The 52550-nt window shown below is 43.3% G+C and overlaps 2 protein-coding genes across 3 annotated transcripts; one reads left to right on the top strand and one right to left on the bottom strand.

The window, feature by feature from the left end:
• Nucleotides 1–354: 354 nt before the first annotated feature.
• LOC306923275 (transcription intermediary factor 1-alpha-like) lies at nt 355–34083 on the bottom strand. Of its 2 annotated transcripts, none has more exons than XM_079501309.1 (20): nt 33327–34083; nt 29344–29462; nt 28274–28421; nt 26964–27096; nt 26041–26157; nt 23873–23987; nt 22733–22879; nt 21965–22079; nt 19637–19821; nt 18750–19016; nt 13115–13411; nt 12647–12752; nt 12417–12474; nt 11042–11183; nt 10165–10315; nt 9205–9430; nt 8219–8351; nt 7810–7884; nt 7294–7446; nt 355–3458 (listed from the first exon to the last, which is right to left on the bottom strand). In XM_079501309.1, exons 1-20 carry the CDS (start codon nt 33634–33636, stop codon nt 3069–3071), a joined length of 3387 nt encoding a protein of 1128 aa, XP_079357435.1. In that variant the 5' UTR covers nt 33637–34083; the 3' UTR covers nt 355–3068. The 2 variants fall into 2 exon arrangements, with proteins under 2 accessions (XP_079357435.1, XP_079357436.1); XM_079501310.1 differs by having other exon boundaries at nt 13235–13411.
• A 61-nt stretch (nt 34084–34144) lies between these two features.
• LOC306923857 (aldo-keto reductase family 1 member D1-like) lies at nt 34145–47726 on the top strand (the record flags this gene model as incomplete). Its single annotated transcript, XM_079502200.1, has 9 exons — nt 34145–34267; nt 36967–37134; nt 37763–37879; nt 37980–38057; nt 41598–41720; nt 42273–42382; nt 43451–43616; nt 46372–46454; nt 47357–47726. 9 exons carry the CDS (start codon nt 34145–34147, stop codon nt 47397–47399), a joined length of 1011 nt encoding a protein of 336 aa, XP_079358326.1. The 3' UTR covers nt 47400–47726.
• Nucleotides 47727–52550: the final 4824 nt, after the last annotated feature.

The following is a 52550-nucleotide window of genomic DNA, read 5'->3' as shown; positions in this document are numbered from 1 at the left end:
ATAAAAGAAAATAGCCGATACAACCTAGCCCTACACTGGGGAGCCACCAATTTGTCTCGAGAGACTGAACAAATAATAATAATAATATACACAGTAATGTTCCTTTATCTTACAATTAAGATAAATCTGAATTCAAAAATCAGTGTTTTATTTTACCCTGTGTAAACAGCAGCAAGTTATTTGAATGCTCAGACGTTTTGTCTCTCAGTAAAGTATCTATGTATATTACAAATACCTCCTTAAAAAGAGTTTATAGTAGTGTGAAACTCAATATTGGATTTTTTTCCCTTTTATTATTATTTTAGCAAAAATAACATGTACAGATGACATGGACATGGTACTGTCAGTCAGACATCTCAAAAAGTTTATATTTTAATTAAAAAAATAACAAGCCACCAAATAAATAACAGACATACTGTATGACGTTTACCGGTACAACAATAAAGATGGCAGTCTTCACAGTGATGACCAACGTAATGATTTCAATTGAATTCATTCATTTTAAAAACAGATCTGTAGAAACCAATGAGCGGCTCCCTTCGTCCATATGTTTTACAGCCCGTTTGTAACAGATTTCATCCCACATATAACATACAAAGTACATACAAATCACATAATAAGCTATAATAATAGTACAACCTTTTAGCAGAATGTAGAAGATAACAGTAATGCTCACCAAGGCAATTAGCTGCTACCCTGTATTTCTCTACTCTGGGCAGTGGGCAGAAACCTTGTATCTCCATTCTCCATATTTCAACGTATTAATGTTTTTTCTTTTAAATGAACGCCCTACTTTGTCATATTACAGCACCAGGGAAACCAATTAAAAAATAAAAATAGCTTCTGACGAAATAATAACTACATTGGATCCATTGGAACATTTCTGAGTGGTGCTGGCTGTCTGGGTCCGTCCGGTTGGGTTTCACCGTTTATGGATTATGGATTACATCTGTGGACCTAAATATATATTTAAAAAAAAAAACTAACTTTAAAAGCTAGAATCTATACATTTGTATGTCCCCCTCCTGACGCACAAGAGGTAATTACAACGAACCTGGAATGTAGCTTTAAATCCCAGTCTAATTATTTGAGCTATTTCTTGAGGTATTTCTTCATAATTCAAACTCTCCACTATAAATGCTACAGTATATTCCACAATAACAAAACCCAAGGAAAACGTATGATCATTTCTCATGAACGGATAATAACTTACATTACAGGTGTGCTCACTGTGCTGTCAAGCCTGTCATGGGTTGGATTTGCTCGGGATTCATTTCCTTTTAGGAAATGTAGACTGTCTGATATTACATTTTAACAATTTAATAACACAGCTCAGTGTGTCGTCGTGTGATATTTCAAACAAGATTTCAAACTTGGACTTTTGATTATTTATTTTTCAATTGATGCGAGAATAATGGCTTCTATTTTAGCAGAAATGGTGGCATCTTATAATGAGCATTAGTGAGTATACAAATGTGTCCACATTGAACACATTTTGAACTGAGTAGCACTTTGGATATCATTGCTGTCGGGGAGAAACCTCTTATCTCCATATGTGTTACCCTACTACAGCTATATATTATAGGCATGTCAGGTGGTTCTATGTGGTGTATATACTGTATTTATGAGTGTCTTGAATATTTTATGAATATTTGACTGATTCCACATTTGACACATACCAGGTGATCATCAACCGTCAATTTCAACCCTCATTTAGGGCGGAGCGAGTCCCAGGTTGCTCCACTCTCTCTCACATTCACACCAGAAAGCTTTGCTGCGATTAAAACGAATCCTGCTGCGCATTGTCAGAAAATTTGCTTCGTTTGGCAGGTGTGAAGGCTCATTCAAATCCTAATGCGCAGCAAAGAACCGCATTCTACTCCGAGCAAAAACGGGGGTTTCGCTTCGCTTCCAATCGCACTTGATTACAATTCGGTGCAGGTGTGAATGCAATCCGCAGTAAATAAAGGAAATGAACACAGCTGAACACAGTTGGAGACGGAGAAGGCATATTTTACGCAGCGCAAACTCCGCAAAGATGTCCCGTTACTGTAGATAGACGTGGTCGAATGAGGAGACTGAAGCCCTGATCGAAATGAGGACGAGTACGTTAATCAATTGCTTAAGGAAACACATAAAAACACTGCAGTGTATTATAGCCTACAGAATATTCTGTCTGTCTGTCTGTGCGTGCCGTAAACATGGAGTGCTGTCACTGTGTGGGGACTGGGGAGTAGGGACTTTCATCTCGATAAACTTGTAAACATTTTGCGCTGCTGTCTGTTATATCGGTGCGCTCAGCGCTGTGCCTCCATGCCCAAAAAAACGACACATGCACGTTATGAGTATAATTTTATCACCATAGATTTCACTGTGTAGGCTAGTTTATGAATGGAACACATTGATAAAGGTCCCCCTGCTGCGTTTCCAATTGCTGCGGATGACAGTGTGAAGGCAAACCGCAGCAAATTAAATATGCAAGAATCCCGATTTCTCCGCCCATTCGCATTGAGTCTACCGAAGTATTAAGTGGGAATGTGACCTTAGTTATTTTTTGGATCCTGCACCCGTTGCAATTTGTGGATGTGCGTGCACCTCTTGACTACAGCATCACGCAAAAGCATCAAAAGTAGCAGATCCACAAGCTCAAACAGCGTTTCAAGCTTGTCGATCTGCTACTTTTGCCATTTTAGTTTTGGACATGAGGTTTCCTCCAGACAGAGACGATAACATGTCCATAGCACTCGCACACAGCGCTCAAACCGGTTCGGACCAATCAACCATTGAGGTGCTTACTACTGCTAGCTGAAACAATGTAAACAAGGACTTCTCAGGGTGGCAATGATGCAATGTGGGCTCGTAAATTACCAAGTTGTCAGACACAATCAGGAGGACCATCAAAAACCCCGGCGCTCCTCTCCAAAAGTTGAACTATTGTTAGCTTGAAGCGTCCAGGGGTGCTGCACCAAAAGACGCTGGGCGGATAGGAGGACACCAGCGCATCTTGACTCTTTACCATATTTGTCATATATAACGGAGAGGCGCTGCCAGCTCAAACCACGCTTTGTCTATGTTAACAGACCCTTTATGTGGTTGAGAAAGCCTCCCTGCTCCTCCCCCTGGGGAGTGTTGGGTGCTGGTGCAGGGGTCTGGGCCTCTGCATTGGGTGCGGTTGGGGTGTGGTGGTCTGCGTTGGGTGCTGGAGTGTAGGGGTCTGCGTTGGGTGCTGGGGTGTGGGTGCCTGCATTGGGTAGTGGGGTCTGGCAGTCTGCGTTGGGTGCTGGGGTGTGGGGGTCCGCAGGGTGGCCCCTCACAGCTGTAGGTGGGAGGGGAGACGCAGGAACATTCCCAACTTCCATCTTGACCTGGGAGAAGGTCTGTCCAGGGTACAGGACCTTCAGCTCATCTTCAAACTGCTGCTCCAGCTCCCTGCCGGCCACGGCCACCTTGCTGTCAGCCTGCCAACAACACGTCAACAAAGACATGGTTAAGACCTGAGGCCGGTTCTGCAAAATGGCTTCTAAAAATCAGTAGTTCTCACAATTTCACGATTTCTCAGGTGCAGATGTACAGTACAAGCTCGCAGCGAGACACGGCGCAATGTGAGCTTTGACATAGACAGACGGTTAAAACGGGTGCTATGACAACGGGTATTGGATACTAGGTTCCCAACTTCCATCGTTCCCAAGTAGGCCGGTGGCCGACGGACACAGGTCTAGTATGAGTAAAATTGCCCAGCTGATTTGTTTATTTTTGGAACACAGTTCTTATAAGACACGATCTAGGATAACCTTATGGTATTTTCAATAGAAAACATAACTGTGACTCAGGGGGAGAGCGGCCTCTAGGTGCAGTGATGTCAGACTTCATTTTTAAACGTAGACTATTTTTAAACGTTCTCGGCATCTGTGTCGCTCACAAATATTCTCTTTTGGTGGTCTCTGGCACAAAACATTGTCAGATGGCGGTCCGCAGCCAAACATCAATTTTGGCAGGGGTCCATGACATGAAACACTTCATTGACTAACCATTGACTAACCCACCCAAACTATTAGTAGCAGTGGGCAGGCTTTCACCTAATAGGGCCAGCAGCGACCTTGAACAAGGTCACAGATGGGAGCACGTTCCTAACATGCTCGTGTAAAGGCTCGCTGACAAGGCTGCAAGTCATCAACACTTTCACAAGAAACACTTAAAGTCACCCTCAAAAGCCACCAAAGACGTCAGGAGAAGCATTGTTTGGATTCTGTACGTGTCGCTTGTGAATAACATTACCGTTAGGCAGAAACCTTGTATCCCCATATTTCAACTATTTACTGTAGGTTGTTGTTTTTTTGTGTAAATGAATGCCCTTCTTCATCGTTAATAGCGTCTTGAAAAAATACTGAAAATAGGCGATGCAAAAGCTCAGTGCTTGTAGCTTGCAGGTCCGCTATTTTCGATATGTTTTGAAAACTGGTCTGGTGTTTCTTTTATAATTATTGAACCAATGAAAATAATTAACAAGCGCTTGTGGCTAAATGATAACTACATACAGCATTGGAACACAGGTTGTTTTTTTTCCCATTTCCTGCAAATTAACAGTTTTGGACATACAAGGTTTCCTTGATGATGATAAACCAGTGCCCTTTAGGTTTGAGATCTGTACAATGGAGTTCCTCACATTCTGTTAAAGTGTGCTCAGTGCAGAATACAATAGACATGGAAACAAAGCCAAACAAAGTGCCCATTGTTTTAACACAGAGGGTGGTTCTCAAAGTGAGGTCCAGGAGGTCCCCAGCAAAATTAGGCCCTGTCTTCACGAGGACGTCGCGGGCTGTTCCCCGCCTAAGTTTTGTGAACGATATAAAGCTTTACTGCGTCTACATTGCGGTTATGTTAATTATGTACGGGTCTAGACGAGACCGGTAAACTGCTTCGTTTTCAAGATACAGCTGTAGTACATATATTGCCGGCCTGTAGATGGCCACCCAAAAATAAAGAAAAAGCTTATTCTAAGGCAATATGAAAGCATTTTATAAATTATACTATTGGTATTTCACACAGGTGTTGCCAAATAACTAATTATCTCAGATGCGCATATGACATAGGCTATCTAGGTCATATCAATTTAATCAGCAGAGGTTGCAGAGCAGTGATGCTTCTCACTCTGCACACACTGATTTACCAGCTAAAGTTGATGCCTACTTTAAAATCATAATATGACAAACCTTGGATTAATTCTTCTGAAAACGAGCATCACGCACAAAGTAAGTGATTCACACATTCAGAGAGAGAGAGAGAGAGAGAGAGAGAGCGCGGGTGCGCGCGCTCTCTCTCTCTCTCTCTCTCTCTCTCTCTCTCTCTCTCTCTCTCTCTCAGATGATCATACAGCTCACAACGAGGAGCGGCATGGTACATTGTGAATTTATGAGTTTGACTTTGGAGATTGAATATATATTCGCTGGTGCGCAACACCTCTGAATGTCAGATAATTGCTCGTTTATAGATTGATTACACCTGCTGGCAGTGGCAGCACAGCTAATCATTGCACATAGGCTATAGCCTACAAAAGTATAAAAAAAGAGCAATTGGAAACAGTGAAAACAGGCCGTTTATAGAGGAATATGGACAGTAAACAATGTGTTTATCCTACCTGTGGTCTCTCAATGCAAAGCCGTTTTGAAGTTACACAAAGAATGTTTAATTTCCACCCAAGAAGAGAAGCACTTTGATGAGGTCCATGCATGCTTTGCACTGTGCACTGCGCAGTCAGACCTGCCTGAGAGGAACGTGCGGTGGCTGTGCTGCCTATCTTGTATAGCCTATATACTAATCTATTCTACACTACACCATTTAATAGTAACAATAATGTAGAAGATCCGTTTTTTTTCTTGTCTTTCCGGATTGGTAATCACCATAATTTATATCTGTTCTCCAAAAATAGCTCCTCTACAAGCTCGTGCATGCGGGCTGCAGATCGGCTATTTTTGGAGAAGAGATTTATAGACATTATGTGCAAATATAAAATAGCTGTGATACTTATATGTAAGTGGTTATGGTGAAATAAACCATTAACACTAGTTAGTTTGGAGGGGGCGAGGGGACTATGACATCACCGTTTCAGCAAATTAGGCGGCATTCGCTGTACACACGGAGACGTGAAAGTCGCGTCTCCAAACTTTCCCACTCTGGAAGGTAGTTTCAAAATTAGCCGTTAAAGTCCCCCAAAACGCCGTCTCCGTGTGACAAAAAGGGCAGATCGGCTAATTACTTGCCCGAGAAACACCGAAATCGTCCTCGTGAGTACAGGCCCTTAGTTAACCACTTAAACCAGGGGTGTTTGTTTGTTTGTTTGTTTTTGAGGGCTAATGAAAGGTGTGTGCGATATGAAGTGTGAGATTACCAATGACAGTAATCCTTAATTATATTCCATCATATTCAAGGGCTTTTGAAGAGAAATGAGACAGACTCCAGTCACTTTAGACTTGAGCACTATAACAACTGCAGAGGGCAGGTGTGTGTGTGCGTGTGCATGTGTGTGTGTGTGTGTGTGTGTGTGTGTCCGTCCAGCTCGGTGCTCGTATATGTCAAGGCAATTATGTTTATGCTCTGTCAAATAGGTCTACATCTATTCTATAGGTAGCATATACCTGTATAGACATATTATCCTGCTCATTACTGTAAACAAATGTATTATTTACATAAATGTTTGTGTTTAAGCACAAAATGCATTTTGAGACCACACAAACTTTCCACGTGCACACAAACCGCACGCGCTGTGCGGCCCCCCCACACACTATCATTCTACAGTTGTGGCCCCCAGACTAAGCTAGTTGAATACCCCTGACTTAAATCCTATTTTATACTTTAAAACTGTTTTTGAACATTTTCGCCTATAATGGCATGCCCAAAATATGGACATGGTTAAAGCTAGAAGATAATCCAATAACAGAATGTATAGGAATGAATGACTATTATCATAGGTTTCTCTCTCTCCATCTACAGTACAGTAGGCATATAGCCAGTTGTAGAATTCTGTACTAAACCTAACGACAACAATCTCTTCTCTTATGGGGGTGCCTGGCATAACATCATTTCAGGTCCATGGTCCAAATCCGTATCAGTTTGGGGGTCCGTCGTTGAAAGGAAAATGTTTGAGAAGCCCCGTCTTACCTCATGGAGAAGCCCTGTCTTACCTCATGGAGAAGCCCTGTCTTACCTCATGGAGAAGCCCTGTCTTACCTCATGGAGAAGCCCTGTCTTACCTCATGGAGAAGCCCTGTCTTACCTCATGGAGAATCCCTGTCTTACCTCATGGAGAAGAGCACAGTTCCTAAAGCGTAGCCTCATGTCTGAGATGAAGTGGGCCGGTCGCTGGTAGCTGGTAGCTTCCAGTCTGTTCTTCACTATGGACACGTCCATAGGTGGTGGTGTTGTTACACTCTGTCCGCTTTCATTCTGCCCCTACACACACACACACACACACACACATAGAGACCATGAAACAATGGACCGATCCATATCCACATGTGTTGTCAAACTTTGCATGCTTTCACTCAGCACATACTGTAGTGTACGCACAGAGGCAGACCATAAAACAGCAATTAGATCAAGACCAGCGATTTCCAACCTGTAGGCCGGGGCTCTACTAGCTAACTCAACTACAAGTATAAATTTGACATAGCAACTTCACTGGTAGTTGAGTAATATTTGACCAGACAGTATCTATACTTTCACTGAAGTACTGGGGTTGAGTACTTTGTCCACCGATGAACACTTCACTACAATAGTATTATTGCTGTTTTGTTTTCATTCTTGTGTACTCACCGAGGGGAGAGCAGGTTGGTGAAAGTCTGAACTCCTCTCACTGCAAAACAACCGCAGTAACAGTCTCTCACACTTCTGCAGAGTGGGAGGAAGAGTTGACATTTGATTTAATGGCATGGCCACTAACAGAGAACATAAATATCGGTAGACATGGATGTTTGTTTAGATAATAACTTGAACAAGAACCAAGAACAGAAATCCTATCAGGGGCCCCATAACAGATTTGTGTTAAAAAAAGAAAAAAAAAATATACAAAATATAGACTCAATTTCGAAATTCTGAAAATGTTTCAGAATGTTTCAAAAATAGCTCACCTACAAGCACACAACACACTCACAAGGCAGTGTGAATTTGTAGATCGGCTTATTTTCAAATAGGACCCTTGTTTTTTTGGGGGGGTAATACTAACTCGTTTGTCCAGCGGGGGGAGTCCTCTCTCACAGTCGGGCTCTTTGACAGCTCTGGCTTCAGGTTGCTTGCCACAGCCGTATTCCATCTCAGGCACCGCCACGTCCCGACACAACGAACACCACCACTCCCCACTGTGCACACACAACCAGCACAGTCAATTAAAAACACTGTCATAACAGCCTAAAAACAAACAGAATTATGTCTAAATATTGTTTTGAGTTTTAAGAATTGCGGCGTGTTGCAATTAAAGTCTCTGGGCTTTCATAATTTAACAACACTGAACGCTAGTCTCAGATTTAGATTATTATTACAAAACATACATTATGCATCAGCTATTTTCAAAAGATTTTGAAAAGATTATAGTACCTTTATTTTATACTAAAAAGTTTGATACTAGTTTGATGCCAGTACTTTTACTCAAGTTCCATTTTGAGTAGAGACTTTTACTTTACATTTTTTTATATTGTGGTATTGCTACTTTTATGGTATTTCTGGGGTACAAGGGGGGGGGGGGGGGGGGGCGGGGGAGGGCTGGCGGTGTATGAGTTAAAGTATCACTTCAGAAATGTGCAGATACCCAGTATACACTTACTGTATGGTGGTTTGTTTACAGTTGAGGAGAAAACAATGTTGCACATTAAATCATCTGGGGACCCCTCTGGGGGTCCCAACCTACAGTTGGAGAACCACTGTCCTAGAGGGCCATGAAATCTCTCCATTGCCACAAAACCTTTTCCTCTGACAGCACAGATAAACAAGACATCCTCGAATTGTATATAGTAGTTAGTCTGCTTGTGTTTCAACTTAACAGTGTTTTCCCCGCTTTGAGCGCCCTCTGGTGGACCGCTTTGCAGACAGAATGACATACAGCACATACAGACAGACTACACCAATGATTCTCAACCGTTTTCATTTTTCCTCTTGGACTACAATCTACACAGTAAAATATTCAGTGTTCATTTAACTCTGAGACTAAAGTCTTGCCTGGGACATGTGGACAGACTGGGCACATGGCAGGTGAGGTGGAACACTTTGGGACAGTGTCCACAGCACAGCAGCTCTCCACCACGCATGCACACTGCACACACGTCTTCATTAGTGTCTTCTGTTGGACCGCCACCTCGTCCCCCATCACCCCCCGTCTCTCTTCCCAGCATGCCGCTGGTCCGGTTAGGGGTATCGGCCTCACTCTGCTCGCCTTGGGTTAGGACTGCACGGGCAATGAACCCAAAATGACAAGACATTCAGAACTCACTAGGCCTGTCACAATTATTACATAATCGTCTAATCGCAATAGAGCACCGAAGTCTGACGTCAATATCGGTAGAGGGCGTAAATCCACGGGTTCAAGTACTTTTTATTTGCATTGTAATCCCCATAGGGGGATTTTAGATCGCCTCATATAAGAACTGTGTTTGAAAAATAAACATGTCATCCCGGCCGTTTCACTCATATGGATATGAAGAATCAACTGACTGAGAGAAAACGCTATCGTTACTGCTACTGAATTTGTTACATTTTCGCTAGAAACAGACTGTATCATATATGAGTGACTGACTGTCGCAAACGACACCTCCCCGACAATAACGCCGAGACAGCTTGTTTATTTTTGGACCACAATGCTTAAATGAAACGATTTTAAGATGACCCCATGTTATTCTCCATAGAGAAATTACTTCCGTGAACCAGGGGATGTCACGGGATGAGTGAGTGACGTCAGGACGTTGGTGCTCTATTATTTGAGATAATCATGACTATTAAAAATGTTTGAGAACCTATGCTAAATGGAGCACAGCCTTCATTAGTAATTTAGTATAAGGACCTATTATGGAATAGAAGCCCAATTTCTTTCCAATATGGCTGCTGTGCATAGATCCTATTGAGGCACACGTTTGAAATAATGGTGATTTGAAGTCCTATCACCTACTGTACATGCAGGCCTACCTGGGGTATTTGGCTGCTGCGGAGGGGTGTGAGGGGGCATGTTCTCTGTGCGGTGAGGAGGAGTGGGGACTCGCTTCCCTCCAGGTTGGCTGCTGGTTTGAGGCCGGTCGCCTGTGCTGTCGGGGAGGTTGGCTCTTTGGTTGGTTTGTACCTGACACACGCGCACGCACACACACACACACATACACATTATATTAGCCAGGTTAGAAGGTTTGGGGGATAAAACAAGAGCGATGAGGTTGAGATGGTGCAGAGGAGGGGTACACTGGGAGAAGGATGCTCAAGATGGAAGCTGCCAGGCAAGAGGAGAAGAGGAAGGCCAAAGAGGAGGAGGTTTATTGATGCGGTGAGAGGACATGCAGGTGGCTGGAGTGACCGAGGAAGATGCCGAGAACAGAAGCAGATGATCCGCTGTGGCCGACCACCGATGGGAATTAGCCAAAGAACAAGACTCACAAACCTATCGGTAACCATATGTCAAAGAGCCATAGCTCCATAGCTTCTAGCTGTGCCCCCCCAAAAAATAGCTTTTAAAAAGCTTCAAATTTGATTGCATGTAACTGTTAATGAATGAATGAATGAATTAATTAATTAATTGTGTCAACTAAAACTCTTCTTTTTCACTGATAACTTCACTGAAAACAAAATAAAAAAAATAAGCTATATGATGGCAAAAACTAAATGATGACAAAAACATTTTGTCAACAAAATAAAACTAGACTAAAATGTTAGGGAGGGACTAGTTTCACAGGCACTATGTGAGCTTGTCATCAATCAAGCATTATGACGCCATTACGGCCTGCCAAAATATATTTTGTCGACTAAATCTAAATTTTTGCCGTCAAAGTGAACACTGCACGTGACACTGTCTCCGTACATAGCTAACGTCATCTTCAGGCTCATCTTTGATGACGATGACTGGTCCAGGCGATGACCTTCGTCGTCTCTTGGCAGCGGAGGAGGAGGCCACCGATCCGCTATGCTGCTGCTGCGGATCAGGAGGCTTCCAGTGAACCGTCCTTGGGAACAATCAGATACCCAATAGGAATCAGATGAAAATAAATGGGGTAGTTGAGAAGAAAGTAAAGACTTTATCGGATCAGGCCGGGGAGAAAGAGAGAGAGAGAGAGAGAGAGAGAGAAAGAGAGAGAGAGAGCGAGAAAGAGGGAGAGAGAGAGAGGGGGAGAGAGAGAGAGAAAGAGAGGGGGAGAGAGAAAGAGAGAGAGAAAGAGAAAGAGAGAGAGAGAGACAGAGAGAGAGGGGAGAGAGAGAGAGAGAGAGAGAGAGAGAAAGAGAGATTGACAGACAGACAGACAGACAGACAGACAGACAGACAGACAGACATTTTGGCCTATTATCCAGATTGTCATCAGATTGGTTCGATCAAGTCTGAACTAGCCTTGCATAGGCAGCCTTCATCTGCCTTTGCAATGCGTATTGCCCCAGGCAGATTAAGTCTGGCCCCTCACAATTGTGGGAGGACTTCATGGCCGAAGTTGTGACGAGCCAACCATCATCATCATCATCATCATCATCATAACCTTTATTTAAACTCGGGAGTACAATTGAGGGGCAGGCCCTCATTTTCAATGTAGCCGAAATACAAAACACAAAAATCAACAACATACAGCAATATCAAATATATGAATTGTAAAACAGAAAGTGTCCAAAGCTAAAATAACTATAATAGATAGATGAGAATCAATTAAAACAGTTACATAGTTGAGTAAAAGTGCTAGAAATCATTTCCCTGAATTGACCTAGGGAAGGCAGTGATCTGATTTTTAGCCGGATTCGTCTGGAACCAGGCTATAACCAACCAGGGCCCAGTATGCAAATATGGGGCGGGACATTGCAGAAAAAAGTCTAACACTGAGAGGGACGAGACTAATATCCACAGAGATATTAGTATCGCTACGCGAGGCTAAGTCTGAACAGCAAGCACACAAACACTTTGAAAATGCGATTTGAAATGCGATTAAAATCTCATTTCTAACGATGTGTGTCAGTCTGAACAAAAGCCAGAGAGATAGATTAGAGCTAAAGGGCAGTATTATGCGTGTCTTAAGTACCAGGTCTTATTACTTAACTTAAGACCTGGAGGCGTGATCAATGCCATTTGGCTATTCTGAGTGGCCAAACAGCATTGACCACGCCTCCAGGTCTTAAGTTAAGTCATAAGACCTGGTACTTAAGACACGCATAATGCTGCCCAAAGAGTGTTAGCAGATACATACAAGATTTCAGCTTACCCTGGTTTCTCCTCCTGGGATACAGCAGGGTACCCCGGTGAACTCTGCTGTGCTTGAGCTGAGAGTGACACAGAAGAAAAAAGCTGCATGTTGATTCCAGGGACGTGGCATATTAGCATATTCATGACGGGTTGCGCACGTCGTCTTTGTCAAACATCAATTTGTGTGTGCTCCAAGCATCAACGTGCCGCGTTTGTCCCTCCAGGACAAGGCCTGCTATACGACCTTACCATTTCTGTGCGGTATGGAGGAGGCTAGGCCCTGTGGGTAGCTGGGCCTCAGCATTTGAACGGTGCCGCCTGGGTCACTCCTCTTGTTCAGATAGGAGGCCTCCATCTGAAGACACACGCAACAAACACCTGCTGTTTAATGTAACACACTCACTTGAATACATTTAGTGCAGTGATACTCAACATGCGGTCCTGGGGGGGGGGGGGGGGGGGGGGGTTACAGGGTAAATGTCAGAAACCAAATGGATCCTTACAGGTCTGTAACTCTGAGGACAAATGTACGTGTGCGCTCTCTTTAACACTATTTTATACATAGGCTATTCAATTGTAAGCTTGTAGATCTTTCTATTCAAAAATAGCAGATCTACAAGCTCACAGCGTGTCACTTCGTACCGCAAGCTTGTACATCTGCTATTTTTGATTAAAATAAATATATATATATATATATCGATTAACAGACACACGAACCTTCTCTTCTGGGGATCCCAAAGGCCTTTCAGACGGGGGTGGTCCTTGGCCAAAATACATATCAATTTTGGGGGTCCTTGACATGACAAAGTTAGAGAAATCCTGAATTAAGGCACTTGCCAGCTGCCGCGAATGAGGAGAATTGACACCGCCGTTGCTGGGAAGCGATGCATTGTGGGTAGCATAAAGATGCGCTGTGGAGAATATGTCCACAGGTTTGGGGTGGTGGCTGGGGCTGCTCCCTAGCCCCCTCTGGTGGCTGGGGCTGCTCCCTACGCTCCTCGGTGGCTGGACAGACTGCCAAGGGAGACAAGATTAAAAAATAAAGTTTTTATTGCATTAAGAGCGTTCGTTTTCAATTTCAGTTTCGTTTAATTATTTAGTTTTGAAAAAGTTTCGTTTAACATAACATTAGTTTTGTGTTAGTTTCAGTTTCTCTTTATTGTAGTATGTATGGGTTAGTCACTACTAGTCAACAACCTCCGACAAAACTATGGAAAATAGATGATCTACAAGCTCACAATGTGTCGCATCATGATTGCGTTCTGAGCTTGTAGATTTTATTTTCACTATTTATTTTCTTCTAAATTCAGTTAACTAAAATGTAAAATGTCTTCTCAATAACTATTTTTTTCACATCATTTCCCTCTATACCATGTGTTTTTGGTTGCCCCAAACCCCCCCCCCCCCTCCCCCCCCTACCAAAGAAACCTAATAAACAGTGAAAACACCAAACTACAGCTAGAGGGCAGTGTGTTTCTGCAGGTAAACACCACCACACTACACTACACTACACTACACTACACTACACTACACTACACTACACTACACTACACTACACTACACTACACTACACTACAATACTCCAGTGACTGATGACTTCTGGGAAATTATGGGGGGAAAGAATGTATTTATTGTTTCGTTATGTAAACACAGGGCAAAGTTACATGCTACTTTCTTTAAATGATGGTGGTGAGTGAGGCTCAGACAAAGCAATCAATGTCACGTCATCACCACCAGCGCTGTCGCCTCCTATGAACATGTGATAATGGACATGGAGATGAAAGGCTGCTGGCCATGGAGGCCTCTTAAGCCATTTTGGGCGGGAACGCCTTTTGGTGTTAGCATTATGTTATGCTTTAGCTATTGAAAAATAGCAGATCTACAAGCTCATAGCGCGCCACCGAGTGGCGCGCTACGTGCTTGTAGGTCTGCTATTTTGAAAAATCGAAGAACGACTGACATAGAAACATAGCTTTTTCAGAAAACTGCCAGGATGTAGAAGACATTTTTAGAATCTGATCTCAGGTCAAATTGGGTTAACAAAGAGCACAGCAGACGGGTCTGGATGAGAACATAAACAGAACACTTCATGGTTGCAGATGGCTGTGCTGTGCTGCTCTGTGTTTGGTCTATAGAACCAGAACACTTCATGGTTGCAGATGGCTGTGCTGTGCTGCTCTGTGTTTGGTCTATAGAACACTTCATGGTTGCAGATGGCTGTGCTGTGCTGCTCTGTGTTTGGTCTATAGAACACTTCATGGTTGCAGATGGCTGTGCTGTGCTGCTCTGTGTTTGGTCTATAGAAACGCATCTGCAGGTGCTTTCCAGCAGAAGCACATGCTGTGACTTGAGCAAATCTGCTTTCAATTCCGATAGGAACGGAACATTATTTTCTGTCTCGTGCAGCGAAAACAGGCCAATCTACGAGCATCACAAATCACAAAACATCGGGGATGATTGAACCAAATACGTTTATCGCCAAAACATCTGTTTGCCGTGGGTCGGAAACCTCTTATCTCCATATTCAAATGTTTTCTGATTTTCCGTAAATGAATGCCCTACTTGATCACTCTACAGCAGGGGTGACCTGAGAGCTACTTTCAAAATGATCAGCTCAACAAGATCTACCCACCATTACTGAAAATAGTTTACCTGAGGGGGCTTTACTAGCATAGCGGCGCTGGCATTACATACAGTATAGGACAAATGCACTTGGAATGGCAAATAGAGGGGGGTAATCTAATAGTTAGGGTTTTCTTTGTATTTAATTTGTAATGCTACTGCTACAGACGTTTATGCACAGCAACACTCTTGAAAACAAAACATTGCATTGCGAGTTTGAGCATACAGGCCCCTTTTGTCAATCAATCAAGTCACCTTTAACTCAAGTGGCAGATGGCAAAAATTGTTTTTTATATATTTAAATTAAATATTCTTTAGGGACATGTCCTGTGATCTACCTGCACAGCCTTTGTGATCTACTGGTAGACCGCGATCTACCTTTTGGGCACCCCTGCTCTACAGCGTCACACAAAGGCATCAAAAGTAGCAGATCCACAAGGTGGAAACGCGGTTGTTTTTTTTATTTGAATCCTGAAAAGTAAAGGTGTATGCGTTTCTCCTGCCGTGTACAGTATGCGTTTCTCTGTGTGCTCTGCTGCCCCGCCCACAGCTGCTTGTTTGGAGTCACCTGGAGCCAACGCAGCTCCACCACAACTCGCTTATTAAAATGTGATATATAATATTAGGCCTGCCTTTAAGAAAATACAATTCCATGCCGCTTGGCAATTTATCATAGACTTTAATGGAAAACGGCGGTTCCTAAAAAATAATATATGAAATATATATATATATATGAAAATCGCGGGTGGGTGAACAGTGGTAGCCAAATAGCCATAACTCAGTGACAATTGGTCCGAAGAGCGCAATATGACTATTTTCAGGCCTGTAAATATATATATATATTTTTATAATATATTCTTTAAGTCATCAGTGTGAATGCTACCCAATACAACACAACACAAATGCAAAACACATTTTTGCCTGTGTGAAATTGTACTGATTGGATCATTCTGAAGAAGATATTCTTAGGTTAGTGAAAACACTGAATCAATCAAGCTATATATAACACCTGGGCAGCTATAGACGATGTTTTCACTCTGGCAGTCAATGAGTTAAAAATAGCAAAAGTGGCAGATCTACAACCTCAAGTCGCGTCACGCAGCACAGCGTTTCGAACTTGTGGATCTGCTACTTTTGTGTGACGCTGTCATGTGATCAAGTATCAAGTTTGTGTATTGCTCGTATCTTGTGTGGTGTGTGTAGAAAACTGCAGAAAGCATCCCAACAGCTTGTTCATAGCAGAGTGATGCAATTCATGTGTGCTGCAGCCTACAAGAGAGCATTGTTCTCTCAAAACTGTCTGAAGCCCAGAGCATGATAGCAAAACAAGCCATGAAGACAGACTAAACAACCCAGAGCACTAGACATATCAGCCATTAGTACTGGGCTGTCTGGGTAAGCTGTGTCACCTAATACTACAACGTATTTCTCCAAGAGTAGAGGACATTCTCTGTGTGGATCAGGCAGGTTTCCGCAAGGACCGCAGCACAGGAGAACAAGTACTGGCCCTAACCACCTTCATCGAAAATGGTTTCGAGAACAGACTAAAGACAGGTACTGTGTTTCTTGACCTCACAGCAGCCTATGATACTGTCTGGCACAAAGGCCTCATACTAAAGCTCACAAAGGTGCTCCCTGCTTGGGCAACAGCAATTATCCAAACTCTGCTGACCAACCGGAGGTTCAGAGTCCACCTCGGACAGAACATAAGTGCATGGAGAACACAGCGAAATGGACTCCCGCAAGGCTCAGTTCTAGCTCCAACCCTGTTCAACATCTACACAAATGATCTACCAACCACCAAATCCCGCAAATTCATCTACGCTGACGACATCTGTCTGGCATTCCAAGCACCAGACTTCGACCCACTGGAACAAGTGCTCACCGAAGACCTCTCCAAACTGGACCAGTTCTGCAAAACATGGCGCCTAATACCGAGCCCAGCAAAAACTGTTTCCAGTGTTTTCCATCTCCACAATGCTAAAGCTGCCAGAGAACTGGACATCTACCTGAGCGGACTCAAACTAAAACATGCACCCTATCCAACCTATCTTGGTGTGACCCTCGACAGAACTCTGTCCTTCAAGGAACACCTAAAAGGGACAGCAGCTAAGGTGAAGTCCAGGAACAATCTGCTCTGTAAACTTGCTGGTGCAAAATGGGGGGCGGCAGCCTCCACCCTGCGCACCTCAGCACTGGCCCTGTCATACTCTGCAGCAGAATATTGTGCCCCTGTCTGGTCTAGGTCATCACACACACACCAAGTGGACACCCAGCTCAACACCACCATGAGAACCATAACCGGGACTATTCGCTCCACACCACTCCCCTGGCTCCCAGTATTATCAAACATAGCCCCCCCACATATCCGGCGAGCAGCAGTCTCTCAAAGGATGCTTCAAAAGGTCAAAGACTCTCCCCACCTACCAATCCATGCAGACATATTTAACCCACCCACTGCTCGACTCCCATCTAGACGACCAATTTGGAAGAACCCCCCATCAGCTGACTTCACCATCCAATCAGCTTGGAAAAGGGAATGGGAGTCCAATGAGGTCTCAAACAAACACCTGGTGTCAGACCCCAACCAACAGGTCCCTGGCACCACCCTCCCAAGGAGACAGTGGTCTACGTTGAATAGGTTCAGGACTGGACATGGCCCCTGCTTGGCCAGCCTTCACAAGTGGGGCAGTAGCCCAAGCCCACTGTGTGCGTGTGGTGAGGAGCAAACTATGAAGCACATCATAGAAGTTTGCCCTCTCCAAAGACTGGAAGGAGGATTAATCACCCTCCATACAGCAGACCAGGAGGCAACCGATTGGCTAAAGGACTTTGCATTCGCTAAATAAAAAATCATCCTAGATTTACTATTCACTGTTTAAAATGTAGGCATTCAGGAAACACTCTTATCCAGAGCTACTTTCAGAAGAGTAAACATGAACTCTAGTTAAAAAACAAGAAAAATAAGTTAATAACCATGTAAATTAGAGTGCAGAGACAACAATGTAGTGCCTCAAAGAAACTAGGATAGCAGGTAAACAATGGACTTGCATCTGTCTAAACAACATGCTATCTAAATAACATTCTGTACATTTGAAAATACAGGATACCAGGTTAACAATGAACCTAGCATAATGTCTAAACAACATGCCATCTAAATCACATTCTTAACATTTGTGGTCGTGAAAACCAAACCAAAACTATGAAACAAAAACATGAGAACAGGATATATCTGCATAGTGAACTAGCAACAATTGGTTAAGGTTTAGATTGTATGGTTGTGTAATGTGAACCCATGCGGCAGCTTTTGATTGTAACGCATCTTGACACGGAAAGGCATAAACTGCTCAGGATGTGAAGGCTGTCAGCTACATTTAGGACACTGCCAACATACGCCTGTGCTTGTTAAGAAGCCTTGTCAATCAAACAGACAGACACAGACAGACAGACACAGACAGACAGACATGCGCATGCACACGCACACACGCACAGACATATCTTTGCTACAAGCTCAAAACGTTTCACGATGCGTAAAACTTGTAGATAGGCTATTTTCTCTATTATTGAGAATGTTTTAAAGTTAAAGTGGTTGAACGTGTGTAACCATAAAACATATTAACAAGATCTTGTGACTAAATAATAACTACATTGGATCAAATGGAACACTTTTTAATTGTTTTCCTTAAAGATAACCAGACACACACACAGACACACACACACACACACAGACCTGGGGTGCGAACCCGGGGCTTGGCATCCTGCCAGTGGGGCTGACTTGGTTGGGCGGTGGCACCATGAACTTGCGTCCCCCGGGCTGGGCGTTCATAGGGGCCATACCACCAGGGACCATGCTGCTCTGGGAGGGAGAGCCCCCCTGGACGGGACCCCCTGGTCCTGGGGGAGCGCTTCTGGGCAGACGAACACTCCAGGGCCAGGTCCAGGACGGGGCAGGGGGTTGGGGGGGCTGCCAGTGAGGCTGGGGGTTTAGCTTGTCCACCTGCAGTTATTTAGGACAGTCACAGTCATTACGTATAATCGCAATTATTTGAGATGATTGCAATTATATTTTGCACAACGTTGCTGTCGTACAGAAACCTCCTATGTTTTGTTTTCTTCTTTTCACGCCCTATCTGATCATACTACAGCGTCACACAAAAGCATCACAAGTAGCAGATCCTTTATGATTGATCTGCTACTTTTGCTGTTTTTGAATTTGAATCCTGAAAAGTAACAGTGTTGGACATATGAGGTTTCCACCAGAAAGCGACAATAATCGTCATTGTTTCCATGTTGAAAAATGTTCATACATTTTCAAACATTAAAAACAGAAATAAGCGGGAATAACCGATCTCCAAGCATCATGGTTGTGAGCTTGCAAAACAGCTATTTCCACTATTAAAAAACGAATTGAGAGTATAAAGTTTTGAAATATGTCAGTCATTACTTTGTATAGTTAAGTTATTTGTCATAATCTGTCCTGTGCAATAGCCGAATATCAAGCATACTGTAAATGCATAAACAGATTTATTTTTTAAAATTATGTTCCAATGTCCAATGGCAAAAACACAATTACAGGAGTTTTATTGATTTAATTAATGCTGACAGACAGGGCCTAACCTGCATCTGGAGCTGGGCCAGGGTGTTATGGGAGCCCAGGTGGTGGTGGTGAAGGGGCCCCGGGGCCCCCAGGCCGCCGCTGGGCGAGCTTGAGGGCCCCGGACCCCCGGGATGAGACAGCTGATGTGGGATGCCCTGGAACGCTCCCAGCTGGTGGCCCGGTACCGTCTCCACCACTAGAGAGCCTGAGGGCATGTGCACGCGGACACGCACGCACACGCACGCACGCACAAACACACACGCGCGCACACACACACGCACGCACGCACGCACGCACACACGCGCGCACACACACACACACACATCATTCCAATGAAATATTTAGTGTGGAAGAGTTGTGCTACATACTAATCACAAACCAAGAAAACTAAATACTATTAGCTAACAACGCTGTTACAACAACATCACCAGAGAGATGACGATACAGGCCATCTCTCTGCAATATGAAACTATTCAACATAAGAATTAATACTGTATTTTTCTCTGCAATGCAGAATGTTTCTGTGCAGTGACATCATGTGAAATGCTATGAACTAAACGTCAAATAAATTACAGCCGTTATGCTAACCATTGTTATTATGTCATAGGTGCTTCTTATAAAGTCAGGAAATGAGAAAATCATTCTCAAACTAGAAAAAGTGCCCTTCTGGGCACAGGTCTCCACCAGGAGGATAGGACTGTGTGAGATGTTTGGCAAAATGTTTAGGATTAATATAAACATGTTTTTGAGGCATTTTGTTCCAAAAATGTGTTTTGCAAAAATCAACCTGTTGGTGGTGCTATAACAGGCCAATGTGAAAAGGGTGGGATATATTCCTCAGCCTAGTAAGAAAATGTGTGAAAGATTTCACGTAAATTGCATGCTGCGTTCATGATTTGAGGCTTTTGTTCAAAACGGGGCAATCTTGCAAACTGTGAAAGCTAATTATAGCCAATTAGGATGGAATATGAAATATCGGACAGATCCGACTTGAGCACATGACCATAGAGATAGTGTGTAACGATTTGTGAGATTTTTGGACAGAATCTGGAGGAGTAATATCAAAAAATGTGTTTTACAAAAGTCGGCCTCCTGGTGGCGCTATAAAAGGCAGATGCGGAAAATGCAGGTCAACGGTTTGTCCTTGGCCTCTAGGGAGTGTGCATGCAACGTTTCACGCAGATCGGTGCAGTTTTAGGTAAAACATGTGAAAAGCTGCCTCATGGTGGCGCTATAACAGGCCGTTCTGGAAAATGTGGGGCAGAGGTTCATCGTTGGCATCCAGGGAGTGTGTGTGCAAAGTGTGGCATCGACCGGGTTAACGGTGCCGGAGATTAGCTGGTAACGGACGGACGGAAGGACACACACACGGACACACGGACGGACACACACACGGACGGAGTGCAAAACATACTCTCTCCCCATGCCTTCGGCCTGGTGGAGACAATGACTCGGACAGAGACAGGAGGGAGCCAAACGTTTTACATATACTGTACTGTATGGAGGTTTGAAAGAACATATTAAGAGAGGAAGGAGCGCATCCGTTTGGCCAGAGTAAAAGTCTCCAGCTCTTTGGTACAACAGGGTGACAGAATTGATGCAAGAGTCTCATCTTTTTTGCATATTGTCAACTTCAAATCGAGAAATGTACCTTAGCCAGGTCTATGTTCAACTATGTCCAAAACTGTTACTTTTCAGGATTCCAATTAAAAAATAGCAAAGGTAGCAGATCCACAAGCTCTAAACGCCTGGCTTGTGGATCTGCTACCTTTGTGTGACACTGGCTGTAATGTGATTAAAGGAGAATTCCATACTAGAAGGCTTTCTTACCTTTATTTGTAGTTGTTACGTCCCCACCAAAGAGGTCCAGGTGTTATTTTGTGCAAAAGCGCATTATTGGCTATTTCCCCTACCATAAGCCCTAAATAAATTGAATGGGAATTGAATGGGGCTATGGGGTGTTGTGCTAATTCGCTTATTTCCATCGCTCAAAATTATTATTATTTTGTATATATCCTCTCTTCATAATGTAAATAATATCCCAAGCGGCACACTTTACTACTTATTTCGATGGAAATAATGGAATTAGCATAACACCCCATAGCCCCATTCAATTCCCATTCAATGCAATGCAATTCATTGAGGGCTTATGGTAGGGGAAATAGCCAATAAGGAGTTTTTGCACAAAAAAACACCTGGACCTCTTTGGTGGGGACGTAACAACTACAAAGAAAGGTAAGAAAGCATTCTAGCATGGAATTCTCCTTTAAGTAGGACGTTCATTCATGAATAAAGTTAAAAAACAGACGATTCCGACAGACGATTCTGTAATGCATTGGCTGCCATACCCAGGTCTATGTTGGAAGCCCAGTAGGAGGATCGGCACTGGAACCTCACGGAGCTCTGCGGTACAAACGAGGCGCTGCACTTGGCCCGCAGCAGGTTTCCAATCTGAAACAATATCTGTGACAGAACCTGGAGATGTTATTAACAATTCTGACTCGGCGGAGAGAGGCACACACCAGGGTATAACAGAGAGCAGCGCATGCTCTGCTTTTTGTTGGGTTTCTTTAGAAAAACATACTCCCCACAGTAGTATCACTATCACGGAAACTGTTTGGAAAGCTAAACACTCTTTTTTCAGAATGTTCTCCTAATTTTTGTCCAATATTCTCCTGTTTTCCCCAGGATAGGGAAGCTTGAGTTTAGGTTAATGAACACCAGCATCCCTATTCTAGGTACGAACACTTGACAAAAAAGCCGATCTACAAGCAGTCTATGCGTCACGTTGTGGATTCTCTATTTGTGGTGAAAGAAAATTGGTGTATAGAGGGAAAAAAGAGCAGACTGAGCCCAGAGCGAACGAACAATAATACATTTTAATTTACTGTTTTATTAAGCTAAATACATGCAGTAAATGCCTTGATTCTGTATGCGGTAATATAGCACATGTTGTTACCCCTACTGTAAAACAGTACAAATCTTGAATTAGGCTAGTTTAACAGGCTTAACATGCATCATAGAGCCTGATACAGGAAAAGATAACTATGGAAAGCCTATATGATCAGGATAGACCAACATTGTTGCTTTTAAAATAAGCTTGTAAATTAGCTCACCAGTCTCTTACAGTACAGCAGAGCGGTGCTGCCGGTCCTGGCCGTGGCCCACTGCGTGAAGCTGATCACGTGGTCCATGTGTCTGGACAGGTAGCCGATGTCCTGCTGCTGCTTCCTCAGCACGCCCTCGTGGTCCTTGGTGCTTGCCTTCACATGGGACAGCCTGGGTTAAGGTCGCTGCCGTCGGCCAAGGAACCTCGTATCTCCGCCTTGCAGCTTTCATATATTTTTGTTCCGTTATAACTACTTTGTCGTATGACAGTGGGCTCTCAAAAGTAGTGAAAATAGCCGATCTGAGAGACCACAATGCGCCACGATGGGATGCGTTGTGAGCTTGTAGATCGCTAGTTTAGCTATTCTTAGAATGATTTTGAAGGTGAACGTCCAAAGTGGTTATGTGTGTCTGTGGGTTGTTTAAGCATTAACCGAAGAACAATATTAACAAGCGCTTGTGAATAAATAATAACTATGTTGGGTCCATAGGAACACAGGATTTATTATATATATATATATATATATATATATATAGAGAGAGTATATCCTCTCTGTCCGGTGGAAAATGTCCAAACAGTTACTTTTCAGGATTCAAATTCAAAACCACAATCTACAAGCTTGTGGATCTGCTACTTTTGATGCATTTGGGTGACGCTGCAGTAGGGCGCTCATTCATGGAAAATTAGACCGGTCTGAAGTGAGTGGTGCGTGAGTGAGTGAGTGAGTGGTGAGTGAGTGGTGCGTGCGTGCGTGCGGTGAGTGGTGAGTGAGTGGTGCGTGGTGAGGGAGTGGCGAGTGTGGTGAGTGAGTGGTGCCCACGCACGCACGCACACAGTCACACACACACACACACCTCTCCATAAAATATGGAGATAAGAGATTTCTGCTTGACAGCAATGATATATATATATATTTTAACATTTCTTGAAAAGTACACTGTTTTGGACATGCAAGGTTTCCAGCCAACAGTGACGATAAGTGCCTTGCAGTAAGTGGATACAGTTGCTTCGGGTTGCTCAGGGATTCAGGATACAACATTTAGCTCGAGTCAAACAGTTTTCTTCTGGGAAAGAAAATGGTACTGTACGTCAACCTGTTCTTGGGTAAATCAATCGTAAACGTTATACATTACAGTAGATTTCGTACCTCAAGTTGATTGACCAGAATCTTGCCCTTCTTGTTTATCTCCAGTATTAAATTGCAGATGGCCTTCTTTATCTCGTTATGGACCGACGTACGGTTCTCATCAACTTGGTTCAGTCTGCAAAAGATGAAGTGGAAATGGCTTCATTTCAATCGCTTTCTCTTCCACCATCTGCAAGTGGAATTATTCTTTGGCACGGAATTTAATATACACAATGAAAGGCAATACATCACCTACACACACGCATATATACTGTGTATATGTATACCGTACATATATATATATATATAGTGGTCACTTCTACACTATCAACACACAGTGTTTCCCCTAGCCAGAAGCTAATGTGTGGGGGGAGCTTTCACGCATGCACACTTGTTCATCGGACCCGTGCACACGTGGGCGACTGTGGCTCAAGAGGTAGAGCAGGTCGTCCAATGATCCATTGGTCGGCGGTTCGAATCCCGGCTCCTCCTGTCTACATGTCGAAGTGTCCTTGGGCAAGACACTGAGCCCCAAATTGCTCCCGATGTGCTGGTTGGTACCTTGCCTGGCTTCCGCCGCAATCGGTGTATGAATGTGTGTGTGAATGGGTGAATGTAATGCACAATCTATGTAAAGCGCCTTGGATAAAGGCGCTATATAAATGCACCATTTACCATTTTACCATTTACACGTGCGAGCCTTTTGCCGTTTTTTTTGGTTATTTGCCTTTTTTTGGCCTGTTGGCGGCCGCCTACTAAAAATCATACTGTCGTGGCTGGTCTGCCTGGTCATGATTGTGTGGTGGCCCACCAACAAAATCTGTCAGTCAGTCAGTCCGTCCGTCATGCCTCGTACCTGTCAGTCAGTCCGTCTCATGACACGCTCCATATATTGCCAATACAGAATTCATTCCATATGTTGATCTGACCTCATCAAACCCTGTACACTCAAGACACGCTCCATATATGGTAAATGGTAAATGGTGCATTTATATAGCGCCTTTATCCAAGGCGCTTTACATAGATTGTGCATTACATTCACCCATTCACACACACACACACACACATTCATACACCAATGGCGGCAGGAAACCATGCAAGGCACCAACCAGCACATCAGGAGCAATTAGAGGTTCAGTGTCTTGCTCAAGGACACTTCAACACTAACTCTGGGGGAGGCCGGGTTCGAACTGGCAACCTTGCGGTTGCCATCCAGCCACTCTACCCCTGAGCCACTGCCGCCCCATATATGGCCAGTAGAGAATAAATTCCATATGTTGATCTGAGCCCCCCATGCCAAAGCACCAGCTGCTCGCCCAGCAGTCTGCTGTTTGCCGTCACCCAGCAGGATGTGCCCTCAGGCCTCAGGGTGTCTTACTGGTTGGTGTGTGTGTGTGTGTGTGTGACGGATCCATGTCTATCTCTTAACGCAGGGGTTCCCAAACTGTGGCGCATGCACCCCCTGTGGTGCGTGAACGCCCTCTAGGGGGAGCGTGACATGAAAAGGGTAATGACGGTTATCTATATTACAAGACAAAACCTGCGCGTCACATTAGTTCGGGCCCGGATTGCTGTTTATAGCATCACTGCTGCCGACTTCCATGGACACACGCCACGGGCCACGGCCAGCCTCCCGGGACCTTGCGAAAAGACATCCTCCGCACCCGCACCAATGTGCGCGCCTGATCTGCCACGCAGACTTCCACGAAATACCCACATACATTTACCCCAAAACACACACCTAGCCTCCCTCCCCTCCCACATTCCGTTTTTTTTCCAAGGTTGAATGTTGCCACTACTGCTGGAGCACTGGAGCAGCCATAAACTACACATGTTCATCCCGATGTTCTGGGCATCTTTGTAAAGTTAGTGTTAGTAAAAAGCAGGTAAAAGAGTAACGTTTGAGCAGACTAGCATCAGTCACTCTACCATTCAATGTAGTAGAAGACCTGCGAGTTTACACGTTTGCTGCGACCATGAGGCCCGTTTCTGAATTCGTCCATATACATCGGCTATTTTTTCTTTGAAATGTTGAATATATTTGAAAATATTTAGCAACGCAAATCTTGCATAGGGATCTCACTAGCACAAAATATTTTCAGATGGAAGTCTGCAGCTAAATTGACATTTAATAAATTGACATGAAATAGACATAGATGTTGTGCAACACATGGATGTTGTTGACGTACCCATTGTTTATAGAGCTGGACACTTCCTCTATCACTCTCTTCTTCTCCTGCAGCTGTCGAGTCATGCTCTCCATGCGTTGTTTGTGGTTGTTGTAAGCATCCGCCAGGAACTGGTAACTGAATACAAACACACATCGTTAACACACCAAACGCCCGGGGGTATTTGTAACCATTAAATCAGGACCAGGACCAGGATCTTCAGGACCTGGGGCAGCGGTGGCCGAACGGTTTGCGGAGCGGTCTTGTTATCGGAAGGTCGATAACCCCTGAAATAGGTAAGCTGCTTTGCTTACCTATTTCAAGGTGGCTCCGCGCCATTTTGGGAAGTAGCTGAAGTAGCAACATGTAGCCAAAACACTGCCGAGGCGATCGACAACAACGGGAGGTATGATAAATTCTAACGCGACTAGCGACGGGACCGTGATGGGCTGTCAAAAAACATAATCTTTAATTAGAATTGGATGGAATGATTTAGATCAAGAGTTATTCACGTTTGAAGATTTTCGGTCTCATCCACTAAAATGGGGGGGAACATTTGGATGACGTCCCAACCGGAAATAACATTGAATGTTGCGCAACAGACGCTCCCAGCCTGTGGAGCGATGCGATCGGTTTTGATATCAATAAATCTCCAACCTTTTATTAATCTCCGTCCTGGGCGACGAGCGTTACTAATTGATAGGACGGAGAACTCCGCTCGGGTGTTAAAAGGAGCACTTCCACCCATTTCCAAGCTCAAATCTGCTAGACTATTTCACTGAGAGTCAAACGGTGACTCATAGGTTAGCGAAGAGCGCCATCTAGCGTAAAAACTAAAAACACACAACGGACGTCCAAAGACGTCTTTGGCGGTGTGGGCTTTGGCCAGACGTCTTTGGCACTTTAATGAGTTAGCAGAGGTCCTACGTGGGGAGCAAACGTACTTGTGATCTTTGTGCTTAACCAGCTGGCAATCCCGGCAGGTCAGAAGGTCACAGGTCTCACAGAAGAGCTTGAGAGGTTCTTGCTTGTGGAGGTCGCAGAACACCGGCCTCTTCGTAGATGCACCATGGGCCTCTAATGAACCAGACAATACATTGCCAATGAATATAATCTATTGTTGCGAACGCAGTGAGCACTAACTATGAGACCTAGCAGAACATTTCTGTCTGTCTGTCTGTCACGCTGTAACACTACCCACCCGCCACCAGAGGGCGCAGCTGTATCACACACAAATAAAACACACACACACACACACACACACACACACAAACTTAACACAAACTTGAACTTGAACTTAAAAAGAAAAAAACTTTAAAAAAAGAAACTTACAAAAAAGACTTTAAAAAAACCTTAAAAAACACTAACACTACACTACAAAATAAATAAATAAGAGAACTTAAAAAAAACCTTAAAAAGGTACGTCATTTATTATAATTGTTGTTATTGCAATTTACGAGCTGCGTTCGCACGTCTTACTTGTACAGTATGTGTTGCATCTATTGTGAGGGCACAGGAGTATCAACTCCTTCAACCACTTAACCCTATATCTATATATACACACTATATATAAATAGGGTTTAAGTGGTTAAAGGAGTTGAATTTGCTATTTTAATCGCCTACTGGCTGAGTCCACTGGTCTAAACATCCTAGCCTGGAACTCACCTATGCTTTTTATGGCATAGGCAGCTCCCGGCAGGATCCGCCGGGAGAAACTATGCGCAGCTGCGCAACATGAGACTAATTACTTAGAGCGACAGAGAGAGAGAGAGGAGTGTGTGTGTACATGTGTACGTGTGTGTCAATTTAACAAAGGTGCAGACGATCAGAAATCAGCAGAGAGTGAGAGATGTTTGCGCTACTCTATGCCGAATTGAAGTGGACTCGGACCCAGACTTTTTTTTTTCGTCTGGGTTTCCGAGGCTATAAACATCCTAACAAGGGGTCTGGGAATGGAGTGCATTGCAAGGGGGGCTTTTATAACGTTAAACAGAGGCGCATTTGTCAACACTGCATCACCCAGATAAATCATGGTGAGGCTTTAGAGGCTGTTTTTTCCGTGCCATGCACGGAAAAAACACGGTCAGTGGCTAAAGATAAATCGCAGTCTGCCTTCGTTCAAAATGTACGCTTTGTGTGTCAGTGTGTGTAGGTGTGTGTCAGTGTGACACACATTTTGTGTGTCAGTGTGTGTGTGTGTCAGGTATGGTGTGTGGTTTACACTTCATAGGTTTTAAAGGAAAGGCAACGATACCTTGCAGTACTTCCTCCTTATGCCGAATGGTGTGGTCTTTGGTGAACTTGACCCTCTGGTGGGCGTCCACGCAGGTCTCACACATGTACTCCATGCACTCTGCACAGAACCCTGCTGCCTCCGTGTTGTCATCACACGTCATGCACAGCTGCATGGGGAGTCGGGGACACACAGAGCAATGGCAACAGCTTCCAACAATGTCCAAAACCATTCCCTTTTCATTATAATTAGGAAAAAACTATTCAAATACTGAAAATAGCAGATCTAACAAGCTCATGTCTAACATGGGCCTACCCTCTTCTTTTTTCTTTCTTTACATTTTATTTCTGTGTTTTTTTGGTTTTTGTTTTTTTTGTTGAAATAGGTGAAGGGATGTATGTGTGCACAAAAAAAAGGAAAAAAAAAAAGGGTCAAAGTCAGCTAACAGTGACATGAAACATGTAGAAAAAATGTGAAAAGAAAATGTATTGGCTACAAATAATTTGTACATGTGATTGACTCAATAAAGTAATACAAAATAAAAAAAAACAAGCTCACAACGTGTCGCATCGAGACACGTTCTGAGCTTGTATATTGGCTATTTTCAACACTTTTGTATGATGATATAGATGATTGTAGAGCATCAATTTATGGAAAGAGAAAATTGAAATATGGAGATATTGGTTGAAACCAGTGTTAAATATCTCTATATTGAGATAGTAATCATTGCTATAGAGTGTTTGTTCGGTAACGGAGGTCTCGAACAGGATAAAGGACAAACAAGTGAAATTGAAAGTTATGGCCTGGGGGTATCAAATTGAATTGGAACACTAGACCGATTTGCTACGTCCCGTCTCCCGTGTGCAGTGCACAGAGATAGAAGGCTTGCCAGATAAGCAAAGAGAGAAAACAAATAATAATAAAAAGAAAACGCTGAACATTTTCCTTGAAATCGCATTGCATTCATTTCAGCTGAAATTAATGCATTGCGATTTCAAGGGCGAGTGGCTAAACCAGGCTATAGGTTCATAGGTTCATGGGTTCTGTATTGTGCTCCCCATCCAGTTATTACACCGGCCCGGGTGACAAACCTGGATGGTTCTCTCCACAGTGCTGCTAGGAGTCTCCACTGTGTCCTTCACAAAGAAGTTCTCCATCACATCCACCTCCATGCACTCCTGTCTGCACACCGGACAGCGAATCACATTCACTGAGTGAGAGAGAGAGAGAGAGAGAGAGAGAGAGAGAGAGAGAGAGAGAGAGAGAGAGAGAGAGAGAATGAAGAACGTATACAGGTTGAATCACAGTCACTGTTACTGCATATGAAGCGATAGTTATTTGCCATCAGTCATTTTTTTATTTTACATACCGCACTGTTGTGACGAAAAGAGAGTTGAGCCAGAAGGCAAAGCTCTCTGTCTACTCTCACCTATGGTCATGAAGTGTGGGTCATGACCGAAAGAATAAGGTCACGAATACAAGCGGCCGAAATGAGTTTTCTCCGACGGGTGGCTGGCATCTCCCTTAGAGATAGGGTGAGAAGTTCAGTCACACGGGAGAGACTCGGAGTAGAGCCGCTGCTCCTTCGCCTGGAAAGGAGCCAGCTTAGGTGGCTCGGGCATCTGGTTAGGATGCCTCTCGAGCGTCTCCCTAGGGAGGTCCTCGATGCACTTCCCACTGGGAGGAGACCCCGGGGCAGACGGAGGGATTACATCGACTCACTGGCCTTGGAACGTCTCGGGATCCCCCAGGAGGAAGTCACTAATGTTGCTCTGGAGAGGGAGGTCTGGAGCTCTCTGGTGGAGCTGTTGCCCCCGCGACCCACCGACTACAGATAAGCGGTTGAAGATGGATGGATGGATGGATATTTACATCAAAACACTCAAGGCCTATTCATACTCCAGTTTTAGGTGATAAGGTGACCACTAACGGTGGTTAGTAAAAACAAGAGAGATGGTCATCTTATCACCTAAAACTGGAGTATGAATAGGGCTTTAAATTGTGGTGAACTGAAATGTTATGATCATAGTATAAAGGAAATCTACTAGTGAGCCACTAATTGCAAATTTTTCACTCCATTTCTTATTTGTAACGTTATCATTTTCATAAGGTGGGTTTGGGTTATCATTTATTCATTGACTGAATCATATTCTAGCTATGGTTTTCTGTTGCAGTTTTCTAAACAAAATGTAGTCAGGTACAGTAAAGTGGGTTTTGATTGATTGATTTGAATACTATTAGTCCAACATGAAAAAAGCACGTAGGTAGGTAGGTAGGTACAGTAAAGAATTTAATAATACATATCAACCAATACAAATAGGCCGCCCATACCCTAGGTGGAGTTTGCATGTTCTCCCAGTGACCCCTAGGGTACGTAAAAAAATACTTATAGGCCTAGTATATTTACAGAGGAGAAAAGGGTGGAATGCAGTTGGAATAATATCCAACTCGATTTGTAGTTTCCTGATATAGCCTTTGCTTTTTCAGGCCAGTTTTGAAAGAAACCAATGATTCACATCTTTGGATTCAGAAATCAGGGAAAGCCAATGAAGCCAATGAAGATGGAGAACCACTGGCCTAAAATGTATGTCAAAACTGGAGGTCCTTGAAATGAAACTCGAAATGAAATGTAATTTACAGGTGCCTACTTGTCTGAGCGGTGCATAGGCTTTTTTTGGTCTGAACGAACGGGGTGTATAGGGCATGGGGCAGATTCACACTGAGTCCGATTGATTCGAACTGCTCCTGAATAAGATTGCCTGTCCCGGCTGGCCATGATTCACATTGGCCTTGATTCTTCCGCACCCGAGTACACTTCATTCAACTGTAATAGTGGCTTTCACATTGCAGCGATCCATGTCGGAGTACACTTCACTGGTTGGGTGATCCGCTCCCGGGAACGGTACGCAGCATTCACACTACCACAACATCTACCAAGTGGTCCCGAGTGCACACCCAGGACCATAGTGTGAATCTGCCCGGTTAGTCTCCCTGGCATTGGCTGTATAGGGCTTATGGCAGATTCACACTATGGTCCCCGGTGCGCACTAGGACCACTTGGCAGATGTTGTTGTAGTGTGAATGCTGCGTACCGACCGTTCCCGGGACCACATGGAGGTAGTCTCGGGACAGATTGAAGTGTACTCGGATACGGATAGCTGCAATGTGAAAGCGTTGAATGAAGTGTACTCGGGTGCGGAAGAATCGAGGCCAATGTGAATCATGGCCAGCGCAGACCAGGCAATCGTATACGAGAACAGTTTGAATCTGCCCGATGTCGGGCAGATTCGGGCTTTAAAGGCCAGCCAATCATGAAAATCTCGGCACTACATTGCCACCAGAGTAATGTAGTAAGAGAGTGGTAACACGCTTTGATCTCTCCGCAAAGCGGGTGCCTATGGGCGATAGTTCCAAACATTGCTCCTATGGCTGGAACTATTCCATTGAGATAGAATGAGCACTTCTGCATTCCATTGTTACAATGAGAGTCAACGGGAGTGTCATTACTCTCTTACTAGATTACTCTGATTGCCACTATAGTCCTCTGGGTGTTTGTTGACTTGACAGCTGGCTTTTCAAGCCATCTGTAAAAAGATAAAGAAAGAAAGAGGACTGCACTAGTGTGTGACGGGGTAATGGTGGCAACAGTAGTTGACAGTAGGCATGGCTTCCATTCCTCAAGTTACAACATGAAGAATGTGTGAGAAGATGACAGACATGAAGTCAGACAAGCCAGTTCACACACAAGTATTTCTCCCAGACAGTATTGTCTTTCACAATCGTACACTTTGTTGCAAAAATGCTGGAAGGAAGAGCACAGGTTTAATGGCAGGCTAGTGTAATTTCATGCTTAAAACAAAAAGTATTTTTGTTAAAATGTCACAGCTCTGACTATAATTCTGATAAATACGTTTGTTTGTTCAACAACATGGCATGGAGCGGGGTGACATGGGGTGTCATGTCTCAGGGCCAGGCTCTTTAATAAACAGAACATAATCAGGTGGGACACTAGCCCGTCTCCGGACCCCCCGGGTTGAGCTCCTTTGGACCCCTACCCCGTAGGGTCCGGTATCACCGGCTTCAAGCGACATGGGATGCAATCTGATTTACCCCTGTGCTGCGCTGTGGGTGTCACGCTGACATATTCCAAAAGAAGCATATCATTTCTATAGGATACAACGAACCCTCTCACCCCCCCCCCCCGAACGGCTCAGAAGCCGTTAAGTATTTTTAATGTTTGTACGACCGTTTTGGCAGCTCTCTTCCTTCCTTCCTTGACTTCCTTATTGACATCCTATTGTACCGCCTCCATCACCGTAGCTGGCTACCTGCGACAGAGGCAGGAACGCGCAGATAGCCAGTTCCGGCGCTCTGTCGCAAGTAGCCAGCCACGGTGATGGAGGCGGTACAATAGGATGTCAATAAGGAAGTCAAGGAAGGAAGGAAGAGAGCTGCCAAAACGGTCGTACAAACATTAAAAATACTTAACGGCTTCTGAGCCGTTCGCGGCGGGGGGGGGGGGGGGGGGGGGCGAGAGGGTTCGTTGTCTCCTATAGCGTTCATATGCTTCTTTTGGAATATGTCAGCGTCATAGCCACACCGCAGCACAGGGGTAAGTCAGGGTAAATCAGATTGCATCCCATGTCGCTTGAAGTCGATGATAAGGAACCCTACGTAAAGTCATCAAAATGTCAGAAACTTTAACGTAGGGTTCCGAAAGGAGCTAGTGGGACACCAACTTCATCCAATCAGGAGAGAGTATGTATGTATAAATGTATACGTTTCATTAACCTGACTCTGCCAAATGGGGGCAGTATAAGCGTCTCTGTATAGTCTCTTCCATGATCTGGCGTAGTCAGGTTAACGTTTCATCACTTAAGTTCCAATTTCACTTGTATCCTCACCTGTGTGAGTTGTGTCTCCCGTTTGGATGAATTGGATCAGATTCCCAACCTGAAAATGCATTTTCTGTGACAAAAGAGCTGGGAAACGCCTGATATTACAGGCCTACACCACCTTTAAACACAACATCATCAAATAAATATGACTAATAGTTTGTAAACAAGTGACTCACGTGGTTTGGTGATGCTCCCATCAAGCTGGTGGGAGCTTGGGGGCGGATCAACCATGGCCAGGTTCCTGGAGGGAGACGGCAAGCATTTCTTACAGAAAGAATGCAGACACGGTAGAAGTTTGGGCTCTCGGCTGTGGAAGTTCAAATGGCAAACAGGACAGTGGTCCAGCAGGTTCAGACTGCTGGACACCCCGCCGATGGACTTGTTCTCGTCGTGCACGGGCATGCTCTCCGCTTCATTCTCCACTATGATCACAGCATCCAGGGAGTCTAGTAGTGCATGGTGTTCTCCTGCACCCTGCACATCCATTTTTACATCCAACAAGCAAGCTGTGCACGCTGCTGCTTTACGATGATGTCGCCTCCTTGCAAGACAATAATATCCACAAACTGACTGACTGACTGCCAAGCAAAGCAAGTGAAGTCAGCGAGCTATAAGAGTAAGATCGACGCACCTCTCTCTCTCTCTCATAAAACCTTGACCGATTACACATCCATCCATGCATCCGTTTAAGCTTCAACACACAAGCACTCCTTTTTGTACAGATCCGTGTCTTTTCGCAGCAAAAAGGCGGTTTGAAAGCCTTTGAGAAAAATGTTCCCTTCTTCGATTCTGTTCATGAAACGAGCATGCAAACGCGCAGCGAATAATTCATAATAGCAATGATATCAATAACACAGCAGTGCTTTGAGGCTTCGTTTTAGTGCGAAGTGCGGTAGGTCTAGGTATTCAGAGCTATACGATTCAGAGATGTTCCGTGCGTTTGTTGTGCGTGAATCTATCTGGCTACATAATGATCATTTTTGGGCACCGCACGATGCGGTACGAGACGGGGGCGGGGTCAAGCACAGTGCACTGTGATGGGAGGGGCGTTCAACCCTGCGATTCTCAACCTGTGGAACGAGGCCAGCTACTGGGACGTGATGATTGGGGTTTCGAGGTATGTTGGGTCCCCCAAATAATTGGCAAAACACACACATTTTAATGATAATATAACTGAACTAATATTACCAAAAACATACATATTTTGTTCTTATTTAAAACCAGAAAAAGCGGGTAGAAAAAAAGAGGAAAAAAAGAAAAGAATCATCCAATCAGGAGAGAGAACCCCCAAAAGATCATTTATCAGTTTGTTCCAGTTCCAGTTTTGTCACTTCACTCATCATTGTTTTGTTTCATCATTTCCAGTTTCACCTGTTAATTCTGTGTCCATATAGTTATCTCTAGCCTAAAGTTATCTCTCCTTATGAACAAATTAAATTGGCATCCTACTCGAAAATACATGCCTGTATTTTAACAAAAAATAATATATCACTTACACTTTAAAGATTGTTCCTCATTTTGCTGGGGACACCTATAGCAGTGGTTCCCAAACTTTTTGGTGTCAAGGACCCCCAAATCAACATTTATTAGGCCATGGACCCCCCATTTGAAAACATATGCCATGTGACCCCGATAAGGGAGGATTTTTACGGCTCTAGCAGTGATTCCGAAACATGTTAATTTCATGGACACCCAGTTTAACACGCATTATGCTACGGACCCCTGATTTAATGGCATTTCTATCTCTGGGACCCCCAATTTATATTGTAAAATCAATGTTAATTTAACTCTGAGAGTGTACAAATGGAACCAAATGGACCCGCTAGGGTCCATACAAATGGTTCCATTTGTATTTTTTGATATTCCGACAGCCAGCAATGGGTAGAACGCTCCCAAAAACAATTTAGTCTCTGTGACACATCTAGGGGCCGCAATCTTTGAATGCAGATTGTGGCCCCTAGATGTGTCACAGAGACTACTTTTTTTGGGGGAGCGTTCTACCCATTGCTGGCTGTCTGAATACCAAAAAAATAATAAATAAAAAGGTAATTAAAATGTTGACATATTATTGCTTATAGCAGCTTTAAGTAAGGAACCGTGCAAAATAGGACAAGAAATTCAGAATAAAGGATGACCTTACTGTAGGCATCTAACAGATGCATCTCATATCAATAATGAATATTATTGATGTATTTGGACAACAAGATGTGTCTTGTATCAGATACATAGGTGTCATAACTAAGATGGTACATGGACTATTCATAAGAAATACCATAATGTAAATACAATGTTTCAAGTAAAAGTCTGGTATTCACAATTCACCTTAGTAAAAGTACAAAAGTATCGGCATCAAAATGTACTTAAAGTACCAAAAGTAAAAGTACTCATTCTGCAGAATATCCCATTTCAAGTTTTGAAAATGTATAAAAATCTTTTGAATAGCATACTGTATCAACAATTAAGCTGCGACACATTTTGAGCTTGTGGATCCAACCGTGAATCTGCTATTTTCAAAAAATATATAGGGCTTAAGTGGTTAATGTAAAAGTGCAGTACACCCCCTCAGAGAGGGAATAGTGGAGTAGAATTAAAGTATTGAAAATTGGAAATACTCCACTAAAGTTGTACCTATACAGTACTTGAGTAAATGTAGTTACATTACACCACTGCAGAGGAGGGCTTTTGCATTCAAGTTCAAAGGTTGGTTTGTTTTTGTTTAATACATCACTCATCAGGGAGTATAGATAGTGTGAGCCGCCTTTGGCAGCTCTGCATTTGCATTCACAGACATGATGAATGTGAACGCACACAACAACACCGTTCCTCTGAGTGATGGCAATCGTATTCCTCTACTCGGATTGGGCACCTACGGGGACCCCAGAACGGTGAGTGAGAGTTGTAAATATTGATGATTATGATTATAATAACATTCTAATATTTTAACTCCAGTGTAGAAGCGGAGCTGTTTATATTGCTAAAGTGAATACCATTACACACCACCCCATATAATAATAGTTCTAACTTCTAACTTTAAGTTTGGGTTATTTCAAGTGCAAGTGTGCTTCATGTAATCGAGCTGTAATCGTTTTTGAGTGGTGCAACCACTCCCTTACGGAGCTATGTGTGTGGGTGGGTGGGTTGCTGGCTGGCTGTGTCTGAGCACGAGCACGGCATGCCGGAACCGGCCCTGGGCGCGTTCCTGTGGGTCTGGAATATCTATCTGTCAGATATGGATTAATTGCATCAATAAACAGATGACACCTCTTATAAAAAATAACATTTGGGTTTATAATCTCCAAAGAAGAGATCTTACAAGCGTCGGAAATGCTTAGAGCAAGGTTCCAGATATATTCTTCTGTTTAAACACAGATACACAGTGTGGGTTTACGCCTTCCGTCATCATGTCAGCCGTCAGATGTGGCTTCCAGGGTTGTTGTGACATTTATGCACAATGTGTGTAACAACAAAACCATGTGGCAGACTATCTTGAGGGGAAGAAATATGTGAATTGGTGGTAATAATAGTCAAAAACTAAAACAATGGCTCTCAGGCATGAGACATACTAGCTCCTAGAGGCACAGGCACACTAACCATATCGACACATACAAATTAAATATCCTTATCAGATTGATAAAAAATAGCCCAACTTTGGGCATAGGCCACGAACAAACTTGTGCTCTTCGGGCATCCCGGTCCTGGACCTGGGCCAGTTTCTCCAGCTGTCCCCATGACCCGATGATTTTAGCTTTTAACTTTGTTTTTGTCACCAGAAATTCAAAATATGAATATTTGACTAGTGTTTTTGGCTTTTGACAGACACCCAAAGGTACTGCCTGGGAGTGTGTGAAGCTGGCAATAGATGCAGGCTACAGGCACTTTGATGGGGCCTTCGTGTATTTCAACGAGCATGAAGTGGGTCAGGCCATCAGAGACAAGATAGAAGATGGAACTGTCAAACGACAAGACATCTTCTACTGTGGAAAGGTATCACTTTATATCGTCGCTGTCGACGGGCATAAATGTCTTATCTCCCTATTCTAACTTTTTGTGTTTGTACCCTACTAAGTAGGGCCTACTTGATCATACAACAGCGTCACACAAAATCTTCAAAACTAGAAGATTAAGTTCGAAACGTGTTGCGAAACAACGCGTTTTGAGCTTGTAGATCTGCTACTTGTGAATTTGAATACCACATACTACAGCTACTACTATACTGTATTACTGTACCATTGATACATCTAGTACTACTACCACTAAAACCTTTACTACCACTCATACTTCTACTATTATACTTTTATCATATATTTAATTATTGTTATCCATCCATCCATCCATCCATCCACCTGCCTACAGTGCCTATCTGCCAAGCTACACCAGGCTTTTCTCGCGCGTTTACCCTAAACGCGTGGCCCGCGCGTGCGTTTTTTAAAATAGGACTGGACCTAAATTAAACGCACGCGCGGGAGAAAACGCGTGAGAAAAGCCTGGTGTAGCGTGGCCGTCAACCTACAGTAGGACTACCCACAGTACCTATTGCCACTGCTGCTGAAATAAGATGTATCCTGTGATCTGTTTAAGTTCATTTAAATGTCCTCTTTTATGCGTCTCTCAGCTGTGGAATACTTTCCATCCGCCAGAGATGGTTAGGCCAGCATTGGAACAAACATTAAAGGCCCTGAAATTAGACTACATAGACCTCTACATCATTGAGCTTCCTATGGCCTTCAAGGTTTGTATACCTGCTACCATTGGATGAAAACATGTTGTGTTTTGTCAGTGATGTATAACCAATGCAGTGACATAACATTGTGTCTGTGTTCATACTGCAGCCTGGCGATGATTTCTATCCTAAAGACAAGAATGGTAAATACATCTACCACCATACAGACCTGTGTGCTACCTGGGAGGTGAGTTCTGCTTATACATCTACCACCATACAGACCTGTGTGCTACCTGGGAGGTGAGTGTTAAATACATCTACCACCATACAGACCTGTGTGCTACCTGGGAGGTGAGTGTTAAATACATCTACCACCATACAGACCTGTGTGCTACCTGGGAGGTGAGTTCTGCTTATACATCTACCACCATACAGACCTGTGTGCTACCTGGGAGGTGAGTTCTGCTTATACATCTACCACCATACAGACCTGTGTGCTACCTGGGAGGTGAGTTCTGCTTATACATCTACCACCATACAGACCTGTGTGCTACCTGGGAGGTGAGTTCTGCTTACATCTACCACCATACAGACCTGTGTGCTACCTGGGAGGTGAGTGTTAAATACATCTACCACCATACAGACCTGTGTGCTACCTGGGAGGTGAGTGTTAAATACATCTACCACCATACAGACCTGTGTGCTACCTGGGAGGTGAGTGTTAAATACATCTACCACCATACAGACCTGTGTGCTACCTGGGAGGTGAGTGTTAAATACATCTACCACCATACAGACCTGTGTGCTACCTGGGAGGTGAGTGGTAAATACGTCTACCACCATACAGACCTGTGTGCTACCTGGGAGGTGAGTGTTAAATACATCTACCACCATACAGACCTGTGTGCTACCTGGGAGGTGAGTTCTGCTTATACATCTACCACCATACAGACCTGTGTGCTACCTGGGAGGTGAGTCCAGTGTCCATGACATCATGGAGCCCATGGACACTTTGAAATACTGAAATATCTAAAAACACACATTTCCCACATAAAACCCCCCAGGAAAGTGTTTCTTGTCTCCCAAACATCATTAAAATAAGATCTTGTTGCAAAAGGGGTGAAGTGGCCCTTTAAGCCCATACTTTATCATATGCAGTCGTGGAAAGTAACCATGAGGATTAACTTGAGGACTGCTATTGCCTATTGCTGTATAGAGCCTTTACTGAAGCATGAGTAGAAATATTACAATATTAGTTTTCAGTAGGACATGAGATGACAAATATGACACACAGATGTAAGGCCCATGCACACACGTCTGTCACCCAAAATTCATTGGTTGACAGAAGGCTTTCATTTTCTGACATATGAGAATATCTTGTGAAGTCTGTCTTGTGAATGTCTCGTGATAGACTACTATTGGATTAAACAAACAAAAAGGTGTGTGTGTGTGTGTATATGAATGGTCAGTGAAGTGGTTGCATAAATACGTATCAGTGAGTATTCAATACAAATAAAGTGCATTTATATAGCGCCTTTATCCAAGGCGCTTTACATAGATGTGCATTTCATTCACCCATTCATACACCGATTGCGGCGGAAGCCATGCAAGGTACCAACCAGCACATCGGGAGCAATTTGGGGTTCAGTGTCTTGCCCAAGGACACTTCGACATGTAGACAGGAGGAGCTGGGATTCGATCCACCGACCCATGGATCATTGGACGACCTGCTCTACCTCCTGAGCCTTTCAATGAAATGGCTCCATTGTGTGTGCACATTAGTTCAGCCATGTGCATGTGAATTTGATTGACATGTAGTGAGTGATTTATGACTCCCCTCCCCCCCTGCCATTTGATAGATTGACAGGTTGATTTATGACCGGGTCAAACCATCCCGCACCCCCCGGACTCACACAGCCACACCCCTCAGACCATCACTTCAGAGTGAACCCTACCTCACTCCCTCGTGCAGTGGTTCCCAAACATTTCCATTGTCACGGACCCCCAAATTGATATGTATTTGGCTGCTAAACCTCATTTGAAAGGACCTTGTGCCAGGGACAGGCCCCATACGAGAAGATGTTGGTTAAATCTTTTCAAAATGTAAAATAGAAAATCACACAATTATTCGAAAATAGCTCACAAAGCTCACAAAGCTTGTAGATCGGCTACTTTTGAATGGCTGAATGGCGTATAAAAGTATGGCTTACTCGTGAGATCCTAGTTTACTGTCTCTCTGCATTTGATGTGTGGTTACGTTGCTTATTGTAAGTCACTCTGGTTAAGAGCATCTGCTAAATGCCTACAGTAAATTGTAAAATTATATTGCTATATTAACTGGAACAATCTTCCGCTTTCACTCAAATCAATTACCTCTCTTGACCTCTCTTGCAGTTAACAGCATAGTCTTAGCAAAAGCCTTAGATTAAGTGTGTGGGAGGGGCGGGGGGGCAAGGTGACGGTCCTAGTTACAGTTAGATGAGTCGTGAAAACTCCTGCATCTGATCATCCATTTATTCCATTAGATTAGACCATAGACCATTTTTATGATTTTATCCAGAATGAAAACATTCTGAGGTAAATGAGTTATAATGTTTTAGTTATTTCAAATATGCTACTGGCTGTATTCTTCTTGGAAAAATACAAAAAGATACTCCTATGGAAATGCTATATTATTTTACTTATATTGACCAATTTAGTATGCTTTAGTATAGCCTATGTAAGGTTTAACCTTGTCAGATAATCCCCACATAGCGTACATTTCTGAGAAATTCTAAGTTTCAACACCAAAGTAGGCTAGTAGTAGTTGTGAATTAGCAAACTGGACATTTGTACTGAATGTTTCCTTTATCCAAGTGTTGGGCTTCTGTTTTCACAGAAGTTTTTATTTGTGTTGTTTCTCATAAGCGCAGCTCCGTTGTGCTTCACGTTCCACATAACACAGCCTCTGCATTGACTTCTGTGTGCTGACTGCTGCGGGCCCGGTGTGGGCTAGCCCCTCCCACCCCTCACTGGTGCCAAAGTGGGTAGTAAAAACGGGGACGCGTCAAGGACGATGCCATAAATAGGAGACTTCAGCTATACATTAATTTTGTTCAAAGTTCTGTCTTCTGTATTTTTCCTCCTTTATCTGTTTAGTTCATCACCTTTTATCTCTGAGTGCAGATTTCAGAATAACTAATAATGGGTGGCAAACTTCAGCCACGTCAGCCCTATTTAAAAAAAATAGCAGCTCTAAAAGCTGACAATAACATGTAGCGTCACAACGCGTTTTTGCAGTTTTTGAAAAAGAGCTAACTAAATTGAAATACAATTTCACATACTGTATAATGACATGAAAGTAGGGTTTACAAGAAAACATACGTGATGTGCATCACGTCACATGTACTGTAGATGGACGGACAGACGGATCTGTTTAACACATTTTGGCCTGACCGAGGCCGATTCTAAAAACGCCTTCTAAATCCTGACCTAAGTTTTTTGAAAAACTTCAAATATTTATTCAAAAATTACAAAAAAAAACTACCCAAAAATAGGTTCCCGTCTTGAAAGGTATAGTTACACATAGGGGTTTCCGTTCTCAATGGGAAAATAAAAGTGCAGGAGTAATGCATAAAAGAACAGAATTTGAGGTTAAATGCAAATTGCTAGGGGCTGGCAATAATTGCCATATCCCCTGTGAGCCCAAATGACATCCCTGCCCTGTGTGAGGTGTGTGAGGTCTGGCATCAGCCGCATCATGGTTCTATCTCTGATGAGGATATGACGTTTGTCTCTCCATGCACAGGCTTTAGAGGAGTGTAAGGACGCGGGGCTGGTCCGATCTCTCGGAGTGTCCAACTTCAACCGTAGACAGCTGGAGCTGCTGCTGAACAAGCCAGGTCTCAGACACAGGCCTGTGTCCAACCAGGTGCACTGCTGCTTCTCTTTCAGCCACACCGCTGTGGACATGCAGATCACTACACCGTTGTGACTTTTGTGTAGTACAAGCGGCAAGTGGACATATAGCCTACTAGTACAGTACATTGCGTGTTAATTTTGACAGCACATCTTGAATTAGTCATATATTTTTTCATCTGAAATGTTTTAGATTCAGTCGACTAAATATCACAAGTTAGTGATATTAGTTAGTTTATTTTGTCAACAATGTTTTTTTGGCAAGCCTTGATAGCATCTGATGCCTGGTATTATATTTGGTTGCATGCAAAACAAATAGCCGATCTACAAGCTCACAATGCATCGCAGCTTGTAGATCTGCTATTTTCAGAGCATCAACACCTGAGCCAACACAACAATTCCCTAACATTTAGTCTAGATTGTATTGTCAATATATTTAGTTTTGGTCTTAGTCATCATAGCTTAGTTCTTATTTAGTTTTCCTCCGTGAAAAAAGGTCGTTGACGAACATTTTTCGCCATGAACACTGGTATTGCATTAACAACATGCATTTTCCCTCATTCAGGTTGAATGCCATCCGTACTTCACACAGCCGAAGCTCTTGGAGTTCTGTCGTCAGAATGACATCGTCATTGTAGGATACAGTCCCATCGGCACCTCCAGAGATGCCTCATGGTACGAACCTCACTATGGACTTTAAAACCTTTGATGTAGTATTTAGTACTATTTACTGGCATTTAAACTAGCCTCTATAGTATATTTGCATAGTTTCATTGTACAGATATTCATATTCTGCTGTTAGATGGATGTTCTTAGCTTTATGTAACACCCGGGAATCGAACCCAGGTCTCCCACGTGGAAAGCCAACATCTCCACTAAGCCAAAGGGTCATCCCTATGAGCTCTGCCACACTTACATAATTATGATTGTAAATTGTATCTATAGGTTTCGGTTTGACACTTGGACCCCTTTCCACCGGTTGGTTCCCAATGGGAACCAGTTCAGTTTGTTTTGGTTCTTAGTCCATGAGCCAGAGCTCCAAAATTGGAATGTTTATTATGAATTGAGTGGGCAAAACTATACCTATATATTCAATTGTTTATAGGATCAATATCAATTCAAAGTAAATTAATATAATATATGATAACCCTTCCACAGTAGTAGCTTTTTCTATTTTTTTGCATGTTTTCCTATATAATGCCTCATTTGCATATTTAAAAAAAAATTGTAATACAATCAATCATTGTCTTCATGTAAGTAATCAACTGGGGAAGTTTCATGGTGATAAGTAACAATCTACCCAGTAAGACGCCTTAATATAGGTGACCGGCGACCAAAGGGCTGAGACACTCTAGAATACCAGAATAATGTCACTTCATTATGTCAGCACTGATGAGGAAATTGTTGATCAAATATTTTTTATTTTATTTTATTCATATATCATTGTCCTGTAATGTCATTCATGTCGAATGTCATGTTTTTATCTTCTGTGTGGACCCCAGGAAGATTAGCTGCTGCTATGCACCAGCTAATGGGGATCCTAATAAAACTCTAAACTCTAAACTCATAGAAGTTTCATTTTAAATTGTCTCATATAAGCAGGGATGCACATTAATATTCTGGGCTAGTTCTCAAAGGAGCACCTGGACTTGTTGCAGGCCGGTCTTGGGATTTTGGCTTTAGAGACCACCAACTAGTGTTACGGGACGGTTGTTTACTATTTTGTGTTGTCTCCCCCCATAGGGTGAATCTGAAATGTCCTCCGTTGTTGGAAGACAAGCTGCTTGTGGCCATTGGGAAAAAGTACCAGAAGAGCAGCGCCCAGGTGGCACTGCGCTTCAACGTGCAGAGAGGAGTGGTGGTCATCCCCAAGAGCTTCAACCCTGACCGCATCATACACAACGGTCAAGTACGTTCAGCGGAGCTTTAACCTACCCATTACATGAGATTTCATCCCTGTAACTTCACTTTCACATGTTTTCACAGTAGTGAGTACTTAGTTATTATTATTGGTGTGGGAGTGCATGGGGCACGTTGTGCATGTGAGTTCATGTGCATGCACGTGTATGTGATGGCAAGCATGATTTATATTATGATGAATGGTCTCATTCCTGATGATCTAAGGCGCGTTCGGAAATAGCACACTGTGCAATGCAAACTATAGCTGAGTGCAATCCGGTGCGGTATTTCCGAACGCACCCTAAATGTCTACAACCTAAATTGGGTTAGTTTATATTGTATTAACATACTCTACCATACAGATTGTCAAAATGACATTTTATTTACTACAAAGTGATAGTGTAGCTTTAATCTTTATCCTGCACATGGATTTGGATTCTACAGTGAATGGTGCATTTATACATTATAGCGCCTTTATCCAAAGCACGTTACAATACCTTACATTCACCATCACACACACAATCACCCAGTCTCTCACACACACACACACACACGCACACACACACACACACACACACACACACACACACACACACACACACACACACACACACACACACAGACACACACACACACACACACACACACACACACACTGCCGTGTGTGAATGGGTTACCATTCAACACATGCATTCACGGCAGAGGAAACCATGCAAGGCACCAACCTGCTCATCAGGAGCAACCTGCTCATCAGGAGCAGTTAGGGGTTCAGTGTTTTGCCCAAGGACACTTGAGCACACAGCCAGGAGGCACAGAGAAAGGTGCCTCCTGAGCCACTGCTGCCCAGAAGATGTGTGCACACGCTCATCTGTCTCTGATTTATGATGCCCATGATAGCGTGACAGGTTGACGGCTTATGATTGATTTATGATGGGTTCTGACATGCACCTCCCCCTCCTACCTCCGCTCTTTGCTTTCTTCAGAAGTAGGACAGTCGGTGAACATATTAAGGACAGACTAGGGATGTCCCGATCACGTTTTTTTGCTCCCGATCCGATTCCGATCATTTGATTTTGAGACCGATACCGATCTTTCCCGGTCCGATCTTTATATTTTTATATAACACTTATGCCATATCACAATAGCAAATATCCTAATGTATGTCACTCTAGTGTAGTTTGTTGTGGTGCCTTTCGATTATTGAAAGGCAAAATGTGACTATACTTTTATTAGAATGACCGTCATTGTGTTTTTTTCTTGAAAGCATGAAATCATAGCAACATAATGATGTATTGGTTAATTAGAGCAGGGGTTTTCAACTGATTGTGAACCAGGAACCACCACCCTGACTTAGAATCAACCTGGGGACCACTATTGTGTTTCTCAACCGTTGACTACTACTGGTAAAATGTCCTAATAATAATGACTCAATGAGACAATCCGGTGCACTTCCCCCTTATTGAGATTATTTTTCTGTTCAATTTCTTGAACTCCAACTTGTCAGTAAATGACTACGAGGTCACCAGGTCATTCAGTTCACGGTTTCTCAACTAGTGGAAAGAACATTTAAAACAAATCAACAAATCCTACATTACTAAATGCATGGTCAGGGACCACATGCAATACCTCCACGGACCACCAGTGGTCCACGAACCACCTGTTGAAAACCCATGAATTAGAGTGAATACAATTTCTACAGCTTATAGAACTGAGGTCAAGTTAAAACTCTTAAAGAGTATCTCTCTAATTCAGAGAGAGTACTACAGACACCTAGGCCTAGCCTGGTTAATAAACCAGACCGAATCAGCCGTTGGCAAAACATTTTTTGCCTGCCAGCGGATTAGGGTCTGGCGAGGCTCAGTAGCACGCCTCTTTCCTACAACCGAGAACAGGTCGGGCCAATCGGGACACGGTATGCAATATGGGCGGGCTTTGGTACAGTGACGTTCAATGCTTGAGACCTTTGACTGACAGTAGCTCTGACCAATTGCGTCAAAGAGAAAATGTTTGAACCCGCCCCCCGGGAAATGAAATCCAAGTGGAGCCAGCCCAGACTAATATACCGCGACAGTGTTGTGTGATATTAGTCTGGCTTATTAGCCAGGCTAACCTAGGCCATCATGCATAGCGGGGGTTGCATTTCCTTTGTTTTCATAATAGGTGTCTTTCACGCCTCTGAGTGTGACTAGTCTTTGTTTGATGATCTCTGACTGGGACCAGAAGGAAAACAACTAGCATAAACACAACAGTTTTTACAAAATCTCAATCTCAAATCTCAATCTTGTTTCTTTCTTTGAGATTTACAATTAAAAATACAAACTTTTCTCCCCGATTCCGATCTTTTGAAAATCATGTGATCGGAGCCGATTTCCGAATCCGATCGGGACAACTCTAGGACAGACATCAACACCTTCCTCTTCTGTCAATTCAATTATTTGCATTATTATTATTTCTAATACATGTGTAGGCCTATTATTGCATCAGAAACATGATTGTTAATAAGGGGTGGTAGTGGCTCAAGGTAGAGTGGCCACTACAGGGACTCATAAATGTCCCGGTTCGAACACTGGTTCCCCCTGAGTTAGTGCTGAAGTAGTGCTGAAGTGTCCTTGAGCAAGACATTGAGAAAGCCCAACTGTTCCTGATGAGCAGGTTGGTGCCTTGCATGGATGTGTGCGTGTAAAGTGCTAACATTATTGGTTAAAAGTAGGCACCACAAGAAAATGAGAAATGTGTTTGATTAACTTATTTTTGCTTTGCTACAGATATTTGATTTTTCACTCACTGACGATGAAATGAAAGCTATTGAAGCACTGAACAAAAACATTCGTTTTGTGGAGCTGCTGATGTAAGTATACCTACTAAGCTGCTTAAATTTGATGATAACTAAACATAAATGGATGACATATGTAGTCATTGAGTAACTTTGCTAGGGACCCCCTATAGAACCCCCCCAAGGACCCCTGTGGGTCCCCGGACCCCACTTTGAGAACCACTTTTCATTGTGCCATACAGCCATAGTTTTATCTAACTATAAATGCACCAAGTCTCTGTGTGTACATGTGTACGTACGTCTGTACGTCTGCAATCCACGTAACTCGAGAACCGTTCGCCCCACCGACTTCAAATTCGACACACACGTTCCACCCCACGACAGTGCCCGGTGTCAAGTCGGTCGGACCCACGGTTAAATGGTAAATGGTAAATGGTGCATTTATATAACACCTTTATCCAAGGCGCTTTACATAGATTGTGCATCAATTCACCCATTCACACACACACATTCATACACCGATGGCGGCAGAAACCATGCAAGGCACTAGCCAGCACATCGGGAGCAATTAGGGGTTCAGTGTCTTGCTCAAGGACACTTCGACACTAACTCTGGGGGAGCCGGGGTTCGAACAGGCAACCTTGCGGTTACCATCCATCCAGCCCCTGCCCAGTGTCCATATGCTGGCCTGTTCTGACATCATTCTGACGTGTGCAATAGACTCCATATTTGGGCATGCCTGACAAAGAACTCCATATATGGGCATAAAAGGGACACAGACATAATATGTGGGTGGGGCATGTATTTCCAACTTGCATCATTCCAAGTAGGCCATTGCCCAACGGGCAATGCTGTAGAGGCGTCAACGGGCACCGCTCTAGTTCTTTTTTTTGTTTTTGTTTCTTCAAATAATAATAATAATGATATCATCACAGTCAGTGAGTCAGTAACCCAGTACCATTGTCTTCTTGCCACAGGTGGAGTGACCATCCTGAATATCCATTTCATGATGAATACTGAACTGTGAACTAATGTTCTACCTTTTCCACTCTCTGTAACCTAAGCATCATCCATGTTTACTTCACCATCATGTGTGTATGTATGTTCCACAAATTAACACTAGAGGGCGTAATCTCACAATGATTGAAGATAAATAATTTGTGTATACTGTATTCAGCTAAAATAACCTTTATCCTGAAGCACAAACATTTGCTTAGTGATAATTAGAATACGTATTTTAGCCAATTCTGTGCACTGTATGTATGTATACACACTGATGTTATGCTCCACCAGAAATAGATGAACATTTACTCCAAAGATCTATATGAAACTATAAAAAGTGCCCTTCTGGGCACAGGTCTCCACCAGGAGCATAGGGGTGTGTGTGATGTTTGGCAAAATGTTTAGGAGTAATATAAACATGTTTGTTTTTTGCAACAATTGTCTTCATTTTGTTGAGGAAATGCAGAGCCAGATCACTAATAGCATCTCTGAGGACAGAATTCTGGATGAGCAGGACATGTGCAGCATTTTGTACAAAACGGGCCACTCCTGAAAACCTTGGAAGGCAATCTTAGCCAATCAGTGTAGAATCTGAGAAATCCAACAGACTCGTCTTGATCACATGACTACAGAGATCCTGTGTACCAATTTGCGTGAGATTTGGATGAAATCTGTGCGACTAACATATACAATGTGTTTTCCAGAAATCTGCCTCATGGTGGCGCTATAACCGGCAGATGTGGAGGGATGCAGGGAAAATGTTTTTCCATGGCCTCTAGGGAGTGCGCATACATAAGTTGTATACAGATCGATGCAGTCATAGGTAAAAACAGGAATTGCCCTGGTATAGCGCCACCGTGAGGCTGATTTGGAAAAAAACGAGTGGCATGTCGTCCTCGGCCTAGTGGAAATGTGCGTGTATAATTTCACGGAAATTGCACACTGCGTTTGTGATTTGTGCCATTTTGTTCGAAACGGACCAATCATGTGAGCTTTGGAAGCCAATCTTAGCCAATCAGGATGGAAGATGGGAAATGGTGCAGATCCGTGTTGATCACATGACTATGGAGATAGTGTATACCGAATTGTGTGATGTATCGATACAATGTGTACGAGTAATCTACAGAAATGTGTTTTGCCTAAATCGGCCTCATGGTGGCGCTATAACAGGACGTTGAGGAATATTTGGGGCAGAGGTTCGTCGTTGGCATCCAGGGAGTGTGTGTGCAAAGTTTGGCATGGATCGGGCCAACGGTGCCGGAGATTAGCTGGTAACGGACGGACGGAAGGAAGGAAGGAAGGAAGGAAGGAAGGACGGACACACACACACATGGACGGAGTGCAAAACATACTCTCTCCCCATGCCTTTGGCCTGGTGGAGACAATTATGATGTTTAGGTACAACCACTTTTATGTAAAAGTAGTGCATTTACTATATTGCCTAAAATAGGCAACAGTTTACAGGACCAGATTGGAAAGTGTTTCATTACACTTGTAGGCCTATGTATTTATCCTGGGTTTAAGTTATATTGTGATTACTTCTTTTACCAAAAACAAATCAAATACATTCATTACAAGTACTCTTGCTACAGTAATTGAGTATAATTGTATTTTTATATACTGAGTGTACAGTACTTATAAAACCCACTAATTTTACTTTCACTTAGTTGGCTTTATGATGAAGTATTGTACTCATTATAATACTTTTGGAAATGCAGTAATTTCAGTACAGATCATTGAGTATTTTTGAGTGGAAATATTGCATTGTAACTATGTAAAAGGTAATGTATTATTATTATTATTATTTTATTTTATTTGTTTAATGTAGGCTACTATATCAGTACTTTCTACGCATTCAATTCCCAATAGAGGCAAATTCGATAACCTAAAAATATATACTCTTGTTTTTTTGCACACAAATAAAGTTTGAAAACCACTATCCAGTTATGCTATTGTGGCATAATCAGGAAATAGTGGGGTCCACCGTCCAGGGACTAGCAGATCTACAAGCACAAGCTTAGTTCCCCCCCAGAATATGATGCTGAGGTTCAAGAGGTTAATGGAGAAGAGCAGGGCCGGGTTGTTTGTGTGGACGTGAGCGTTTGATTGAGATTGGAAGGGAAAAGACCGACTCCTCTGCTCACTGACCTGTGAGCATACAGTGAAGGAACAGCAGGATGCTTCAATTCATTACTTCCGTCCCTTCCTTGTTTAAGACCCATGCTTGCAGAAAAAACATCACACAGAGCGGCAATTATTCTCCACAAGCTATTATAAATACTTTGTGAATGTGAAATTGTGAATCATAGGAATGTGTGCCCAATTAGAATCCTCTGGCAAACACAGCCGTTGAACTTTTAACAGCCATGGTAGGTGCGTGTTGTCTTTAGTAATTTTTTGTTTTGTTTCGTCTTCCTGGCTCTGCCTTGACTAGTGCGTTAGACGGCGGTCGAAGAAGTTACTTACCGTAAGTTATTAAGCCCTATTTCATACTTTATCTGTTTGAAAACAGCTATCATAATCTACAAGCTACCAACACGTTGCATCATGACACATTGTGAGCTTGTAGATCTGCTGATTTTGACACAAGTGGATGTGGTGAGGAGAGGCAGACTGCGATGGTACGGACACGTAGTAAGGAAGGAAGAGAACGATTGGGTGAAGAAAGTAATGTTGATTGATTTAGGGGACAAGACCCAGTGGCCGCCCTTGACCTGGCAGACGACCTGGCATCGACCGCGAGGTGGCCATGGACTGTTCCCGGTGGAGGAAAGCCATATCGAGAGGAAAGCCATATAGTCCAACCCAGCGGTGCCTGGAAAGCGGACTTTAAACCGATGATGATGACAAATTTCTCATTATAATATGGTACCATTTTGTCTACTCTGTCTCAGAGGAGGACTATGGATATAGTTCAGAAACCCGCCTATACCAGCAACAGATCGGGAATCCAAGCTGATACAAACGGCAGGCTTTCTATTCCTGGAAAGTTAGTAGGTCTATATGCTAAAATGGGAGCCATTGTTTTTGCGTCATAATCTACAAGCTACCAACACGTTGCATCATGACACATTGTGAGCTTGTAGATCTGCTGATTTTGACACAAGTGGATGTGGTGAGGAGAGGCAGACTGCGATGGTACGGACACGTAGTAAGGAAGGAAGAGAACGATTGGGTGAAGAAAGTAATGTTGATTGATTTAGGGGACAAGACCCAGTGGCCGCCCTTGACCTGGCAGACGACCTGGCATCGACCGCGAGGTGGCCATGGACTGTTCCCGGTGGAGGAAAGCCATATCGAGAGGAAAGCCATATAGTCCAACCCAGCGGTGCCTGGAAAGCGGACTTTAAACCGATGATGATGACAAATTTCTCATTATAATATGGTACCATTTTGTCTACTCTGTCTCAGAGGAGGACTATGGATATAGTTCAGAAACCCGCCTATACCAGCAACAGATCGGGAATCCAAGCTGATACAAACGGCAGGCTTTCTATTCCTGGAAAGTTAGTAGGTCTATATGCTAAAATGGGAGCCATTGTTTTTGCGTTGTTTGAAAAACCTGTCTAATGATGTCACTGGCAGGCGGGTTTCTGAAGTGTCCACAACCCCTCCTCTGAGACAGACTGTGTCTGTATCATTTTATCATGAGCAGAGCGTCGCAGTCCTGCCCCCTTTCATGACGACGACAGGCCCGGAAGATAATTCCCCATTCTTTTTCCCTATAGACAAAAAGTATTTGAAGAAATAAAGAAGAAAAAAAGGGCAGCTAGGGTACAACACTTTAGTTTTTAAATTTTTTCTTCTTTCTAATTATTTGATCAGCCTAAAACATTGTGTTTATTGTCATGATTTGTCACAAGAGTTGGCTTTGGCAGAGGCTTAAAAAGGTCTTTAAATAAATACTTTTTGAAACGTCTATGGGGAAAATGCGCATCATGGGGCAAATGCGCATCATGGGGAAAATGCACATCATAGTACATATGTATAGCATAGTATAGTATATATGTATAGTTACGTTCTTAGCTTACGCATGTTTCATGATAAATGCATTTTATATATGTGATGTATTCCCATGCTTTTGTTCTTGCCTAATGTAAATCGCTCTGGATTAAGAGCGTCTGCTAAATGCCTAAATTGTAAATTGTAAAATGAATGGGGAATTATCTTCCAGGCCTGCCGTCGTCATGAAAGGGGGCGGGACTGCGACGCTCTAGTGAGGAACAATTCAAATAAGTTGATAATGGGTCGTCCTTTAAGTAAAAAATCACACCTGTGTGAACTGAGTGGTGCAAGTGACGTCACATACTAACCATAGCAACCATGCTCATCCGTACAGGCACAAACACACACACACACAGGTAATAACAAAGCCAGTTGTTGGAGTGGTTTGCACCACTCAAAAAACAAAAACAAAAAAAAAACTAAAACAGTTCTTCCACACCCCCCCCCCCCCCCCCTGAGAATATCCATTGGAGTGTCTAACTATGTACACTAATACACGTAGCGCGGACAGTATACATCCATAGCAACATCCTGCAGCTATAGGCTGAGAACAGGTGGGGGAGTTACACAATGTCACTGATATAATAACCATTAACCAGCAGAGTATAACCCTGACCAGCCTGCCGCCTTGATCTGGCTTTTCAGATAACTACATGAACCCTAGCATCCCTGGGGACAGACATTTGCCGGAAATAGACAATGTACTGTACAAAGCTTGTGAGCTGCATTGGATGTGGAGGGACAAAAGGAGGCCTAGAGGTCATAGAGGCCCCCTAGGTATAATACAACAGGGTTTAGGTGCTTATTGTTTGATGAAAAAGAAAAAGGAAAGTAAAAGAGAAACTAATCATTGCTATAGAGCAGCGGTTCCCAAACCTTTTTGGATAAGCTATATATATTTCCTATATATACACACATATATGCACATATATGAACCTGAATATGGCATATATAATATATGCAGCATAGGCTATATTCTGCATACACTTGCCATATATTGGCATAATACAGTATGTTAATATATTTACTGTATAATAAATCCATAGCACCACCATTAGGGGCGACTGTGGCTCAAGAGGTAGAGCAGGTCGTCCAATGATCCATGGGTCGGCGGTTCGAATCCCGGCTCCTCCTGTCTACATGTCGAAGTGTCCTTGGGCAAGA

This window comes from Electrona antarctica (assembly GCF_951216825.1).
Source record: "Electrona antarctica genome assembly, chromosome: 5".
NCBI lineage: Eukaryota > Metazoa > Chordata > Actinopteri > Myctophiformes > Myctophidae > Electrona > Electrona antarctica.
The sequence above is the reverse complement of the archived record's forward strand: the minus strand, read 5'-3'. Positions and strand labels throughout refer to the sequence as shown.

Coding starts and splice junctions, on each gene's coding strand:
- LOC306923275 (XM_079501309.1), bottom strand. CDS start 33,636: ATGGATGTGCAGGGTGCAGGAGAACACCATGCACTACTAGACTCCCTG. Junction 13,412..18,749: donor GCCCCGGGTTCGCACCCCAG/GTCTGTGTGTGT, acceptor CTCCCTTGGCAG/TCTGTCCAGCCACCGAGGAG. Junction 12,753..13,114: donor TGGGATCCCCAGAAGAGAAG/GTTCGTGTGTCT, acceptor GTGTGTCTTCAG/ATGGAGGCCTCCTATCTGAA.